The sequence below is a fragment of the Malaclemys terrapin genome, chromosome 23, assembly GCF_027887155.1.
Source record: "Malaclemys terrapin pileata isolate rMalTer1 chromosome 23, rMalTer1.hap1, whole genome shotgun sequence".
Taxonomy (NCBI): Eukaryota; Metazoa; Chordata; order Testudines; family Emydidae; genus Malaclemys; species Malaclemys terrapin.
Window position 1 is genome coordinate 5,371,416 of NC_071527.1, and position 60,948 is coordinate 5,432,363.

Sequence of the window (60,948 nt, forward strand, 5' to 3'; positions counted from 1 at the left end):
GAGGACCCTGAAGTCCGCCATCCACTTGCTGTACGTGGAAACCCTGAAGCGTAAACTGGACCAGGGTAAAACCTTCGAGTTGACCAGCAAGTGGGACGCCAGCAACCACTTCCTTGCCAGTGCCGGCTTCACCCATTTCGCCGACTGGGGGTTCGTCCACTGTGCCCAGCTCAACTGATTCCCGCTCAACGGAGCCGCCCGCCACAGGAACCGAGACAAGCGTTGCAGGAAGTGCAGCTACTCCAACGAGACCCTGCCCCACGTCCTGTGCAGCTGCAAGCCCCACTCCACAGCCTGGCAGCTGCACCACAACACTGTCCAGAACCGCCTGGTGAAAGCCATTGCACCGCGCCTGGGGGAGGTCGCTGAGAACTGCGCCATCCCCAGTACCGACAGCCAGTTGTGACCTGACATCGTCGTCACTGACGAGGCCCTGAAAAAGATCATCCTCGTCACCGTCACGGTCTCCTTTGAGAACAGGACCCCAGGCTTTTGCGAAGCCCAAGCTCGTAAGCTGGAAAAGTAAACCCCCCGTGGCCGACACCCTGAGAGTGAGGTGCAGACGGATGCCCTGATCGTCGGAACCCTGGGCGCCTGGGACCCCTGCAACGAGCGTGTGCTGTGGACCTGTGGCATCAGTCGACGCTACGCACAGCTCATGCGGCGCTTCATGGTCTCAGACACCATCCGATGGTCCAGGGACATCTCCACCGAACACGTCACCGGCCACCGACAGTACCAGGAGGCATGCGCCGGAGCGACATCGTGCATCAACTACGAGAAAGGGACCGAGAGACTTTGTCCATTGGACAATATGAACTGGAACCATAAACTCATTAACGTTAAATCTCACCACATGAGGGTCAATCCATCCTCATCATCGTGTCCACTCATTATACGCCACACCTGAACATAGCCATTCTATGAAAAACATACCCTCATCTCTCAATGTCCGTACTTTGACCCGTCAACCTCTTACCCCCGATCGGGGATATTGCAGATCATGTATTCCTTACACCACCTGATCTTAAACTGAACTTTGCACCCTTGATAATCTGGACGTTATTCCCCGATAACCAGAAACTTCTATGCTTAAACTCTGTGCCATTCACTTTTTTTAAAGGTTTCAGACTAGCAGCCGTGTTAGTCTGTATCCGCAAAAAAACCAGGAGTACTTGTGGCACCTTAGAGACTAACAAATTGAGTCGAGCATAAGCTTTCGTGGGCTACAGACGAAGAAGTGGGCTGTAGCCCACGAAAGCTTATGCTCAAATGAACTGGTTAGTCTCTAAGGTGCCACAAGTACTCCTGTTCTTTTTACCTTTTTTAAACATCATCTTAGTCTTGTGAGTGTCATTTTCGGGGAACAAAAGCTTTTTCGGAGGATTCAATGCTTCCTACAGGTGCTCAGATTCTGGTTTTGCCTGATCTCTGGATTTCATTCCGTAGATGGATCCCCTCCGCCGGGAATGCTTTGTTCCCAGCTCCCACCCACGCAGACCAAAGATCAAAGGAAACTCGGCAGAGATGCTTCTGAAACAGCTACTGTCTGCAGTGAAGAAGTAGAAGGAGGGCAGAAGAAGCCACGCAAGAATGGAGATCAGAAGGATCGAGGCTAATACAACGAGCAGGGGCTATGTTCAAAGCAGGCGGGTGAAGCTGGATCTACAAACCACAGGACCACACTCCCAGTGTCTATGCTGCAGAAATTCCTTGCTGGCTCTGGCCTCGAATACACCAGAGTAAATGTGGAGTTCCGCTGGGATCACTCTGGGTTTGCACCAGCGTAACGGAGATCGGGGCCTGGCTCCGTCTTGAGCTTTTGGGAGAGAAAGTGGCCAGCAGTGGGGTTTTCACTACACATCCACTGGAGGCTGGGTTTCTGGGAGAGAATAGAGCATCTTGGTCCCATGCTATCCATTGCTTGCTGCCTCTCGCTTATTGCAACCTGTTTCGTAGCCTTGCGATGAGCTATTTAGCAGCTAGGTGTTAGCTGCCGAGGGTGGCTGCTCAGAGAGTGGGTTTCATCTCTGGGCAATGTTAGAATGTCGTCAAGATCCTTCAATTACTTGGAATGTCACAGATCGTAACTGACGAATTCTCACAGCCTACCTTGAGAGGGAGGGGACTGTTATGACAGCTAGGTGGGAAATGGTTTTCCCATCCCATGAGATTTTTAAAATTTTTCTCATCCCAAATCAGGATGAAAAGTTTATATCCATCATTTTTGAGAACTGAAGATCAGGGGGGAAAATCCAGTTCAAACCAAATGAACTGTTTTGATTCGATAACTTTGAAATGGTTCGTTTGGATTTTGACCCTTTTTTAATAATTACTATAATTAGCTTAAATTTTGAAATAAGAAGCCATTTCAGACCAGAAAAGTGGGATTTTTATCATATTTTCACCATTTCAAAAGGGTTTTCCACACCCCCCCCAAGGTCTTTTGCGTTGAGAAGTTCACTGAAAAAGACCCGATCCTACAAAAGGGTTCGGTTTCGATGAACCGATATTTATCAACGAAAAAAATGTTTCATTGAAAAATTCCTGCCCAGGTCTAGTTATCATCCTCTTAGTCAGAGGAAGAAACAGATGCACTGAGAGGTTAAGTAACTTCCCAAGGCCCTGCTACCTTTAGTTGCAGAGCCAGGAATAGAGTCCCAAAGTCCTGATTCCCGCCTGCCTGTCTAACCACTAGACAACACTCTCTTTGGTAAAACTGGGATTGGAGCCCAGCAGTGCTGGCTCACCGCTCCACCCCTTAGGCTCTACTCCCAGAGCCAGGCATTGAGCCTGACTCTCAGCACCCCACCTTTTCTAGCCACTAGTCCCCAGACCAGGATCCTGACTCATCGCTCTATGGCTGGACCAAATAGGCTTGACTGCAGATTAGACACAGCCCCTGCCCGTGGGGCAGAGTAAATTTGCATCCACATGCAAAGGTTTGTAGCTATATGTATTTGCACAGGTGCCGGAGAAGCTTTGCCGTTTGAAAGCCGTGCGGTAACAAGCCCCGGCACGGAGCCTGGCCATCTGAGGGGAGGCGACGGTGTTGGACGGCTACCATACCCTGTCATACAGACTTCCACCTCCCCATCCTTTCTCTGCCTGATCTGGCACCGCACAAGCCAGGCAGGATGCAAACAGCCCCACCCTGGGTGGCCCCCGGGCTTAGCCAGCACATCTGTCCCAGCTGCAATGCTAGGCAGGGTTCGTTTTCCATCACACCTTGTTCGGAGAGTACCAGAAGCCCACAAACCCCCTCCGGTCTGGTTGCATTATGCTTAGCATTAGCAAATTAGCCTGGGGAGGTGAAATATACATTAAAGTCAACAACTCCTCCCGGAATAAGGAGGATGGGGTGGGGGGGAGAGGTGTATTGTTCAGCTCATGTGACAGCTGGCTGTCTGGAGCTGTAACCCAAGATGTCCTGAAGCCAGAGAGCGAGTGGGTTTTAAGCGCCAGCTCCCGCTTTCCATTCTAGAGGGGTCCCAGGGTCAGTCCCAGCTGGTTAAAGATTCAGGCTGTTAAAAGGACGGGTGGAGTTCAGGGGGGTGGAACAGGAGAGTCACCAGACAGGTCAGTTTAATACGACTGGCAATGGGAGCGGGTGCCATGGGGGCGAATGGGGTCAGCATGGGCTGTGGCAGGAGCACCAGACGCTCCCTAAAAGTGGGGGGCCACCGGCGGGTGAACCATGGCCCCGCCCCTACTCCGTCCCTTCCCCAAGGCCCCACCCCCACTCCGCTTCTTCCCCTGAGGCCCCGCCCCCTCACTCACTCCTCTCCGCCCCCTCCCCCGTTGCTCGCCCTTAAGGCAGGTAAAAAGTGAAGGGGCCATGGCCCCCCCCGGCCCACCCGGGCTGTGGCTGCCAACCTGGGTAGGTTTGGAGCTTTTTCTGCTGCCAGAGAGCCCGGCACTGCCCTCAGACAAGCCTGAGGTGACAGCGGGCACCAGCTGGGCCTGAAATTAAGTTGATGAATTATAGAGAGCAGAAGCCTGCAGGGAGAGGATGGGACAGTACAAGGTCCTCGGGTGCCATGGCGATAGGGTGTGACAAAAACCGCCAGCTAGAGCGTGTGATTGGATGGATGGTGGGCGGGCGGGAGAGAGGCTGGTCACATGGTCAAGGCACTGGGCTGGGCCTCTGGAGATCTAGGTACAACTCCCACCTCTGCAACAGCCTCCCTGCAGGAGCCGGGGCAAGTCACTGAATCTCTTGGGGTGGAATTTGCAACAAGACCTAAGTGATCGAGGAGCAGAGAGGGCCCTGTGATCGTGCTCCTAAATCACTTGGGAGCCTTCGAAACCCCCGCCATTTCCACTTCAGTTCTGTAACCCGGGGACAATTTCTCTTCCTCTCTCCCACCCTTGTCTGTTTTGACCGTAAGCTCTTTGAAGCCAGGACTGTCTCTTCCTGCTGTGGACCAGACTCCATTGTGCCAGGCGAGACATCATTTGTTAGGTGTTTTACGGTAGCACCTCGGGGCCCCAGTCATGGCCCACGACCTCATTGTGCCAGGCGCTGTACAAACACAGAACAAAAAGACAGTCCCTGCCCCCAAAACCTTACAATCCCATCCAGGCAGCACCCCGCACGATGGGGCTCCAAACTCACGCCTTGCCGTGTCAGAAGAGCCAGTCCTATTCTCCACGGACGAGACAGATTCCGTCCCACGCCTAGGCTCCTCGCCCAGGACCCAGGGCGATTCACAGCCGTGTCGCGTAGTCAGCAGCATGTTTCATGACTGTCTAGTAGAGACAGCTGGAAAATGCGTGTCGGGAAGGGGGCAGTTCCGTGGGAAATGTTCAATGCCAATGAAAGAAAAAAAACACCCCACATCACTTTTCAGCAGAAAAATTCGGACTTGTCAAAAAGAAAAGCCCGAAATTTCAGCAGAAAATGAACATTTTCATCCGAGAATTGATAAAGGCTGGGGGGGGGGGGGGAGTTCTGACAAAATCACTGAAAATGGTCCCAGGAAAGCAGCCGCCTTCCACAAAAACTTTCGCTTTGTTGAAAACCCAGTTTTCCATTGAGAAGTTTTGATGGAAACTTTTCCATCTGCCTGGCAGGACATCGGGAGACCCTGCGGGATGGGGGTAGGCAGCGCAGGTTGTGTGGATCAGAAAGGCTGCACAGATCAGCCTGGGAGCTAGAGGTCCAGAGGCCATCCCAGGGTCTCTGTATGCATCCCATTACTTCCACGCCCTGCTCTTCTCCCCCATGCAGGGCAAACACTGCAGCCTGCATCTGACTGTCCATCCCAGTGAGAACATACAAGCCTGAGTCCTGGGGCTTCCAGGGTGGAGAATCTGCTCTCAGGGCAGATCCCCTCACTGATAAACCTCTGGAATGTGCCATTCCTTCAGGCCGGAGTGAGAGAACACAGAGCTTCAAAGCAGTTCATTCATCAGCCAGCTGCAGGCCAGCCAGTTGGGCAAGGCTGGGAGAGGCTGATGGGTTTCTGGCAGGCCATGGGGCGCTGCTCTGTACAAAGGCAGGCGGGGTTTGCCTGTGTGTGCAGTGAAAGTCGGACGACGGCCATGCCTGGGATGCACAGGTTGCTTTAAATGGGGCCTGCATGGCGGGCCCGTCAGCGCACACGGAGCCCTGATCGCCTAAGAACTGTGATGGCTTGGACCGTAGCATAGGGTGACCAGATAGCAAGTGTGAAAAATCGGGACGGGGGTAGGGGGGGTAATAGGTGCCTATGTAAGGAAAAGCTCCAAAAATCAGGACTGTCCCTATAAAATCGGGACATCTGGTCACCCCCCCCCGTAGCACCTGGAGCCCCAGACCTTATGTGCCAGGTGCTGTACAGCTGTGGAGTGAGACAGTCTCTGCCTCCCAGCGCTCACAGTCTCAGTAGCGTAGATAATGGGGGGAGGGGAAGTGACTTACTGAAGGTTGCTCAGCACATCAAAGGAAGAGTTAGGGTTAGAAGCCAGCTCTTCTGAGCCGCCCCCCCGCCAAGGGACCTTCTCACTAGTCAACACTACCCTTCGAGTCTCCCGCGGCTGCTGCAGCAGGGAGAGGCTCCAGATATCCCTGCAAATCACAGACATGCAGGTGGGGTGGGACCTCGAGAAGTATTATCTATATGGCAGAAGCACCCAGTGGCTCCAGCCAACCACCAGCCGTGCCCCCTTGTGCCAGGCAGTGGGAGAAGCCCTAAGGCATCATCCCCACCTTTTTAGCTGGCTCCTGGATGGTTGCCTTTAATTCCGAGCACTCCTGAGTACAAAGGTCTGGCGCGGAAGAGAGGGGCTGGACCTCATGCTGCTATGACCTGGCCCGGGAAATGCTGGGCAACTCGGTGCCGGGGGATACTGACAAACTGGAGGGGGCTCAAAGAGACGCAGCGAAGGAAAACTGTTAAGGGAGGATTCAGGTCAAAGAGCAAGAGCTAAATCTGGCCCCTAGGAGACAGGAGAGCTGGCTGCAAATATGTGAGGAGTGTAAACACAGGATGGGCGTGGGATTAGCGAAGTATCCAAGCCTGTTCCCTACCTAACGAGTCTCGATTGCTCTGTTTCCCATGACTAGACACCGCTCCAAACTGCACAGCCCCTATAGTTAGGGTGACCAGATAGCAACTGTGGAAAAAATGGCACAGGGAGTGGGGGGTAATAGGCGCCTATATAAGAAAAAGTCCCAAAAACTGGGACTGTCCCTTTAAAAATGGGACATCTGGTCACCCTACCTATAGTCCAGAGGTTCTCAGCCTTTCCAGACGACTGTCCCCCTTTCAGGAGTCTGGATTGTCTTGCGAGCCCCGAGTTTCATCTCACCTAAAAACGACTTCTTACAAAATCAGACATAAAACCACAAAAGCGTCCCTGCGCACCAACGGCGTCTTTTCTCCTTTTTTACCATCTAATTAGAAAATAAATCGATTGAATGGAAATCTTGTACTTACATTTCAGTGTATGGCAGAGAGAGCAATACACACAAGTCATTGTAATTGTAGTTTGCACTGACTTGGCTAGTGCTTTTTGTGTCGCCTGTTGTAAAACTAGGCAAATATCTAGATGAGTTGATGTGCCCCCTGGAAGACCTCTGCGTACCATCAGGGGTACTGGTTGAGAACCACGGAGGGGCCCACGGGTGGGGTTGGATCCTGAGTTTCGGTTTATCCCATCTACGGGGGCAAAAACTCAGTAATATTCAGAAGTGAGCCTGGGTTGACATTTCCAACCCCATACCCCCGCCGCAAATGGAGCTGGGGGTGGGCCGGCCGGCTTGGTTCAGTCTACAGCGAATATTTCTGTGGGCAACAGGCAAGCTAGATCATAGACTCCTAGAATATCAGGGTTGGAAGGGACCTCAGGAGGTCATCTAGTCCAACCCCCTGCTCAAAGGGGAGATGATGATAGTGCGGTTTGGAGAGTAGGGGGACCGGCCTGCGCTGGAGGAAGACGTGAAAGGAGAGGAGATGTACATCTGCAGTGTTTTTGTGTGTGTTGCTGCCCACACCTCACCCTTGCCCTGATAACCAGGAATGTGGCAGGGCTGTGAAGGATAACAGTCCTCCCTCTGCTATTAGGTGGCGATCTTTACTGCTTGGTTTAGGCTGGCTGGATCAAAACTGTTGTGTGTGCACAAGTCTCTCGCACCAGGCTACAGCTCTCAGGGTCGGGCCTGATTGCCTCTCGCTCCACTGCGCTGGCCTGGTGTCGCAACAGCTACACTCTGAATCCACAACCTGAATCGCTGGCAGGCTCCGCTCAGCTACCAGCTCGGCAAGGGCAGTGGAGTCTAGTGGTTAGAGCAGGGGTGGCCCCGGGGCGGGGGGGGGGTTTGGACTCCTGGGTTCTAGCCATGGCTCTGGCAGGGAGTGGGGTCTAGTGGCGGGGGGCTGGGAGTCAGGATTCCTGGGTTCTATCTGCAGTTCGGGGGAGCAGGAGGGTCTAGTGGTTCGCGCAGGGTAGAAGTGGCGGTCAACATTCCTGAATTCTATTCTTGGCTCTGGGAAGGAAGCGGTGTTTAGTGGTTAGAGCATGTTGTAGCTGGGAGTCAGGACTCCTGGGTTCTATTCCCAGCTGGGAGGAACAATTCCCTACAGTAGGTGGGTCTTTGGATCTTAATATCCAACTCACTGCTCTTCCTGCATGGACATAAGAGCAAGGGCTTGGCCCAGAGTCCTTGGCCAGCATTTCCCGCAGCCTGCTGTTTTCCTTGTCTGTGTGAGCGCCTCGCTCCACCCCAGAGGAGGCTGCATTTCAGAGGCACAGTGGGGAGCACTTCCTGAATACATACACAAGCAAATCCTGGTTTGAGTTAAATCCATGTCAATCTGGAGTCACACCATTGACATCCCAGAACAGAATTGAACCCACAACCTGTCTCCTGAGAAATGAGCAGAGCTGGGCTTTGCAGTACTGGCTCCATGCAGAGATATTAATGGGCTTGCTCAGCTTTCATTCTAGCTGTAGCATGCTGGGATTAGCAAGCAAGGAGAGCCAGGACAGCACACTTGAAGCAGCATGCACAAAGCACTGGGCTAGCATGCATTGCAGACAGAAATATGCCTGCACACTGGGATAATGAGTATACAAAATCCAGGGGAGTGTGTATAAAAATCAGGGCTTGCATGTCCAAAAATCTGGTTTTGCGTGCACAGAAATTGGCGTTTGCGGGTTTTGAAATCAGGACTTGCATGCATGAAGAACCACGTGAAGCATGAATGAAGGACTGGATTAGCAAGAATAGAGAATCATGTCTGCATGCCATGTTTAGCATGCAGAAAGAGCCACATTTGCACACCAGGTTAGCATGCAGAGAGAACCATATTTGCACGCCGGGTTAGCATGCAGAGAGAACCACATTTGCACACTGTGTGAGCATGCAGAGAGGACCATGTCTGCACGCCAGGTTAGCATGCAGAAAGAGCCACATTTGCACGCCAGGTTAGCATGCAGAGAGAACCACATTTGCACGCCAGATTAGCATGTAGAGAGAACCATATTTGCATGCCGAGTTAGCATGCAGAGAGGACCATGTTTGCATGCCGAGTTAGCATGCAGAGAGGACCACATTTGCACATGGGCTTAGCATGCAGAGAACTACATTTGCACATGGGCTTAGCATACAGAGAAGACTATGTTTGCACACTGGGTTAGCAAGCAGAGATTCCAGCTAAGCGAGCATGGAGATGGATACTGGTTAGGGAGTGACTGCAGTCGGTTCTCTGCTGGGGCACCCTATCCACTTTGCCCCTACGCCCCACTTTGCTGGGGGTTGCTATGACCCCCCTGCCTCTGCATCTTCGGAATTTGGTGCAAGGGGAGTCCGCTCAGCACCAGCAGATCAGCCCTCCCCCGGGAGGGTGCTGGGAAAACCCGGCAGGCTGGGGTATCAGCACTGTGGCAGCTAGAAGGAGGGGGCAAGCGCTGGATGCAGTGATTGCAAAAGGCAAGCGAGGTTGCCAAATGGCTCTGAAACCCAGGGCCGGCGCTTCCACTAGGTGACCCTAGGCAGTCACCTAGGGCGGCAGGATTTGGGAGGCGGCATTTTGCCATCCTCAGTGGAAATTCGGCGGCGGGGGGTCCTTCCGCTCCGGGTCTTCGGCAGAAATTCGGCGGTGGGTCGGAAGGACCCCCGCCGCCGAATGCTCAGAGGAGGAGCGCTGCTGCCTAGGGCGGCAAAAACCCTGGCACCGCTCCTGCTGAAACGCCCTCTGGGAACTACGAGGGCAGGCTTCCCGGGCCACCGACTCACAGGCCCAAATCTCTTGCTCGACCCCCTGGCCTGACGACAGGCTCCGGCCCAGAGAGAGCCGGGACAGAAAGGCCCCAGCTCCCCCATGGCTGGACAGATCCCTCCGCTAACTCTGCCCAGAACCCCCCTGTCCGGCTTCCTCAGCCAGGCACAGCTCGGGAACAGGCGTGGGTGGCTCCGGGTGGTATCCGGTTCCATGGAGCCGGGCTGGGCCCTTGGCAAGGGTTCAGGTGAGCCGGCTGTGCAAACAAAGGCCAGGACCAGGCCTTAGCTAGCCCCACCTTCCTGGAGCAGAGGGAAGCGGATAGAGGTGGGGGTGGCTAAGCCCTACCCAGCCCCTCCTCTGCTCCTGGCTATAAATTCCAGTCTGCATCCAGTCCAGCCCTGCACAGACTGAGATCTCGCAACTGGTGCAAACTCTTCTCTCTGTCCGTTCCCCACCTGCTGCTAGCACCATGAATTACTCCAGATCCACCACCTACTCCAGCGGTGTGAGAGGCCCAAACATCATGGGCAGGAGGTACGCCCCAAACAGTGCTGCCAGCGTCTACGCCGGGGCAGGGGGCTCTGGCTCGAGGATCTCCGTGGCCAGGACCACCAGCCTGGGCTCCAGCTTCCCCGGCAGCAGCGCCGGAGGCAGTTACAGCATCGCCCTGTCCGGCTCCGGGGTGGTGCAGAACGAGAAGGAAACCATGCAGGATCTGAACGAACGCCTGGCCTCCTACCTGGACAAGGTGCGCAGACTGGAAACCGACAACCACAGGCTCGAGACCCAGATCCGGGAGTTCATGGACAAGAAGGGCCCCAGTTCCCGGGACTGGAGCCACTACTTCGACATCATCGAGGACCTGAGGAAGCAGGTGAGGTGCTCCCTGTTCCTGCCTCCCCCGCCTAGCCTTGGCCACCTGGATCACGCTCAGATCTGCGGCCCCCAACCCCACTGGATCAGGGAGGAGGTGGCACATGCAGGACCCCCCCCAATCTAGCACCACCTCTGCCTGGGACCAAGTAGGTACCAGTGGGAGAGGGGAGGATCATGCACCTGTCGGCATCCCCATATCTGGGATCAGCCCTCTGGGTCCCCCGCTCCCGCCGAGGGGCAGGGAGTAGCGTGGGTTTGCTACCTGTGCAGGGGTCCGTGCAGCAAAGGAAAGCCTAGGAACAAGCCCCCCCTTTGGGGAGTGTTGCAAGGTTACTAGACTTGCACCCTGTCCCAAGCGCAGCCCCGTGCATTCACCCACCTGGGCTTGCCCCCAAACCCCCAGGAGGTCCCTCTGCAGTCAGCTCGCTGGGGTGCTGCGTCTGGGCATGCCGGGTCCGGTTGGGCTGGAGGCCGAGGTGAGGGGCCCAACCCAGCCCCCTGTGCGGGGGGCCTGTATCCCCAGGTGGGAAGCTGGTAAACTCAGCCAGCTTGAGGGCAGGCACTTTGCTGCAGCCTGGGGGAGTTACTCATTAACCTCCCCTGCACAGAGGCCTGACCTTCAGCACAGCTCAGAGGAGCTGTAGCCAAGGAGCAGAAGCAGGGTGTGGCAGAGCGGAATCCCAGATTTCCCCGGCTCCTCCAGCTACAGCCTGTTGGGGGGGGTAATTCCCACCCACTCCGCGGGGGGGCTGAGGGGGTCTCGGCCCCTCCCTCAAAGCAGACGATTATTCTAGTAGCGGCCCCGTTGTGCCAGGCGCTGCACACACACCAGGGGAAGGCAGCCCCTGCCCTGACATGAGTTCCCCTTCTAAATAGGCAGAAGGGAAACTGAGGCACGGAGCAGCAAAGTGACTCGCCCAAGGTCAGTGGTCGAGCGAGGGCCCGAACCCAGGTCTCACAAGTCCCAGTTCAGCGCTCTATCCACTAGGCCGCACTGCCGCTGTTAGGGCTCGCTTAGTCTCCTTAATATTTATTGCATGCCTGTTTCCTGAACCAGCCCCCCAGGGCGATCTCAGGGGCATTTGCCTGTTTGCACCGGTTGACTGAAAACTCTCTTCCCATGCAGGGTGGGGTGGATCAGAGTAAAACAGGCGTGGTGGGATGTAGCTGGGGTGGGTGGGGGACAAGACGGATGTTTGTTCCCTCTCTTGGCAAACAGAACAAAGACAGAGTGAGACCGTTTGGAAAGGCGTGGTGGGAACAGGTGTGCAGGGCGACAGGAGAAAGCCCCATCTGGAAGGGGCGCAGGTGCAGAGGGCAGAGAGAGAGATGGAAAACACCAACCCCCACCTGAAAATCCCTCCAGGCAACGCCCCTGACTCCCCTGGGGGAAAGGAAGAGGAGAATTTGGCCCCTCAGGGTTATTTATACCTGAGGGCATGACCACTCTGTGATCCACAGCAAATCTCTCTTCTCCCAGAGCTGGGAAGAGAACCCAGGAGGCCTGACGCCTCTGCTCTAACCACTAGACACCACTCCCCACTAAGAGCTGGGAAAGAACCCAGGAGTCCTGACTCCCAGCCTGTCCTACCTTAGCCCACTCGACAAGTCCCACGCCGCTTCCCAAGCCTGCAAACTGAACCCAGGAGTCCTGACTCCCAGCCCCGCTCTGCTCCAACCATTAGACTCAACTCCTTCCCATAACATGTCTTTCCCTCCTGGAAGTTCAAAGAGAAAGGCCTGGTCTAACCCCACATAGTTTCACTGTGTTGGCTAGTGGTGTGAGGTCCCCTGGGGTGGAGGCTGGTAGAAAGGTGCCCTAGAGGGGAGGCAGCGGGGCTGAGTAGGCAGCGCACTGGACTGGAAACGTGGGCTCTATTCCCGGCTCTCCCACTGGCTGATTGGGCGACCTTGGGCAAGTCACATCATCGCCCCGTGCCTCGGTTTCTCCATCTCCGAAACTGGGATCTCACAGATTTTCAAAGCACTCGGCACCCCCCGCCGGTGCTGGGTTTTCAGCAAGAGCTGAGCACTTGGGGGGGGCAGGCCTGGAAAACTGGCTGTTATTTAGGGAGTAACGGGAGCTGAGCCCACGGGGAAATCCAGCCACCGTGGCCTGCTTTTCAGAGGGGCTGAGCAAACATGGAGGCTTCCATCGGCACTCTGGGTTGCTTTCCAACCGGTCTCCAATCAGGCACCCCAAAAGTGGGTACCCCAAATTTTAGGCCACTTTGGGCCTAACTGCTGCCCAAGGTCACCCAGCGCTGGGGCTGGGAGCCAGGAGGCCTGGGTCCTACAGGCGATCCTCCTGGTGAATAAAACCCAGGCCTCCTGGCTGTCCTGTGCTTGGCACCTGTTAGTCCCATTTTTAGGGCTCAGATCTCAGGGTGACGAGCACCCGCGAATAGACCGGGAAGTGTCTCTTTAAGCACCTTCGTCTCCCGTTGCTGTGGGAACCGCACCTGCCTTGCACCTGTGCTGAGCTAGGCAAACAATGCAGTGGGTTGGCAGGAGCCCAGCGGATTCAGGTTACAGGTTCCCGGCGGAGGCTGGCACAGGAGAGCGATTCCTGGATCAGAGGCTGGGTGTGGCGCCCTCTGGCTCTCGTGGGGCATCGCCAGGCCGCGGGGGCCCCGCCGAGGGAGGTGGGACCCTGCTGCCATCCTGGGGGCATGCGCAGCCTGCTGGGAGAGCTCAGAACTCAGCCCCTTATCCGGGTCCCCTCCTACCCAGCCAGCCCCAGCGCTGCTCTCTGCACCCACTGACCCCCCACCCCATGCGTCTTCCCCCTGCCCAGATCTTGGACAGCGCCGTGGACAATGCCCGGATCGTCCTGCAGATTGACAACGCCCGCCTGGCCGCCGATGACTTCCGGGTCAAGTGAGCGTCCCACCGAGCAGACATGCAGTCACTGTCCTCTTGCCCTGGCCGGGGCAGAGATCCCTTAGTGGGGTGGGAGGCCAGGTGGGAGGGGCACGACCCAGAGGGGAAGCCCCCATCCCCCAGGGTATATGGGAGGACGTTGGCAAACGGAGGGTGGAGAGGTCCAGCACTCAGGGTGCTCCCCCCCCAAACACACAGATTCATGGTGCAGGAGTCTCAACCCCCAAACATACATCCCCACCCTCCTCACACACGTGGGGGAGGGGCTGTGCCCCTCAAATGCACCCCCACACGTGGGGGAAGGGGCTCTGCCCCACAATTGCATCCCCCACCGCCACACATAGGGGCTCTTGCCCCCCAAATGCACTCCCAAAACTGGGGGAGGGGCTCTTGCCCCCCAAATGAACACCCTGCAGCACCCCACACATGGGGGAGGGGCTTGCCCCCCCCCCAATGCCCTCTCCTCACTCCCACAGACGGCAGAGGGGCTCCAGCCCCCCTGCAGGGCTGGAGCTCCGTCCCCAAGCACTGAGCCCCTCCCCCTCCCCGGCGCAGGTTCGAGTCGGAGCTGGCCATCCGCCAGTCGGTGGAGAGCGACATCAACGGGCTGCGGAAGGTCCTCGACGACACCAACATGAGCCGGCTGCAGCTGGAGGGAGAGATCGAGTCCCTCAAGGAGGAGCTGATCTTCATGAAGAAGAACCATCAGGATGTAAGCTGGGGAGGGGGGGCTGTGCCCACATGGGGCAGGACCGTCCTGCGTGGCTCAGCCCTGGGCTCACCGTTGGGGGGCGGGAGGCGGCCCCCAGAAGGGCCCAGGATGGGGTGGGGAGGGTCCCTTCTCCCAAAGGGCGGACGTCTCACCAGTCCGGGCGTATCCCTGCAGGAGGTGGACAGCCTGCAGGCCCAGATCACCAACTCGGGGCTGACGGTGGAAGTGGACGCCGCTCAGCCTCAGGACCTGGGCAAGGTCATGGCGGAGATCCGGGCTCAGTACGACAACCTGGCGCAGAAGAACATGGCGGACCTGGACCAGCAATGGAACCAGATGGTGAGCCGGGGAGGGGGGTGGGGCGCTGCCACGGCCTGTCCCCGGGGGGTACCCCACTTCCTGCCACCCTCAAGAACCAGACCACTTAAGGGGACCCCTTTGAGCCCCCCCCCCGCCCCTCAGTGCAGCTGCACGTTCAGGACGAGTTTGTGTTGCCAAGCCCAGAATCGGGGGCGGTTCTGATACGGGGCTCTGGTTTGGCCCGTGATGGAGACAGGGCTGCCGGAGCTACATCACCTGGGGTGTCGGGGTCTGGGAGGTTTGGCCCAGGCTAGCTCTGGCTGGCAAGGAAGAGACTCCCCCCACGCCCAAGTAACTGACTTGCCCTGTCCCCCTCCAGATCACCCAGAGCACCGTGGAGATCACCCAGAACACAAAGGAGATCGAGGTGGCCCGCAGCAGCGTCTCCGAGCTGCGCCGCACCTACCAGACGCTGGAGATCGAGCTGGAGTCCCTGCGCAACCTGGTACGCTCCCCCTCCCCGCCTCCCATGCCAGAGCCGGGGTCCCCCTGCTCCCCCTGCTCCCCCTCCAGTGCCAGAGCCGGGGTCCCCCTGCTCCCCCTCCCCCAGCCGGGGTCCCCCTGCTCCGCCTCCCGTGCCAGAGCCGGGGTCCCCCTCCCCCCCTCCCGTGCCAGAGCCGGGGTCCCCCTGCTCCCCCTCCCCGCCTCCCGTGGCAGAGCTGGGGTCCCCCTGCTCCCCCCACCTCCCGTGCCAGAGCCGGGCTCCCCCACCACCACTGCAGCTGGGTTCCTCCCTCACTCCCCCGTCCCCAGTGCTGCTTTCCCCTCCCCAGCGCCAGGTCGGGTTCTCCCTGTCCCACTCCCCCCGCAATACCACAGCTGGGCTCTCCAGCATCACGTCCAGGGTCTCCTGCACCCCGTTGAGCCTCCCCCCATCCGTGCGCAGGGAGGGCTTTCTCCCTGTCCTGCCCCAGAGCCCTGATCCAGCCCCGGCGCTCAGGCTGGCAACCACGTTAGAGGAGGACGGCATCCCAGCGTGCCGGGGATACCCTCCGCAGTGAGGGAGCTAACATTGGCCCATCGCCCTCAGCCAGGCCACATCCTGGTTTCACCTTGTCCAATGCTGCCCCCCAAAGGGGAGGAGCTAGTGCCTCTGGGGCATGGCATCCTCCCCAGAGGTGTGGCTGGTGCCCACGGAGGCATGGCACTGACCTCTCCTCCCCTTGCAGAAAGCCAGCTTGGAAGCAAACCTGCAGGACGTGGAGCAGCGCTACGCCATGCAGATGGAGCATCTGAATGGGCAGCTCCTGCGGGCTGAGGCGGAGCTGGCTCAGATACGCAACGACATCCAGCGCCAGTCTGAGGACTACCAGGCCCTGCTGAACATCAAGGACAAGCTGGAGGCAGAAATCGCTACCTACAGGCGGCTGTTGGAGGGCGGAGAGGAGTTCAAGTGAGTGCCTCGGGCCGGGGCGTCGGTTCCTCCCACAGCCCTGCTGCTTTCCAGGTGCCCCGTCACGCTTCCCATTGGTGGGAGCGGTGGGATAGGGAGGATTTAACCCTGGGGCCCCTAGGAAACCTGGCTCCAGGATAACTCATCTTGCCCCTCACTCCCTGTTATAGCAATTCCCAGCTGGGTTAGCTGAGGGGCCGGGAAGCTATTGTGATTTGACCCAGGCCAGAGAGAGGGGAATATCCCCCCCAGTGTTTGGCCCCAGTTGCTGGGCCACGGTGCCCCTGAGGCTCCCCCAGGGATGGGAAGGGGCAGACAGGCCCAGATCCCCACCAGGAATGGGCTCTGTCCCTCTTAGGACCAACCGCACGTCTGGGGCTGTCTCCCAGGGGAGCCTCATCCCTAGAACCCCATGTTTCCTGAATTCGTGGCTTTGGCAGGAAGCCGATGGTGGGGAAAGTGGGTGCCCCTTGAGTGGGGGCAGGGAGAGGCTAATGCGTACCAGGGCATAATGCCACTCCAGACTACTGATCCCATGTGGGCTGCTCCCTGATGACCTCCCTCCCAAGCGGTGTGCGGTCCAGCCCCCAGGTCCCCATCCCTGGTTGCATGCAGTGGACCAGGGACTCTGGGACGGCCCCTTGAGCGTTCACGCTCCCTCTCTCCCTTTCTGCAGCCTGAATGACGCCCTGGTGGACACCGGCAGCATCACACAGACCACCCACCAGGTCATCACCACGACCAAGAAGACGGCGGACGGCAAAGTGGTGTCGGACACCAGCGAATCCCAATTGTTCAGGCGCTGAGAAGATACACCCCATGATCCCTGCTCCCTTCCCTTAGCATCTGGCATTGCAGTGCCCAGATAGGGCTGCGGGCAACTGGCTTTGCCTCCCACCACCCGCTTGCTTGGTCAGCGGAGCTCAATAAAAAACGCAATTGACCTCAGAGTGCGCTACTTCTCTTGGGCTTCTGGTGGCCCTTGGGGGAGGGGCGGGGGATCCTCACGGAGCCCTGTATTCCCTGCTAATGAGGTTGTTAAGTGGCCCCCTGCCCAAGGTGCTCGGAGCGCTTCCCATGGTGCCACATGGCACCCTGGTCATGTAGGGATATAGCCCTGTATCTCCATTTATACAGATGGGAAAACCGAGGCACGCGGCGGCTAAAACAACTTGCCCGAAGTCACAGAGCCAGTCACTGGCAGAGCTGGGATAGATGTCCAGTCCCTGGTCTAACCACCCCCACCCCCACAACTTTCCCTAGCAAGGAGGAGAACCCAGGAGTCCTGAATCCCAGCCACTCCCCATCCCTGTTCTAACCATCAGACTGCACTCCCCACCCAGAACCCAGGAGTCCCGATTCCCAGCCTCCGCCCCCTCTAATCATTAGACAGCACTCCCTCCCAGAGCTGGGGATAGAACCCAGGAGTCCTGACTCCCATGCCACCCCCTCTCCCCCAACCATTAGACTGCACTTCCCTCCCATAGTCAGGAATAGAACCCAGGCGTCCCGATTCCCAGCCCTAGCCCGCTCTAACCATTAGACCACATTCCTTCCCAGAGCCAAAGATAGAATCCAGAAGTCCTGACTCCCACTCCTCCCCCGCCACCCTAATCAGTAACCTGCAGTCCCCTCCTATAGTCAGGAAAAGAACCCAGGTGTCCTGATTCCCAGCAACTTCCCCTCTCCCCCACTTTAACCATTAGACCGCACTCCCTCTCATAGTCAGGAATAGAACCTAAGGGTCCTGATCCCCAATCTCCTGCTTTAACTAGCCTCCCCAGTTCTAAGCACTCACCCTTCCATTTCCCTCCTTCGGGGTTCCCGTCCTGCCCCCCGATAGCACAGACCCCAGCTGTGTCTCTCCGAATGGCCCATTGCCACTGGGGCTTGGTCCGCAGTGGAGCTCACGAATTTCACGCCTCTTCTGCTAGTCCTGGGGCCACTCCACAACGCCTTATTCCACGGGGGGCTGCCCACGTCCAGCCCCGTAATGGCACCATGGCACTAAACTCAATAACCCCACTCTCCGGGCCTGTTGCAACTGGAACGAACAAGGCGGGGTCACAGGCATCCTGCACTTCACTCTTCGCACTGGATTGTGGGGCGGAGCTGTTCTGTCTAGTGCAGTAATCCATGGCTCTCCAAGGCTGGGCCAGCTAATTAGCGGCCCCAGTAGCCTTCCATAAGGCAGAGCGCTGGTCGTATATGCCATGCACCGAGCCCCTTCTGCTGGCAGCTGGACCCTGCCAGTCTGGCCCTGTCCTGCCAGGAATCCGAGGGTCTTTCTAGGGCTTTCCCCTGACTTGTCTCTATCTATCAGCCCCTTCCCCCAAAGGGGGTTAAATTGGTTACACCCATTTGGCTCCTTAGATCCATGGTGGCATGGCCACAGGTGAGTCCCCAGGTCGCAGGGCCCCTGGGTGCTATGGGACGCAGTCTTGGGCAGTGGCAGAATGAAGGACCCCCAGGCAGGCTGGCGAATGGGCGCCAGCCATGGAAGGAATCCCAAAATTTAGCACTTGGGAATGGAGAAGGGGTGTGGTGTTCTTCCAAGCTCTGCCCACGACATAAGCTCCACCCATGCCTACTGCCAAGTATGAGCGCTGCTCAGATGATGGGGCAGGGTAGGGTGATCGGGACTGTCCCGATTTTATAGGGACAGTCCCGATATTTGGGGCTTTTTTTTTATATGGGCTCCTATTACCCCCCCATCCCTGTCCCGATTTTTCACACTTGGTATCTGGTCACCCTAGGTGTTCAGTCCTGGCTTCTCCCAGCAGGGGGCGCTGTAGGGAGCAGGGCAGGAGCGCTGGCCGTGGGGGGAGCTCCCAGCTGCTCCAGCCCCCGCCTCTCCCAGTGTAAAGCAGGCACAACAAGTGTCAGCTACTCCCTTTCCCGCTCCAAATGAGCAGAGCTGGGCAGACCCCAGCCTCGGGAGCAGGGAGGAGCAGCTGATTACCGAGGACGGTTCAGAGGGAAGGGAATTTGGCAGGTGCTACTCCGCTCTCTTCTGCTGTGTCCAAGCAACCCCGCTGCTCTCAGCCACATCCGTGTAAACACCAAGCAACCCCGCTGATTTCGGTGCCGCTCTTCCCGATTTGCCCCGCTAGGGGTAACCCCTGGGAGCCGGCGCTCCTGGTAACCTTGGGGTAATAACCCTTTCAGCAGCTCCCGCCCCTGCAGGTTGGGGCCCTGGCTTCCCACTCGCAGGGAGAGGAGCCGGGTTTGCATCCAGTGCCCGTTTGCACTGAAACCAGATCAACTGATTAGAGCAACCAGAACCCCAGAGCCTTAAACGCCCACTGATTTCAATGGGAGTCGAGCACCTCAGTACATCTGAGGCTCTGGGCCTTTGTCCTCTCTAGGCATGCGCTTCAAACCGCGGGCTTTGGAGTAGCAGGTGTGTGTGTGCAGGCTCAGGGTGTGTGGGTGTGTATTTGTGTGTGTTCAGCCTCAGGGTGTGTGTGTGTGTACATGGGGGGTGTGTGGGCTAAGGGGTGTGTGAAAGCTAAGGGATGTGTGTGTGTGTATTTGTGTGTGCGCACAGGCTCAGCTGTGCATTTCATCTGTGTGTTCAGCCTCAGGGTGTGTATGTGTTTGTGTGTGTGTGTGTGTGTACATGGGTGGGAGTGTGGGCTAAGGGGTGTGTGAAAGCTAAGGTGTGTGTGTGTGTATTTGTGTGTGTTCAGCCTCAGGGTGTGTGTGTGTGTACATGGGTGGGTGTGCGGGCTAAGGGTGTGTGTGTGTGTGTGTATTTGTGTGTGCGCACAGGCTCAGCTGTGCATATCATGTGTGTGTTCAGCCTCAGGGTGTGTATGTGTGTGTGTGTGTGTACATGGGTGGGTGTGCGGGCTAAGGGGTGTGTGAAAGCTAAGGTGTGTGTGTGTGTGTGTATTTGTGTGTGCACACAGGCTCAGCTGTGCATTTCATGTGTGTGTTCCACCTCAGGGTGTGTGGGGGGACGGACGGGCTAAGGGGTTTGTGAAAGCTAAGGTGTGTGTGTGTATTTGTGTGTGTTCAACCTCAGGGTGTGTATGTGTGTGTGTGTGTGTGTGTACATGGGTGGGTGTGTGGGCTAAGGGGTGTTGCAAAGCTAAGGTGTGTGTGTGTGTGTATTTGTGTGTGCACACAGGCTCAGCTGTGCATTTCATGTGTGTGTTCAGCCTCAGGATGTGTGTGTGTATTTGTGTGTGTTCAGCCTCAGGATGTGTGTGTGTATTTGTGTGTGTTCAGCCTCAGGGTGTGTACATGGGTGTGTGTGTGGGCTAAGGGGTGTGTGTGTGTGTGTGTATTCGTGTGTGCACACAGGCTCAGCTGTGTATTTCATGTGTGTGTTCAGCTTCGGTGTGGGTGTGGGTGGGCGGGTGTGTGTGCCCGCAGGTTTTTGTCGTCGCTTCTTGGGCTGTGAAATCGACGTTCACCAGCATTTACCGATCAAAATCAAATCCTTCCAAGCCACCGTAGCTAGGCGTATTTCTGGGGCCTTCTGGTGCTACAATGGTGGGAGGGAGGGAGCGGCAGGTCAGTACTAGACAGGTAGACATGGGGGGCATGGGAGGCTGCAGACTCACAGGTATGTGGGGATGGGGGTGCAACTGTTTGTGTTATTTCTCTCCACTACCCTTGCAGCTTCTTGTGCTGCCGGTCATCACACGCCGTGCCTAGAGCTGCCCCATCCCAGCCAGATGCCCCATCTTCACGCCAGCCGGACCTCACCCATTCCCCTAGCAGGAGCCGCCAAGCTCTCTGGAGGAGCTGAGATAACTCACTGGCCCTGAGATAGCAGCTGCAATAGCTCTGGCTGGGCACAGCTGATAGGTGGGTACAACACCCTTGAAGACAAATATTTGTTTCTGGGGAAAGACGGCCTTTTCCTGTTGGAACTTGTGCTAGGAAGGGGCCCTGTGGACTGGTGATCAGGTGCCAACCAGGGAATTCTCACTGATACCGTCCCCCTGTGCTTGGGAACCAGGCTGTTTGCAGTGAGGAGACCTGGGCTTCCCCTCCTGCTAGGCACGGCAGGGCCACGTCTCGTGCCAGTTGGTGCTTCAAAGCCCCAGCTTCTGGAGTCCCGGGGTGCAGAGACATTGGAAATGTGACTCTTGCAGGCTCAAAAAACAGATGGCCAAGAAAAAGATCCCAGGATGATGTTTTTAATGGCATGACTGTTGAGCCAATCATGATTTTGCGGGGGGGTTGGGGGGGGGAGGAGGAAGACACACATGACTCATGATTTGTGATCCCGTGGAATTGGCCATGTAGCATGGAACCCCTCCGGATGGGAGGCAGCATCTAAAGGTTAGAGCACAGGGTTGGGCACCAGGATACCGAGGTTCTGGTCCTGGCCCTGGAGCAGTCAGGGCTCAGTCTAGGGGCACCTGCCCAGTGGAGAATTCCCTATTTAGCCAAGGAACGGATGGCAAAGGCAGGAAGCTCTGATAGGTCCTTCCCCCTGTGTGGGGTTCAGACCCTGGATCCCCCGCTCTGGGGTCAGCATGTCCTGGATGAGTCAGTTATCCAGAATTCCTTGCTGTGCCCCACGGCTGCCTGAGTCATTCTCAAGGACATCTACTTCTCACGCCACTCTGGCATGACTCACCGGCAGAGACCCCGCTCCCCCACAGAAATGGGGGACTTTGCTCCCACTTTCTGTCAGGCCAGGGTGAGGGGGGCTCCCTGCCTAGCTGCAGCGGGATGTGCAAAGCCCCGGCAGACCTCTCCCCAAACGCAGAATCGGTGACTGTGGAAGGAGAGGCACACCAGTGTGAACCCAGAGACCATGCAACCGGCTTGGCAGAGCACAGCTCAGGAGCGCGGGTGAGTGTGTGTTTGTGTGTGTGACCGCACAAGGGTGAGTCACTGCTGAGATAACCTTGATCAGTAACTCCGTTGCCTTGGGGAAAACACACAAACAAAAGCCCCTTGTGTTGCCACCTTATCTCCAGACACTAAACCCTTTGATGCAGTTAGCCTGGGCCGCTTGGAATGAGGGTCAGACACGCCACACAGAAATAAGAGGAAGGCAAGCTGAGAAATGCATTCGCCCCACCCTGGGAGCCCTGCGCATCCTCCTCTTGGCTCGTCTAGTGCAGACTGTACCCTGCAGGGACCCCCAGTGTTGGGAGCTTCCCCACAGCAGTGCCCAGCTGGGGACTCCATTGCAGCAGCTTCCCCACAGCAATTCAGTTCTCATGGCACTGCCCAGAAAGCAAAAGTTGGCACACCCAACTCCCACCCCAGAGGTTCCCCTGCTAGCAGGCATTCAGGAGAATAATCTGCAGTTAAACTTTAAACAGCTTCCTCTCTCATATCAGCAGCTGATAGAGACGGCCTGCAGAACAGGACTCTGGGGGTGTTTGCAGGGTGGCAGGGGCTTTCACGGCCCCCTCTGCGCGTACCCCCCACCGCCGGGTTAATGACAACTCAGCCAGCAAAGCCCCGGCGGGTGGGAACAAGGCTCACGGATGGATTGAAACTTCCAGGGTGCAGAGGGGCCCCCGGTTCCCAACAAACTTCAGCCTTAGGTGGTAGGGCCAAAGGCTGTCGCCTGGATATCCTAGGGGTCTCAAACTGGGTGCCCCAAAACGAGGCATCCACATTTGGAAAATGTGGTTGCACATGACTAGATAGATAGAGGGGGTGGATGGGGATAGATAGATAGATGTTACTGGGTATTTATCTATCTGTTCAGGGCCCTGTACTCATGTAGCTTTGTTTGGGGTCTGCTGTGCCCATGGGAGGACTGTATATTGACCAGGGGGTTGTCGCTAGTGTCCAGGGGAACCTTTTGCCCCCTTGCCAGGCCGGTCTGTATTCCAGGAGGCGGGCAGTGCCCCAGCACAGCAGGGCAGGCAGTGTGTTCTTGCTGGAGGGGTAAGCCTTTGCTGCGTGGCTGCAGTGGCACCATCAGAGGAGTGGGGGGACGGGACGTCCCCTGCAGGCCCGTGTCCGGGCAGACGGGAGTGGGGCTGCCAGGCATTCTGGGGATTGTCGGAGCAGGCCCCAGCCCCTCCCCAAGGCTGGAAAGTCCCACTCTTAATGAGCACGATACTAACACAATGTCTGGGAGCAATTACAGGAGCTAGCTCTAATCTCTCCCCTTGATAGCCTCCCACTGCTACTCATTTCACCCGCCCGCCCTGCGTGCTGATAGCCTCTGGGCAGGGTAGGGCTCCTAACGACCTCGCCTGTCTGCAGGAAAATCCCCTGGGATTATCATCCCGCTCAGCCTATAGTGATAACCTACAGCAGAGGGAGGGGGTGGGGGTGCATCAATGTAAGCCTTTTGCCCCAGTGGAGAAGTACGACATAGTGCTTTGCACCAGGACAGCTCACCCCATTGTGAATTGCACCAGGACGGCCCCGTTGTCGTGTCTCTGCACCAGTGTGGTGTTTTTGCACCGGTGCAGTGGCGAATTTCCCTAGTCTAGACCAACCCCAGGGAAAGACGAGGAACCTGGGAGGAGATTAACGCGGAGCTGGGCACTCACACCTCCTCTGTGCCTTTGATCACTGCACCCCCAGGCTCGGCCTGGTCACACAACACCCACCAGCCCTTCTCTCTCCTTCAGAATCTGTCCCGCTTGGACACCTCCATGTGCGGTCCAGCCACACTGACAGCCACCCTGCGGTAGTCTGGCCTCCCATAGTCCTTCACCAGGGTCCCACGCCCAGTGCGGACACACCAGCGTGGCAGGGATCAAAACAAGCCATGCCCACAAGAAGGCTGTTATGAGCTGGAGTCCTACCTCTGCTCCCCTGCCTCCCTCCTTGCCTGGCACGGAGGAAAGCCTGGGGCTTTCCAGGCCTTGTCTGGGAACTCTCCACCTCACCAGCTCCCTGGGTGTGCTGCTCCAGCCTGGCAGAGAAAACGGGGGCCTTCCGCCAGCCCCGGGGATGCAGCTGTGTGACAGAATTGCCCGTCCCCTCCTCATTGTCTTTCCACTGCCGCTGTCACGCGCTAAGGAGAATCCAGAGTGCGCCTGGCACAGGTGGACTGGCAGAGGCTCCAAATCCTCCATTTATCCCCACACCACCAGCAGCAGGGCTGTCCACACCTTTCCCCTGACCTCCCTAGTCCCCTCCACACCGACTGATGACTGCAGAAGGATCACCCGACCCGAGGCCATGATGCTCCAGTGAAGGAGCTAGGTTCTAGCCTCCCACAGGCCTCCCTAGCCAGCGTGTTGTTCTCATAGGGAAGCGCCTGAGTATTTCGATTCCCCTGGAATTTCAGGGCTGGGCTGGGTCAGTTGGTTTTGGCCCTTTCTCCTCATTCAGCCAAGCAGGAATGTCTACCCAGCTGCCAGGAACAAGAGAACTCCCTGCGGGTGTGGGGTCCACACGTGTTTATTGTGCAAAGGTCTCTGCCGGCCCACTGGGGTCCCTGGGCTCCAGCCCCGGCAGCCCCTGGAGAGGCAGGGTTCAAGTTAAGCTCTCCCCGCTGCATGGCTCCATGTTGTGCGCTGATCAAACGGAGGAGGCGGCTGTTGCATGGAGGGAGTGCCAGGGACAGAGCTAGCGTCCCAACAAAGCTAGCTTTGTAGAGAAGCAAATAATACGCCAGCGTTAGGTTTCGCTTCGCTGCACCCAACCCAGGAAGCGTCCCCAGCCCCTGCAGCAAACACTCTGGGCTCTGTCTCCCCTCTGCTGGGGTCTGTCCCAGGGCAGAGGATGGTAAAACAAGTGTGAACAGGCCAGCGTGCAAGAACAACCCTACCATAACAAACCGGCATGTGCAGCCAAGCACTCACAAGCAATCCTACAATAACGAACCCGTATGAACTGCCCAGTCCTCACAGGCAACCCTACAATAACGAACCAGTCTGCACAGCCCAGAACGTAGGCGTGACTATATAAAAACAAATCACTGCATGCTCACATTTCCCTTATGGAGCTGCAGGCAGGGTTTCAGTTCGCCACACGTGCTTTGCACTGACAGGGGGGATCTTAAAGGAGAATTTGGTCCTGGAAGAATCCAGACAGCTAACCCCTTTCATCCAGGTTCAGCGTGAAATGGACAAGGGAGTTAGGAAACTGACCAAGAGTGGATCATTGCTTCCTTTAGGGTCAGGCAAGGCATGCTCTGCCCCACAGTCTGCTGACATCCGTGCCACGCTGTCTAGGGATGAGCCCAGCACTCGATCTGTTCACACGCCGATTCACACTCTGGACTCTGCTTGGGCATGAATCCATGTCCGTGTGGGAGCCGGGATCACTCAGCATCCCTGGAAAACATGGTGCCGTGCAAAGGGGATGGTGCCGCTCAACTCACGCTTCAGGGGGCAGACTCAGCACCAGGGCAGGGGCAGAAGGGGGGGCATCTTGCCTTCCTCCTATCCAGGGGCTGTGGAGGCTGGTACAGCCCTGAGCACCACCGTGACAATGGCCCCTTGTGGGCGCTCAGAATTGCTGGGGCACACATCTGCCCCGGCCCAAACTCCTCTGGGCCCCTTCCCACCAGGGCCACTGCAGAGGCAGTCTGCAGCCCTATCCATCAGCTCTGGGCATGGCGTAGGGGCTCTCTGTGCCACTCCCCAAGGGAGCATTATACCGCCCTAAGGCCCCTTTTTGCAGCCACAACACCAGGCTGAATCTGGCTGCAGGTCCTGGGTGCATTAAAGTCAACGGGAGATTCTTACATGCTACAAGGTGGGACCATAGGTCCCTGGCTGGCAGAGGGCGGAGTTCATGCAGGTATTTGGGGAGAGGTTCCTAGCTCAGTCCATGCTGGCCCTGTAGCTGTGGATGCTAGAAATACCCAGTCCGGCCTGGGTGAATGGAGATATCAGGGGGTGAGTCACTGGGGAGCACTGAAAACTCACTCACGCCTTGTGGTATGGCGCTGCACCAGGCTGCATTCACTGGGGCGCAGGGGGAGGTGGGGGTTACAGGGAAGGCAGCCCACAAACCCTCTTTCCTGTTCCTGAGGTTGCAGCGCCATCATGTGGCCGTTCTGTTTTACTCCTTGAGAACACCCAATATTTTTGTTTGCAGTGTTGGCGCAGCCATGCCGGCCTCAGGCTCTGAGTGTCAAGGTGGGCGAGGCTCCATATCGTTATTTGGAGCAGCTTCTGTTGGGCAAAGAGACAAGAGGAGCTCTGTGGAGCTCGGAAGCGTGTCTCTTTCCCAACAGAAGTCGGTCCAATAAAAGATATGAGCTCGCCCACCTTGTCTCTCCCCACTCCGTTCATAAAACTGGGTTTAGGGCCCCCCCTCTGTTTTTTTGCCATCTTGCTGAGCTCTGCTTTGATTGGCCAGGGCCCATGAGTAACCCCCCAGTAACAATCCAGTGTGGGGAGCTTTCGTGGGGGGCCCCATGATAACAAACCAGCAGGTGCAAACTAGCCCTCCCGAGCAACCCTGTAAAAACAAAGGAGTTTGCACAGTCACTCCAGCACTCAGGAGCAATCCTACGATAACAAACCAGTGTTTTCAACCCAGCATTCAGGAGCAACCCCACAATACTAGCCTGCATAGCCCCCCACTCAGGAAAGACCCTACAATAACAAACCAGTGCACATAGCCCAGCACTCAGGAGTGACCCTACAATAACAGACCAGTCTGCAGAGCCCAGCACTGAGATGCGACTCTACAATAACAAACCAGTATGCATAGCCCCTCACTCAGGAACGACCCTATAATAACAAACCAGTGCCCATAGCCCAGCACTCAGGAGAGACCCTACAATAAACAAACCAGTGTGCATAACCCCTCACTCGAGTGACCCTACAGTAACCACATGAATAATGTTAAGGACCATTTCACACCAGCCCGGGAAACTGTGTTAACACCCTTCCAGCAAGAACCAGCTCACTAGCAAAGGGCTAATGCATAAGCCGGCCCCCCTAGCTAATGAAGGCAGGGACTTGCTAGGCCACTGTAAAGGCATCAGCTAAGTCTCCGGGTAAGCGATGGAGCTGGTGAGTCCATAGCAGCTTCATGCGATCGCAGCAGAGTAAAGGAAGAAGCCACTGGCCCATCCTGCAGGTCCCTGGATTCTCTTGGCTCTGCACTGAAGGGTTTGGATCTGCCCTATGGTTCTCCCTTCCACGCCCTTGCCTCATCTCATGTGCAGAAAGGGAGAGCGTCCCAGATTCTCCCAGAATGCACTGAGATGAACTGAGTCAGGCAGCGTGACCAGAGCTTATTGTTAGTATTCGTCTCCCAACAGCAGGGTAACATGATGCCAGGTGCTGTACGAACAGAGAGAGAGCTCCTGCCCTGAAGAGTTTGCCCGCGAAACAACACAAACAATGATTTGGGAGGGGAAACTGAGGCACGAAGCAGGGACGTGACTTACTCAAGGCCATGCAGTAGAGTCAGGAATAGAACCCATGTCTCCTGACACCCAGTTCAGTGCCCGAACCACTGTCTTGATAACACTGCAGCTTGGCTGCTGTAATCCTTAGGCAGTGTGACCTAGTGGATAATGGACTGGACTGGGATTTAAGAGACCTGAACCCTGCCACCTGGCCTGCTGGGTGACCTTGGGCAAGTTTCTTCCCTGCTCTGTGCCTCAGTTTCCCTCTGTATATAGAATGAGGGTAATGATACTAACTTCCTTTGTAAAGCATTTTGAGACCTACGGATGACCAGCTCTAGATCAGAGCTACGTATTGTTATTTAATGAAGATTTTCTGTCAGATCTCACTGGGATGGGTCTTGTTTTGTAAATGCCTTTTCTGGGCAATTTCTCCCCTTCCTCACCCCTAGCTGTTGACCCTGCCTGAAATGAAATATAGTGAAGTACCCTGGTTAATGCAGCCACAATGGGCAATCATCTACGTAGTAAATAATATTCCTACTTCCACTGCTGACTATGAGAGTTGGGATTCAAAGCGACACTCCTTTATTAATAGTTTACACGTACCGAACTCCTTTCAAGTGAAGATTTCAAAGCACCTTACGTGTGTGAATTAAACCAGTGTACTTATTATAATTATTAGTTATTATGATGATTATTAGCTTTCCTCTCAGGTAGGCCAAAATTATTAACCCTGGCATTTTACAGGGCTGTGCAGTGAGTTGACCAAGGTCACACAGGGGGTTACTAATAGGATTAGGAAGAGAACCAAGGAGCCTTACGTCCCAGTCCCCTACTTTGACCAATATGCCACATTGTCACTATTGTATCACTATCTTTCCTGGAGCCAGACTGGATAAAACTACAGTCCAGGAATGGATTACAGTCTTTTAAAGTGATGGCCCCTTTAAGAGAGACAGAGAGAACTTTGAACATACCAAGTTCTGAGTCGGTTGGGCAGAGAAGTGGAGGAACAAGTTGCAAAATGGGGCTTTCTCTTAGCAAGACCCAAAAGGCTTCCAGAAATCGGGGACCTGATCAGAAACTGGGGACCAGAGAACCAGCGATCCTGTGGTTTTCCCATCAGCTCCACAAAGGTATGGGGATTTAGGTATAGGCTAATTGGAACAAGGAGCGTGATATTGGATGGTTGCTTCACTTTAGGACTCCTAGGTTCCAACCCCAGCCCCGGCAACTACCTTGCTGTGCGGACTCAAGCAAGTCAATTTGTGGAACTCCTTGCCTGAGGAGGTTGTGAAGGCTAGGACTATAACAGCGTTTAAAAGAGAACTGGATAAATTCATGGAGGTTAAGTCCATTATTGGCTATTAGCCAGGATGGGTAAGGAATGGTGTCCCTAGCCTCTGTTTGTCAGAGGGTGGAGATGGATGGCAGGAGAGAGATCACTTGATCATTACCTGTTAGGTTCACACCCTCTGGGGCACCTGGTATTGGCCACTGTCGGTAGACAGGATACTGGGCTAGATGGACCTTTGGTCTGACCCAGTATGGCCATTCTTATGTAAGTCACTATGCTGCGCCGTGCCTCAGTTTCCCCATCTACAATATTCACCTAGAGGGGTGTGTGGAGGAATCATCAGCTCATGTTTTCAGCAGCATTAATAATGCAGAGAGTTTGTCTGAGAGAGAGAAATGGGAATTTTGAGATTATTTTTGTTTCCTTTTTTCAAACAATAAATTGGAGGATTTTGTGGGGTGAAAGAAAGGTGGTTTCATTGGCAGTCTGGGAACCCTAGACCTGTCTAAGGAGTTGGGACCAATCACCTCTGGGAGTGAAAGGGCCTCTGGGAGTGTTAGCCGGGATGATGAGCCTACCACAGATCACAGATTAAGCAGAGGTGTCCCAGGTCAGTACTAGAGTGCTGCAGTAAGTGGTGCTAAGGACGCACTTTCTTCCAAGTCTGCAGGGATGCCCCAGTATTGTCCTTGGGGGTGTGGCTTTCCCCTCAAGTCAGTACAGACTCCAGCACGGTGAAGGGAGGAAAGAATTGTGCTGCAGCAGTAGCCGTATTTCAGATGAGCTGTAAAACCCAAGATTTTGACCCTATGGCAGGGTGCCAATAGCTGGTGTGAACCTCTTTCATCACTGGGGTAGGTATCTGCACTGTAGCTGGGCGACTGTAGCATTTCGAGTGACGATATATCCTCAAAATGTATATCAGCATGAAAAACCAAACACCTGAGCCATGTAGCTATGCCATCATGACGCCCAGTGGAGACGCAGCTACATTGACGGAAGTGGGATTCCAGGGCTGTAACTTCACGATGTTCCTACAGTGACAGAAAAAACCTTCTATCAGGCAGGCTGTGGGACTATGCGGCACCGACTCCATAGCGTAGACGTCTCTTATCCTGATGTAAGTGTGGCTTTCTTTGGTTTAGCTTCAATCCTATCCCAAGTGGCATAAGTTAAACCGAAAAGGCCATTCACACCAGAATAAGAGTGTCCACATAGGAGGAGGTGGTGTCAGAGCAGTATGATTATAACAGGTAAAACTTTCCTGTGTAGACAAAAGCCCGCGGGGCTGTGGGTTGGTTACACAGCACTGGTGTACAGCTGAAAATAAACCTGTTCCGTGCTGCTCATGGTCAGCCCTGACCACACTGTCTCCATAAACTGCCATGACCCCAGAGGTGGCTGCCTTGCAGTGTCAGGGAGACGTTGAGTATCATCCCGCTGTGGTCTTTTGAGAGGACCCAACACCCTGAACAAAATTCCCGTCACAGACACGCTCTCGCCTCCGCCGGCTGTCCCTCACACCCCACCAACCCCACTAACTGCCCCTCTGAGTCACCCAAAACCCCACTAACTGCCCTGAGTCACCCACAACCCTACTAATTGTCCCCTGAGACATTCCCAACCCCACCAACTGCCCCTCTGAACTACCCCAACCCCACTAACTGCCCCTCTGAACTACCCCAACCCCACTAACTGCCCCCCAAATACTCCAACCCCACTAACTGCCCCTCTGAACTACCCCAACCCCACCAACTGCCCCCCAAACTACCCCAACCCCACCAACTGCCCCCCAAACTACCCCAACCCCACCAACTGCCCGCAAATACTCCAACCCCACTAACTGCCCCCCAAACTACCCCAACCCCACTAACTGCCCCCCAAACTACCCCAACCCCACCAACTGCCCCTCTGAACTTCCCCTGCCCCATTAACTGCCCCTGAACTACCCCAACTCCACTAACTGCCCGCAAAATACCCCAGCCCCACCAACTGCCCCCCAAATACCCCAGCCCCACCAACTGCCCCCCAAACTACTCCAGCCCCACCAACTGCCCCCCAACTTGTCCCCCAAAACATCCCCAGCCCCCTCACTGCCCCCACAGCCAACCAGAGACATCCTCAAAGGGAGGGTGGGGCCCCCGCGGGAGCTGCACTGGGGGGCTGTGGTTGGCCCCGGGTGGGGGGCGAGCACTACCGACAGCCCCACAGCCGTGGCAATTCCAGCTCCCCATCTTGGCGTTGGAAAATCGAGAGCGTGCGGCGATGCTAAACGAAGAATTCCCCCCCCCCCCCGGTTATTTTCGTGCCTTCGCCCGCCCGCTGCGCTGCCCTTGGACTTGATCTGCATCGCCCGGAATCGCAGAATCGACCGCGCTCCCCCCCCCCCCCTTCCCCCCTGGAGCCCCGCCCCTTCGGGAGGAGGGCTTTTGCCTCGCTATAGTCACGTGACGGCGCCATCCGGGTCCTTTGCCTTCTCTCCCTCTGCCCAACATGGCGGCTTCAGGTGAGTGGTGCTCGGCGGCCTCCGGGCCCTTGAGACCTGAGCCGGGCCCGGGTCCCTCCTCCGGCCCGAGGACTCTACCCGCTTCCTCACCCCGGCCCGACCCTCGCCCTTCCCGGCCCGACCGAGGCGAATCCTGTCGGTCTTCTCCTCCACGCAGGGATCGCCCGCGCGCGCACCTCCCCTCCCCTCAGGCCTCGCCGGCGTGCGCGCGCACTGTCCCCCTCCCCAGGCAGCCGGGGCGAGCGCGCCGCGGCTCGGAACGTTCCATCCCGAAGCGTTCGGAGCCGCGGCGCGCGCCAGCCTACCCTAAGGGGGAGGGGGGGGCAGCTGGGGGAGGGGCGGCTCGCGCCGCCGGTGATTGACGGGGGAGCCCGATGGAACCTTCGGTCGCGTGACTGCGCAAGCGCAGGGATTGGCTAGCTGGGGGGGGCGGGAGCGGACGCGGAGAGAGGAAGAAGGAGACTGGGCGGCACCCACGTGGGTGCGCTGGTGATCGGCGGCGGCGGGGGGTGGAACAGCCACTGGCTGCGGGCGGTGCCCAGCCCGGGTGCGTGCGCGGGCCCATCTCTCCTGGGAGAGGGCGGGGTACCGGGCCCTGTCAGTGTGCCCAGTCCCCCCCCCCACCCCGGACAGACCAGGAGTTCCCACCGCCACGTGGGGCCCCCCAGACAGCGGGGGCTGCCCCCGAGTTCCCCCAGTGCTGCATCATCTCCCCCAGGACAGGGCAGGGGGTGCAGGGTGCCCCTGATTTCTCCCCCACCCCAAAACTAAGGGGTGTGGCCTGACCACTCTGCATAGAACCCCTTGGGGGGGGCTGCGGCCTGCCCCCAGTGCTGGGTATCGCTCCTGCCTCACCCCCTGCCCCGATGAGGGGGATCTGAAGCTCCACGCACACCCCAGGGACCAGAGGGTGCAGTTTGCCCACATGGTCCCTTTCTCAGGGGAGGAAAGGACAGCCCATCCTGTGCACTCGCCACAGATCAGATCCTCGCTAGTTTGCATCTCTTATCTCTGTCCTCAGGGACTTGGGCAGACCCTCTCCTGGGAGGTTGCACCCCCCCTCTTGAACACATCTTTGCCCCGCGCCATTTTGCCTGGCCCTGTTGCAACACCCTTCTTCTTGCTCTGTAGAGTTCTCCCTCCCCCAGGCAGGATCTGCTGCTGTCCCAGCCCTGTGTGCTCCTGGGTGGTAGGGATTCAGTGCCCCTTCTACTGCAGGAAATGGGGTTTGTGCCCTGCTCTGTACAGCTCCTCTGCCCCTTTCTCTTTGATGTACATGGCTCCCCGCCCCTTCCAGGGCTTGCTGTCTGCCTTGTATTTCTAATATGGTGCATAGGGTCAGGACAGAATCCAGGAGGGGTGGGAAAAAGCATTGCAGTATTTACCTTCCCTTCAGAATAAAAGGGGAAAGATTTGGCCGTTCTAAACTGGAAGGGCTTTCTCTGCTGTTGAGATTCATTTACCTCCCTGGATGATGTTGAACTTGAATTTCTATTACTGTCTTAGTCTGAAGAGTGACTTTTATATGCCTTTGAAATGCACCAGACTGCACCATTATCTGCAGGTATTATCCAAAATAAGCTGGAAGGTACGTACCCTTGAATCTCCTAGCAGGGCTCTTCTTTCTAACCCTCTGAACCCAAGTCCCCATGCTGAAGAGTTTAATCGCCTACCCCTTATTGCAAGTTATCCCTTTGGAACATTCCTTCAACAAATGCTATTCATTTAGAAAACCTCTGTGGAGCTAAAGGCCTGTTTGTTTGGGGTGGGGGAAGCTCCATGATTTAAATATAGTCTTACCCTGTCTGGAACAATGGGTCTCCCATTAATTTATGTGAAAGATTGGCTTAACTCTGTTGGACTCTTCCTGGCACTCAGCCAGTATTGCTCCATTAGGAACTGAGGGGTCTGTAGCTATTGAGTTAGGATGCCTTTGTTTTAGGGTTATACGGAGGTTCTGCAGTTAACTAGGCGGAGAGCTTTTAAAATAAACTGGCTTCTGTCTCTTATCTCACTGGTTACGCTTCTGATGACAGTAACCACAAAAGCCCTAGCTGTATGAGAGTCCATTGGTACTAATTCGGTCGGCTGTGTCCCATTCAGTTCCATAGAGAAAAGGCAGCAGAATGTGTGTGTTGTTGCATTCATTTTTCATAGGATGGTAAGTGCAGTGTTTGACATGTAGGAAAGGTCAAGGCATGAGTGTAACTGTTCGGGCAATTTTCTTCACTTCACTCACTTTTCATCTAAAATGAGTAATATTTCATCTTTCTGAGTTATGTACGCAACCAACTACATCCCATATGAGCTGCAATAACATTGCTCTCTCTGTATGACTGAAATGTCAGGGGGCATGGATGAGGATAGTTAAGCAAAACTGAAACACTCTGAATTTGCAGATGCCATTTGGAGTTCCACCAGCAGAACTGTAAGGTCCCATATTTCATAGCAAGCAGTTTGAGGCAGAAATACAGAAATACCTGCCTCTCCCCTAGGTGTTTGCACAAACAGGTCTGTAGCTGACTAGAACCTGAGCCCATGATGTGCTTATGCATTGGTGCAGCCCAAAAAGCAAAATATTGCTTTGAGCTTAAGGATAAGGGAAAGTGATGAAACACACAAAATCTCTTAAGTCACTCATTTAGAGCGACATTAAATATGATACTTACAATATACTAATTCTGCCTTGAATTTTTATTTTCACATTTGCTGGGGTAACTTTTTTTAATGGGGTAAGTTTAATAATAATAATAATTAATAATAAAAAAACCTAGCATTTTCAACCTTGTATCAAAGGATAAGCAAATAGGCTTTGTGCCTGGGCTGGTCAAATTTCCCAGCAGTTTTACAAAGCTGCATTAATAAAACCTAGATCTCTGTACATCTCTTAATAATGGTAATGTTTCAATAAGCTAAGTTTGAGTAGAGCAGTAGCATGATTTTTGTTTGTATATAGCAGCTGGGTAAATTCTGATTCCAGTTCCGACAGCAAGATGTTAAGAAAACACTCATGGAGGGCTTGGTGCTCCCAGGTATAACTGGTGCCTAGTTTGGAGATTGCCTCCTTGAGATGAGCAGAAGCTGCTAATACTGGCATTATTGGAAATCCACAACTGGCAAGAAAGGGCTTCTTTTGTCCAGGTGGCTTCCCCTGCGTTGTTCTTCCTGAGCCATATGAGGTTTTGACAGGTTCAGTGAGGCATACGCAGCGCTGCGTTCAGCAACAGAAGTTGCTTCATACTGTTCATTCCTGCCTGTGACGTGTCAGCCATTTGATGCAAATTGAGCAAACAGCCAGCCTGCAGGTTTTATGAATGCAGCGTCTGCTCTAGTTAGCAGTGCGTTTGCTGTCATTTAGCAACCAATCATTGACACCAAGTAGACGTCCTTGGGGGGCGGGAACATGCATGAAACACACCTTCAGCCACTTTCTTTCTGAGCAACGCTGGCCTACAGCAGGAGGGCACTTAAGCCTCGTTTTCCAAGACAGTCACTGCAGTACGTCGCTGCTGCTGAGCTGCCAGTTTTTATCCTTGGCCGATGTCATAATTCCAGGAGTTTACCCCGGACAAACTGAACTTTAACCGTCCTAGAGGACTAACCCAATTCTAATTCTCAGTCCTTGTAGACTCCAGTGCTTTAACAATTGATAGTTCTTAAAGGTTAGCTAGATTCCCCTATCATCTTGCAATCCCTGCTTGCTATACTCAGCAATAGCATTCCCAGGGTATACGGTAAAGACATCAGACTAGAGCATTTTGCAGGAAGGGGGGGCACGTTGAAGTCTTTTCAATTTCTTCTGCTGCATCAAGAAGGTCACCTTAGACATCATGCGACCTTTACCCCTGAGGTTTTCTGGAAGACTCCAAAGTTGCACAGGTAGCAGCATGTGGATTTTGTGTGACCACCTTTAAAATAACTACATTTTGTAAACTGAGCGGCTAATACAGTGGCTATGAACTTCTAAAGCTCACCCCAGGGTAGACATTTCTCATTTAGATCTAATTATCTATAGTGCTGGTTTAGTCACTGGTGAGGCCATGTTCTGCGCAGTGTCTGGAAGTCTGGTCGCTGAATTAGGTGTGTGACAGGAATTGAGAAGATAGAGCAGAAGGCAACCTGAAAGAAAAGAGATGTTTGCAGTGAAGTAGGGGGATGCTGGCGATATCATTTGAGTGATGGGGGAGGGAGCAATAAACCTGTGCCTCTGTACTCAAATAGTTCCAGTAAATTATATAGACTCTCCATTAATCACTTACTTCTGACAGATTTTGGGTATAGGGCATTATTCTAGGTAGAGTGCAAAGTGGGCTGGCCCTGTGATCAAATATTAATCACTGCTGCTATGTAAGAGGCCTAGTTGCAAGTCTTTTCTCTTACTTCCATAGTCAGCATGGACTCTGTGTAGATCCCTCTGACTCCTCTGGATGACGGAGGGTACATCTACACTAGAAATGCTACAGCAGTGAGGTAGCAATGCTGGAAAGCAGACACTTAACTGCAGCGGTGGAAAAAACTCTATTCATTGCAGTAGTAAATCCACCTCTCCCGGCGGAAGAATTCCTCTGTCAACCTAGTGGTATCTACACTGCGACTGAGGCTGGCTTAATTACATTGCACAAGGAATGAAACTTCGCAGCCCTGAGCGATGTAGTTAAGCCAACCAAACTTTGTCGTGTAGGCCAGCCCTGAGTGCTGTTGAGGGGCTCTGGAAAAGGCAGTATGGCTTAGTGGATAGTGCATTGGACTGGGATTTTGGGCCTGAGTTTCATTGCTGGCTGTGGCCTTGGGTAAGTAGCTTCCTTGCTCCCTGCCTCAGTTTCCTCACCTTTAAAATTTGGATAATGATACTGACTTCCTTTGTAAAGTGCTTTGAGATCTACTGATAAGAAAGCACTGGGTAAGATCTCTGCTAGGAGGATAGTAACTGCAGGGCAGGCTTCATAGGTGATGGATTAAAATAGGGGCTAGCAAAATGGGATAGGAGAATCTACCCCATATGTTTATCGTCCTGGCACCTCCAAATTCCTCCTGGCCATAGGAACTGAATGTCTTATTAACTGGAGCTCTCTGTTACTCCTTGGAACTCAACCTGCGAGGCTGGCGGAGTTTTAAGGCTCCAAGCCCATTCCCATCTTGCTTGAGGTCAAAACTGCCTGTGCCTCAGGGTTTTTTCCCCTCCTCCTCTTGGCCTAGCCATGAAGTCATAATGCTGAATCTGTGATTTCACAGTTGCTTCCATGGCAACAAAATGAGGTGGGTTAATAAAAAAAGGACCATGTGGCTTTGATGCAGGATTTAGACTCTAGAGTGGGCCGGGGGGGGGGGGGGGAGGACAGTGAGAGGGACGAGCAGTTCAAGCAAATGCCATGTATCTTTGTTCAGGATCTGCCCAGTTACCATGCAGGCAGCAGAGGAAAGTAAGTAAACTGACTTAAAGCTGCTACGTCTGAACCAATTCATCTCGTATATTGAGCTGCCCGGTAGGGCATGGGAAGTGCCCTGTCGTCAAACTTACTTGAGAAGATTATATGCTGCTGTAAGCAGTGTAGTTGTTTAATGTTGTGGGCAGTCAAGAACGAGTCACTGCTTGAGAAAGGGAAGAAGAGTTAGGTGGTGCTGGACTCCCTCTGTATGCTGGTAGAGAAAGCTGGGCAGGTTGCAGAGAAATAGATTTCTTGGGAGCTGCTGGAGGAGAAATAGTCATGCAAAGACCCTCCCTCCCAGTAGAAAATATCAAGGAGTCTCCAAGCCTGGGCGGACCAGAGGCAGGAGGAGGTAGGGAGGTGGGAGCAGAAAGAAGGGGAACGAATAGAAACACAGCAGGTACCCCTAAAGGTGTCCTTTGTGTGATGCTGAATGCAATGGGCTACCCTTGATCTTCTGCAGAAGTCCCATTGATGTCTCTGGGACCAGATGGCCCTAGCTTAGCGGTCTGATTCCCCTCTCACCAATTTTATACCATTCTGGCTTCAATGGCCTTCCTTCCTGTCATTTGGGTGGAGGAATAATCTGGCCCAGTAATGAAAATACTTGGATGTGAGCCTGCCTGTGAAGATGGGCACAGTGAAATCCTTGAGGTCCAGGCTCCATAAGGTATGCAGAGGGGGCGCTAAAGGCTGAAGCTCAAAGCTGGAACGTCCTCAAGGAGCTAGTAGAAGCCAAAGGAGAGAGCAGACCTGCATCCTACAATCCCAATACGGGTTCTGTGTCATTCCACATTGCTAAACTTATTAATGCTGAACACATCCTCTGCCTAGTGTGTAGGTTTAAACCAGCCCGTGATCTGGAAACTCCATTTTAAAGACACATTCTTTAAGACACTGAATGAACGCTGGTGATGGGTAAGCTTGCTCATACGACTTCTTTACCACCCCCATGAAAGCCATTGGTGATTTGGAAAGCTTTGCATCAGTGTAGGAAGTGCTACAAGTAATACCTGCTCTGACCAGCCTAAGGGGAATTCTAAAGAGCCTCCTAGGGCCTGGCTAATCTTATCACACTGTATTTGACTGGGTGGATGAGAGAAGCCTGATGGTCTGGGCCGTGGCATGCCCTGTTATCATATGGCAGTAATCAGTGGAACCTGCCCATGTTCAGAGTCTACGTTCTTGTGTACAACTGGCAACGTGGATGGGGAGGCTGTAAAATTGGTCGCTGCCAGGTTATTGGCCTGTAGGAGCAAAAATACTGATATCTGTCTGCCTATGATGGCAGCATTTCACTGCAGACTGGCAGGCTTTCCAAGCTTGTCTTTTTTTTCTCTCCTCAGGTGGTTAAAGAGAAGCAGCTGATAGGGCTCCTTTGGTTACACTGCTCTGACAGCCCATAGCAGAAAGTCTTCCAGGTTGTTTGCTGAAGCTTAAAATAAAGGGAAGGTTTCCAGGAATGTCACATTAGATTCAGAGCAAACAACAAAACTGCTGAGCAAAAAGAGTTGGCCTATTCTGTGCCCCTCCCTGGGTGTTGGTAGAAGACACTCAGGATGAAGACCCTGTGGAGAGCATGGCTTAACATTTCTGGGGCAGTTCTGGGCAGTGACTTTTCTGTAGATATTCTTGGATGCCCAGAGAGTTTAGGTGTTCTGTAGGGCACTATGTCCCAGGAGTTGCAGCGGAGAGCTAAAATAGCAGGGGTGAGGCCTCTTGCTATGCTACAATCTGGATTGAGACCAAAGGGGAATATGGGGATACAAAGTAAATCCGGTGTGCTGAAAGGTGGGGAATAGGTTGGGGAATAGGGAGGGTATTATCGGATATTCATTGTGCAGCCAGAGCTCGATGTTACTCTTAGTGCTAGGGCCTATATACAGCTACATGCTTGTAGCCAATTTGCAGTCATAATATTGATCCTCATCCACCTGAAGAAGAAACATTTTCTGTGCTGTCGGTGAGCAGTTCCCTTCTTGTACCAAAGAGAATGGTAGACAAGGGCTGGTTTATTGGCAGTTGCAGAACGTATTTGAAAGCTAGTAAGATCTATTTTTCATAAAATGTATTTATTGAAAGGTACTAATTGTCACAATACAGAGATCAGTTCTTTGTTCCCCTGCCAGAAGATTGGTAAGAGATCTGTATGAAATGCAGCAACGCTTCTACTAAAGTTTATTGTAGCAACTACTAAAGAGAAAGGCCTACATTTATCAGTGGTTTTGGATGCTCAACTTGAGATACTTTGGAAGGGCCTGACTCTCAGAAGGGTTGAGCATCTGTCCACAGAAAATTGAGCACCTGTAAAATGTCTCAAGTTGAGAACCCAAAATCACTCGTTTCCGAAAACTCAAGCCAAGTTTATTAGAATTCCATCAACTTCCCCATTTTAAAATGTCCAGTTTCCATTAACACTCATCTGTGCTCGTTTTTGGCCTTAAGGTGGCATTTTGAAAGTTTAAGAAAATTGCTTACTAGTTTTGAGTTATATGCAGGTGAAAATCTTTTGTTTTTTGCTTTGGTCTTTTGCCACCACAGAAACCCAATATTGAGTTGTCTTGTACATACATAATTCACATGCTGCAGTTGAAAAGCTGAATCTTTCAAGGTGGGTTATTTTGTGAGTGTGTGTATAGGGGATCAGTAAGGAATTATGCTCTTGCTTTGCACATGCACAGCACAGATTTCCACTAAATGTGCGATGCTGTGCTGATTACCGAATAACAAACGTGATCTCGGTGTTACCACGGGGTGGTTTTGTGCTGTCATTTCATTGTTCAGTTGCATAGTTCTGTCTATGCATGTGCAAGTACCTGATTACGGGGGGAGGGTTAGCTCAGTGGTTTGAGCATTGGCCTGCTAAACCCAGGGTTGTGAGTTCAGTCCTTGAGGGGGCCACTTAAGGATCTGGGGCAAAATCAGTACTTGGTCCTGCTAGTGAAGGCAGGGGGCTGGACTTGATGACCTTTCAAGGTCCCTTCCAGTTCTAGGAGATGGGATATCTCCATTAATTTATTTATTAGTGTGTTAGTCTTTTTGTTAATGTAAACAAAATAGAAGTTGCCCAGGTGTACAATTAAAGTTAGCTACAATTCTTGTGTTTTAAAACTATCAGGCTTTCAGAATAGCTGATCTCCCTCGTTGCATGTATAGAATACCAGACTTATTGCATATTTGAGTGCACTTAAACCTATCTAAAGAACTTTCTTGCCACTGTCACCATAGTATCTGAGCATCTCAGTCTTTAATGCATTTCTCCTCACAACCTCTGTGTGAGGCAGAGCATTGCTGTTATCCTGTTTTACAGATGGCCTGAATCTCTGTGCTTCGGGTCCCATGTCGGCACTGCAAGCTGTGCCAACTGTAGCATAGACACTTCCTACATCAACGGAAGGTTTTTTTCTGTCGATGTACTACTGCCTCTTGGAAAAGTGGTTTAGCGGGGTCAATGGAAGAATTCTCCAGTTGACCTAGCCATGTTTACACTGACATTTTTCACAGCCCTGAGTGATGTAGCTAGGTCAATCTAATTTTTGTGTAGACCAGACCTCAGTAACTTGTCATGTGAAGCCTGTAGCAGATCAGGGAATTGGTTAGCACTGACCATTAGACCATCCTTCCTCTGTAAAATAGACCGTGAAAGGGTTCAAATGGGATACAGTCCTACCAGAGCGTCCAGTCGCTCTCATAGTTCAGGTGACCTGCATACTTCTCACAATAGCATTTCAGCCACCTTGTTGGCAATAGTATATTACTCACTTAGAAGCCAGGAACTCCCAGCACAAGTCGAATGGGTGGGGCTGTAGCCTTTTCACAGGAGGGTCACAGAGGTCTTCGAATAATTGTCCATTCTAAGTAGAGGTTGTGGGTGTCGCTGTAATTCATGTAGCGAAGGGATGCTCTGGGACAAAGGAATGAAAGTAGAGAGGTCCATCTGAACTAACAAGGGCTAGGAAAAAAATGGGGAAGGTTCAAAGTGAGATTTTTAATTTAAATGCAATCTATCAGAAGGGTCCTGAAGAGAACAGCAAAATGGGTCTTTTTTCTGTCCCATTCTCACTGAATATAGGCCTGAATCCTTAGGCCACAAGACACAGCCAGAGATGCTAAGTGCTAGTGAAAATTCCTCTGGTGTCAGTTCATAGAGATGCCGATTAAAATAGCAGGAGTCAAATGCCCAACAAAAGTTATGGTGGAGACCCATGAATAAAAAGTCTTTCAACTCCATAGACTAGTCTTGCAGTCTAATGCTATATAACAAGCTTTTGTTCTCCCAGTCTGGGGGAATGGTGGGGTGTGGTTTTGTGCTGGTGAGGTTTGGCCTAGAGGTGATACGTTACTTTTGCCTGCTCTTCCCGAGCATGTAGGATACTTGCCTCCGTAGGCATCGTGATGGGCGGTAACTCCTCCATTCCCTGTCTTGTTTAATGGAATTAATTGTGCCCAGATGTTACTCACGTCTGTCCCCTTCTCCCCTTTAACAGCTAAGAAGAAGAACAAGAAGGGGAAAACCCTTACTCTGACGGACTTTCTGGCAGAGGATGGTGGCAGCGGTGGTGGCGGTGGAACCACCTTTATTCCAAAACCAGTCAGCTGGGCCGATGAAACAGATGACCTGGAAGGAGATGGTACGTTCGTTCCCAAGTTTCCGTACTATTAGCATTCTGTCTCTAGGTACTGTCCCTGAATAGCTTGTGTGTCAGTGAAACCTACTGATGTTAATACATCTTGAAGCTAAAAGATTACAGGAAAAATGCCTGAATTTTTTTTTAGCTTGTTCACGATGCACTTGCCAGCACTTGGGTCAGTTTCACTGTCACGTTCTGTATATAGTTTCCCTGCATTTGTGAGAGTCTTGTACATCAACGGGGAAAGAACGAAAATTTTCAGTGACACTTAGTATTTGGCACTACAAGTAACACCTAACTCCTTTGAGAGACCAGCTGAGCTCTCTTCTTTATCTGAGGCTTGGTCTGGGGCTCACAGCAGAGATGTCCTGATTCAGGGATTCCATCTAGGTAGCTCATTCCCTGACTCTGTCCCTTACTGGCTGTACTCAGAGCTCACTGAAAACTTTTCTGTCTGCTGTATTTGACCATTTTGTCCCCGTTTTATCACCAGCTTGGACTCTTGGGGTTTTTTTCTTCATCCAGTTTTGTTCATTAGCTGGATCTCATGTTTTTGTGCAGCATATGTGCTATGATATGTTGGGGGAAAGGTGCCCTAAAATACGTGACACAGTTTAGTTTAATTGTGGGATTGTTTATAATATTGCTGAACATTTTTCTTGACCATCTTTAATACCTTTATTTTACAGCCGAGGGGGCTACAAGTAAATTCAAACAATCCCAATGAAGAGGGGATCTGAGAGGCATCAACATCTATAAACTCTCTGGGGGACTAGCTCAGTATGTCTTGACCATGTGCAAAATTTCTCTTCTAGTTTCCACCACTTGGCATAGTAATGATGATGATATGTACCGAGCCGCACCAATTGACCGGTCCATCCTGCCCACCGCACCTCGGGCTGCTCGGGAACCCAATATAGACAGAAGCCGTCTCCCAAAGTCGCCCCCGTACACTGCCTTTCTGGGAAACTTGCCCTATGATGTGTCAGAAGAGTCCATCAAGGACTTCTTCAGAGGACTCAACGTGAGTATCTGTTGTGCAGAATTTTAAGTTTGTGTGACACATACAGGGGCCATGTGGCAGCAGAAGGCAGGTGGGACGTAACTTATGGCTTGTGGAATGCTCTAATCTATTGAGCTCTCAGCACCCTGTAGAGGCTCGTGATATTATACCAGTTCTACAGACTGAAATGACTTGTCCAACATCACCCAAACAGTGAATGGAGTTAGGAGTAAAGCCCAGAATTTTCCTGGCCGAATTGCCTGTATGGATCCCACTTCTGCATGGTTTGTGCCCTTGGCGCTCAGGCCTGTTACATTCTGAGGCTGTGTCTACACTTCAAGCTGGGATATAAGTTCCAGCTCAAGGAGATACACCCATGATTGAGCTAGCATGCTAAAAAAGAGTGGAGAGGTATGCAACGGGAGGAGCTAGCCACCCCAAGTATGTGCTTTCTATCAGACTCTGAACTCGGGGCGGCTAGCCCCTTCCACTGCTGCAGCTAGGCTGCTGTTTTTAGCACACTAACTTGATCAGAGCTAAGGTGGATATGTCTCCCTGAGCTGGGAATTGCACCCCAGTGCATAGACATACCCATAATAGTATTGTCTTCTGGGGCCCACCCAAGAGCATAAAAGCATTCATTGCAAGCCATTCGCTGCTAAGAGCCGCTGAGGCCGCTCGCGGAAGCTAGAAGAACAAGTTGACTTCTAACAAGACAAGTATCTTTTAGGTTTGTTGCCTGAGCCCCAGGCTTCTCCATAACAAGGGCCACTGAGCAGGAGAGCCACTCTTGAAAGCCTTTTATCTTGTGCACCATGGATAGTCTGTCCCCCTCCTGTCTGTAGACCAAGCAAGGAGATTTCTGCTTCTGTGGTTGATTTAGCAAGCTTGTCTACATAAAGGAAGCAGCTCCTGGTTCTGGTAGCAAAGGCAGAAACTGTTTGTGTCAGTCTCTTTCTGAGGATCTTCTCCTTGCCATTAGGGTACAAATTTGGGATTGTCTTCCTCTATGAACCCTTAGCTGCCAGCAGGACTACATAAGGTCTGTGGGACTCTGGGAATCCAGTCTTCAGATGCCCATAAAGTCTGAACAGCCAGAGGCCAGACGGGGTCCCACAGGTTCAGCCTGAAGGAGAGTTTCTTCTGGGTTTCACCTGTGGCACTTGCTAGACTGGGTGGCAACTTGACTGAGGAAGGAGATAGCTTTAAAGAGGAGTCCAGATTGCTATGAACTATTAATTCAGTCCTAATCAAGCAGGAGGCTCAAACTGTCTTCTTTTGGAAGGCCTGGAATAGAGGGGAGTGGTGGTGGAGGGGAGAGAATTACAGGTAGGAAATTCTTTCCCCTTCCTGAAATAACGCATCACAGTGGTGCTGAAGGTCAATGTAAAATATTACTTGATGTCCCATTGGGTGTTAAACTGAATGTTGCCCACGTGATGATAACAATCTGCTGTGAGCAGCGGAGCTCATGGTCAAAATGACATTGCTTGCATTTCTTGTCCGTTTCAGCTTGCATCTATAACTCATTTGTTCTGCCTACTGATGCAGCATCCCCTCCTTCTTGGAAGTAATAGGATAGGTGAAACTCCTGCAGCAAGCCATGAGTCGGATGGGAGCCCGAGTGATAACAGCTGAGGGTTAGGCAGCCCCGGGGATGGGATCTCTTCCACTCCCTAGTCAAAGTTGCTCTCCAGCCTGTTCAGCAGAGGGAGCAGGATAGGGCATTGCATGAGCAAGGTGCCTATGACAGTACAACAGGGGGTTCATCAGTGTCCTGGCCGTTGTAATAGACTTCATAGCACTTGCTGCATATAGCAGCCTAAGGCTGTGCCGAAGACCTAGAATACTTAGCATGCAGAGAAGAAGCCATTTCTCATCTCATATGCTCAAGTTCCACATAGCTGAAAAATAAATGGGAAGAATAAGGGAGATGAGGTCTAGTAAGTGGCTAAGAGTGGATGGGGGCTTAATCTGAGGCAGAGCTGGGAGTAGAACCCAGGAGTCCCAGGCCCAGTTCTGCCACTGTCTTGCTGGGCAGTCTTGGGAAGGACTTTGCTGTGCTTCAGTGTCGCCATCTATAGAGGCCACGGGAGCTTTAGGTGGCTGGCAATGGTGAATGTACCTCTGAGAGGTGACCGATGTACTGTATTGGGCTTTGTCTACACTACCACTTTTGTCGGTAAAACGTGTCAGTTGACATAAGTTTAATCGGCAAAAGTGATGATGTGGACAGCGCTGTGTCGGCAGGAGACGCTCTCCTGCCGACATAGCTAATGCTGCTTGTTGGGGGTGGTTTGTTTATGCCAGCAGGAGAGCTCTCTCCTGCCAGCAAAATGTCTACATGGGAGACCTTACACAGCAGCACAGCTGTGTAACAGGTGACAGCCTTACGTAACCAGTTGGTGAACTCATTGGTATCTTTACTCCTCAGAGTAAGGGACTGCCTTGTTAATTTCCTGCCAACCAATCTCCGTGGCATTCTGTTGCTTATAATCATCCAATACTTGCCCCCATCCTCTACTTACACCCTAGGTGCATTAGCAAATGACTAGGTACTTTTGGTGGCGGTGGTCCATGCTTCCGAAAGACAACACTGAGCTGCCCTAGCTGACAAGGTGATGTTTTTTCTTCCAGCAGCAAAAACCTCTTGTTGTGACTGAGTCAAACTGAGCAAATTCGGTAGGGAAATATTAATGGGGTGTGTGTGTGTGCACGTAATAAATATGGGATGTCAGTTTAATGACCATCGCAAGAATTTTTCCTTCCTCGCTTGCTCAGCTGCCCGTATCGTTCACTCTTAACCACTGCCCAACAGCTTCTGTAATTCTTTATCAAGCCTATGACTTGTCACATGTGGCTTATCTGAATACAATTTGAGCTCCTTGTTTGAGTGTAACCTCCACAAACCACTATGATAATACCCTGTGGCTTTGAGTTGTGTGCTGTTTCTCTCTAAGCAGGAAGCACAACTGGGAGCAACTGTGCTGATGAAGTGGTTAATCAAGTGGAAATCATTAATGTGATAGAATTTGGTTTAGCCTTTGAAGTGACATTTACTACTTTAAGCAAACTGTGCTGTAAGCGGTGATATTAGTTTAAGTTCTGCATCCCAAACCTAATAGTAAGCGTTGTGTTAGCTGCACTTCCTGGCAGTGGGATGTCATCTGTAGTTAATTGTGCAGCGGCAATAAAACTGCTGTCCCTGTTTTCCATAATCTAGCTTGAAGGGTCTTTCCATTGAAGCAGGTCAGAAATTGGCCTTGGATGAGGACCTTGTCCAGTAATATTAAGTAAGCTGTGGAAATGAGTGGGGTTCATAGGGCGCATTCATTGTGGGGTGGGGAGAGCCCATATGTAATGATGGGCAAAGATCCTTTTGCAGATTGTGTAAGTGTGAAGCGTTCTGACCTGTGCTGCCAGATCTAACCCCAGCCTAGGTCAATTCTGATCAGTTCTCTTCTTTGACCTATGCAAAATGGGGAGGAAGGGGCAGCAGTTGTCTCTGCTGCTGGTAGCTCTCAGCAGAGGTTAAAGATTGAAAGACTCGCAGACCTTGTTTTCACCAGGAACGCCAAGAAAGCTTGCTCTGCCACTGCCTGTGTTCTCCCTGTTCTGTGGATAAAGACCTTCAGTCTCCAGGGCTGACAGTCGGACACCATTTACCAGTGCCAAATTCTTCATTCCAAGCTACTATCTGGGTTCTCAGACAATAGCACTTTAAACAGGAACCAGGTCCATGTGTTTCTGATATACTAATCCTCTTATTTGCCTGCAAGCAAACTATGCTGTCTGGCTTGCTTAATTCATAAATCTTATTTGAGTCACATGACTTTGGATAACTCAATATCTCATATTTGGAGACCACATGCCTTCTCCAATGGATTTGAGCTGCCAGATGAATGTGTAGTTAAACCCAGTCCTATTCAATCTTCCTCTACATCGCTCATGAAGGGATCCTGACCCTTCTAATGAGAATCTTCCTTTCTGTTCCCAATTGACTGCAGATAAGTGCTGTGCGTTTGCCCCGGGAACCTACTAATCCGGAGAGGTTGAAAGGTTTTGGTTATGCCGAGTTTGAAGACCTGGACTCCTTGCTCCGGGCTCTGAGCCTCAATGAAGAGGTGAGTTGAAACCTGCAAAGAAATGGGATCAAAGCAATTCCCAAAATTCTTGCTTCCAGATCCCAGGTGGCTTCACAGGGTGTTCTGGGGCCCGGTTAATGGACACTGTGCCTCGAAGTGTTCAAAGATCTCCCTAGAACAAACTGTTTAGGCACCCCCACATCCTCCGGCTGAAAGGCTAATGAATCTGGTATTGTGTGTTCAGTCTTTAGGGAACAGAAGGATACGAGTGGATGTTGCTGATCAAGCTCAGGATAAAGGTGAGAACTGTCTGGAATAGGTAGCAATTTTCTTCTCTGATCAGATAAACTGAATGCTGACAAATTAGGCCCCACACCGCAAGGCAACTGTCCTCATGACTGAATCTGCCTTAGGGCTGGAGCTCCTGAAGAGCAGGCTGGCAGCCTTACCTCCCTCTGACCTAGATAGTTCAAAGGCAGCATACAACTCCTTGTTCATGTGCTGTTCTCAGACCCACTGCAGGGGCCAGGCTTCTGCACGTCTGCACGCTTTGCTAAAGGGGTAGCTGGAATGTTCGGAGGCTGCTGGCTACAGATCGGCAACATTAGGGCAGCCCTCCTCTGCCCCACCGCCCACATACTGTCCTTGAATCTGGCTGGGGCTGTCATCCTTCTAAAGCATCAGTCAGAGGTGCGTGTTGCCATTGATGTATTAACTGCAAGGCAACATGCCGAACGCAGAGAGGTCGTATTCGTCTCAGTGCATTTCAAATCCATGGATTTCCCCTTTGGTGCTCAGCCCTTGGGCATTTGAAGACTTGACCTTGCAGGCCTGACTCGACTGTCTGGTTCCCTTTCTCCTGCAGATAGGGATGATCGCTCCTTTGGCAGAGATCGTGATCGCAACCGGGACTCGGAGAGATTTGAGACCGACTGGAGGGCTCGTCCTGCTACTGATAGCTTTGATGATTACCCTCCACGCAGGAGCGAGGATAGCTTTGGAGACCGTGAGTTGGCTGAGAACCCTCCCTCTATGCCCATCATAGTATCTAAACACTACCTGTGAAATGTTGGTTCCACACCTCCTCTTGGGTTTCTTCTGGGATTTGCGGAGGGTGGCAATTTATTGGTTTCTGAAGGTGGATCTGCAGATCCCAGATTTGAGGCGTCAGATCCTGTGTTCCCCTCATACTGCAGCGATATCCTTCCTTTTCGGATGGTGTCTGCTGGAAAACTGCATCACCGTGGTATCCTAGCGTGCTTCTTTTCCGCTCTGCACATGGTGACCAATTCAGTTACTGGGTGGAGGCCAGACACATTCTATGTAGGTAGGCTCAGGTGTTTGACTGGGACCAGGAGATCTGAGGCCCGCTCTCAGCTCTGCAACAGGTTTGTTATATGACCCTGGGCAAGTTCGTCTCGGTGCCTCTGTTTCCCATCTGCAGAATGAGTAACAATGCTTCCCTGCTGTACCGGGGCGTTGAGGGTAATGTACGTGACATTTCAGTACCATTGGGCAAGTGCCGTAGACAGTCTGCTGAAATATGTGATTCAACAAGCGATCAAAGGTGGGAGGAATGAATTGAACCATGTATAGTCTTTGCCAACTGAGCTCTTTGGGACGGTGTGTCAATTTAGGGCGTGTCTACACTACAAAATTAAGACAACATACAGCCACCGCAGTAGTCTAATTCAGTTTTTAATGTCCACACTGTTGCTCCTTCCGTCGGCAGTGCACGTTCTCACCAGATGCACTTGCACCAATTTAACTGACATTGTGGGACACTGACAGCTGGAATCCTGCCCCCCTGAGGCTGACAGCTGGAGCCCTGCTGCATCCTCCCCACATCCCCTTACCAGGAGGTGACCACAGCTCAGGCTCTCCTCTCCCCAACCCCCTCAATCCCTCATCAGCTGTCAGCCCCGGGCTTGGGCTCCGGCTGTCAGCCCCGGGAGGCAACAGGTGATGTAAGCAACACATCTATCTACATGGACACCGCGTTGACCTAACTACATTGGCTTAAGCGTTAACGCCTTTCGCGGACGTGGAATTAAATCGGTGTGGTGGGTGACTTGCATCGGCAGGGGCAACATTAGGTCAATGTAAACTGTCTTACATCAGTCTAACTTTGTAGTGTAGACTAAGCCACAGTGTTTCGGGAATAGTGCGTAGTCCTTCAATACTGCCAGCCTTGTACTGTAACCTTCCTTTCTCTCTATAGGGTATCGGGACCGCGATCGTTACAACGATTCGGACCGGTATCGCGATGGCCCTCGCAGGGATATGGATCGCTTTGGAGGCCGAGATCGTTATGATGACCGTAGTAGAGACTACGATAGAGGAGGTAGTATGGCTTCAGAGGCTTTCCTATGATCTGATGGATCAGGGTATCAAACTGCACGTCAATTGGAGTCTTTCTGTCCAGAGCTTGCACTAACCATTGACAAACCACTTCAGTTGTGCAGCTCCCAGGTCTATTGTTATTCCCCATTCTAGAAGTGGGGGGTGGAAGGTAGGCCGTTCATTGTATGCCTCTGAGCTGCAGTCCACTTAATCCTCTTGGTGCTAGATGATGTGCACCGACCTGCCCTGATACTTACATTTCATAGTGCCCACTGGCTGAGCAGATCCAGAGAGGTTGGGTTGGCTGCCGCATGTACAGGTCACCATTGCCCTGTTCTTGCCTTCCTGTTCGGGGAATGTTGCGTAAACTTAGAGGGGCCTCCCTCTCCTGCATTTCATCAACCATCCTCTGGTGTAATGCCCCATTGCTCAGGAGTAACCAGCGCTGCTTTCCCTCTCCTCCTCCTGTAGGCTACGATTCCAGGGTGGGCAGCGGCCGGAGAGCCTTTGGCACTGGGTACCGTCGGGACGATGACTTCAGAGGGGGAGGTGACCGTTACGAAGATCGCTATGAAAGGAGGGACGACAGGGTGGACAGGTGGAGCTCCCGGGATGACTATGCTCGGGATGAAGTTCGTCGCGATGATAGAGGTAAAGGCTCTGCTTGTTCTCAGGGGGTGGGCTCAACAGCTGGAAGGAAGCTGAGCTTGGAGGGTTGGTAGCAAGTGCACCCAGTGCTCCTCTCTCCTCCCAGCTGGGTCTTCCTGGGGTCCTGTTCTGAGCAGATCCCATGGCGTTTGCCCTCAGTCGCTGTCCACTTCATCCAATGTAGGTCCCACTCAGAGGCCAAAACTGAACCTGAAACCGCGCAGCGCCCCCAAGGAGGAAGACTCCTCGGTGGCCCCTGCCACTCAGTCCAGCCGCGCAGCCTCTATCTTCGGGGGTGCCAAGCCTGTGGATACAGCTGCAAGGGAGCGGGAAGTGGAAGAGCGGCTACAGAAGGAGCAGGAGAAGCTGCAGCGTCAACTGGAGGATGATAAACCAAGGCTAGAGAGGCGGCCCCGAGAGAGGTAGGTGGCGGGGGGGGAGGGGGGGCTGGAACACCATCGGGAGCAGCTCTCTACGTGAGCTGCCTGACTGCACCTGGTGGTTGTGTGGTGTGCACGCTGCCCCACTCACCACATCCTTCTTCTAAATTGTGCGTACTAGGTTGCTGAGCCTCAACATGCCTGCAAAGCTGTGTACCCCTCTGATAAAGGGTGCTGGAGATGTGACTGTTCCCCTGTGTAATATTGCAACGTCTGGTTGTTTTCATCCTTTGGAATAATGTTGTCAAAGGCCATACGTTCGTTAGAATTCCAGGCGGCTCCGTAAACCTAAAAGGATTGGTCAGCCCTAGTAGTGGGCTCCTGCTATGTCCTAGTCACCGAGGCAGCTGTACCTTCTTGACTTGTATTGTCAGAAGATGGGCTTGATTCTCTCTTGGGTGACTTTTGAAGAGAGGCAGCCTTGTCCAGTGGGTAGGGCCTGGGAGTTGAGATGCGAGTTCTAGTTTCGCCTTGGGCAAATCTATTAATCTTGCCTTCTATGCTCCACATTGCCCATCTGTCAAAGAAAGGTAGTGGTGATAGCCCTCCTTTGCTGTCTCTCTTGAGATCAGCAGATGGGATGTGCCAAGCAATTGTACTGCCTTTCCCAGCTTTGGGGTGCAGAGGGGCCCTTTGCCCACTCTCTCCTCCAGCCCCACACCCAGTTCTTACTGGACATTACAGTTTGATCAGACTTTCTTCCACCTTTCTATTCTAGACACCCCAGCTGGCGTAGTGAAGAGAACCAGGAGCGCTCACGGACAGGGAGCGAGTCCTCACAGACTGGGAGCACAGGCCCGTCCGTGGGAACTGGCCCAACAGGAAGAAGTAAGTCGGACAGGATGAGTCAGCCTGGAGCAAGCCTGTCTTTGTCAACTAGTTTCCCAAGTCGTCTGCTTAGCCCCACTTCTGATGAAAGCCCCGTCACGTGTGTAGGCTGCATGTGGGGAAGGATCGCTAGCAAGACTCGGTGGATGGTTGCACGGGACCAAGAACATATGTGATGCTCAAACGCTTGTTCACCAGACTCCTCTGGTGTAGCCTCCATCATCAACGTACCCTCATCCTGTCCCGCAACAGAGCAGGTGCTATGTGAGGCCTAGCTTCCTGGCTGCTCTAGCAGTCAGGTTTTATTGGTCACGTGCTACACAAGAGCCGCTCGTCAGGTTACTCGTGGGCAATCTTAAGTCAAACCTGCTGGCCTCAGACAGGCAAGAGTCCTAAGGTGATAGTTAAGGGGCTGTCGAGGTCGATGACCCGGGCTGCCCAGATTGGAATAATTGGGGACCTGTCCAGACCACCTCCCTTGGGCTAGATACATTTGGGGGAAGTCTTGCCTGTCCACGTCCATTGTGCTCACTGCTATCTCTTGTCTTTACAGCCACCCGAAGGAGGGAGAGCGAGAAATCCTTGGAAAATGAAACCTTCAGCAAAGAGGACGATGCCCCGTCTCCCACCTCCAAGACCCCCAAGGAAGAGAAGCTCCCTCTGAAAGTGATGCCAGCACCACCGCCAAAGGAGAACGCCTGGGTTAAACGCAGCAGCAACCCCCCTGCCCGCTCCCTGAGCTCTGATACGGAGCAGCATTCTCCCACAAGGTGAGTGTTTGTACCGAGTGCCTGTTCGGGGGTCTGATCTGTCATCCCTAGATGCATGCAAGGAGCTCCAGTTACAGAAGGGAGGTTAAAACTCCCATGGAGATGAGCTGCTGATCTGTTCTCCACTGAAACAATGGTGAATGCAGCATTCACCTTGTAGAGCTTAGCTTCAGGCAGTGGCCTCAGGTTTGAGTCTGGTTTTGGGGCTTCTGGTTGGTTCTTGTATGACCCACATGTGGCTGCTGAAAACCCAAGGCTGAGGTTCGTCAAGAAGCAAATAGCTCTCCAAGTCAGCAGTATCCCAAGCACCTGTCAGAGGATGCAGCGTCCCTGATGTTCACGTTTTGTTCTTTTTTTCCTAGCAGCAGCCAGGCAGCACCAGCCCTGCTGTCGGAGGATAGAGCACCACCTAAGAGTGCTCCCAGGAAAGGTACGGTCAGGGTTTGTTTCCACTTGTAGGGCAAGAAGGGTTGAGAATTACTGAGGTGGACTAACCCTGCTGCTCCCTGGTTTGATGCCCTTAGTTCTATGGCATTAGCACTGTGGAGTTAAGGGGTGGTTCCAGGTTTGGGAATTGCAATTGCTCGTATGGCTTATGGATCTCAGCAGGACCAAAGGGTAAAAAACTCTATTCAAGTTCTAGTGACCTTAAGCTGTTCCTCTGCTGGACAGTAGAGGGCAGCAGTCTCCTCCCTGCATTGATGGGAGCAGAAATGGACAGTTCCTTCAGACTGAATTCAAACACTCATCTTTGTCCGCATAGATGTTTGACCAGCGCAAAGGGAAAACTGCCATGGGTCTGAAAGTGTAACCCCCTCCCTAGTCTGCATTTCTGTTGTGTGGTTGGGGAAACCTCACTTCCCGTGCTGTTGTGACTGCAAAGCCTCCTGCCTCAACACTGGCTTAACTGGTTTGGGGGGTGGATTAACCTGAAAAGTGCTGAATTAACAGCCCAGGAGAACAGAGATTCAGGTCCTCTGCCTGCTGTAGAGACAGTAACAATGCCACTGGCTACGGCCTGTGTAGGAGACTGTTGGAAAACAGCACATTTTGGAGCAAGCATAAAGAGGCTTTAGTCTGAAGTAGCATGTGCGAGATGGTTCAGGAAGCATCTTCCAAGTAATGTAATTGACCTCGGATCCTCTTGGATAGGGCCCTACCAAATTCACAGCCATGAAAAACGCGTCCTGGACCGTGAACTCTGGTCTTTTGTGCTTTTACCCTATACTCTACAGATTTCATGGGTGAGACCGGTGTTTCTCAAATTGGGGGTCCAGACCCTAAAAGGGAGTTTTGGGGGGATCACAAGGTTGTTTTATGGGGGTTGTGGTATTGCCACCCTTACTTCTGCGCTGCCTTCAGAGCTGGGAGGCCAAAGAGCGGCTGCTGTTGGGCAGGCGCTCAGCTCTGAAGACAGCACCTTGCCAGCAGCAGCGCCGAAGTAAGGGTGGCAATACCATCCCGTGCCCCACTCCTGCACTGCTGCTGGCGCAGCTCTGCTCTCAGAGCTGGGCTCCCAGCCAGCAGCAGCATGAAATTTAGGATTTTTAAAATCCTATGACTGTGAAATTAACTAAAATGGACCATGAATTTGGTAGGGCCCTACTTATGGGGGAAGGGATACTCAAAACTGCCTTTAGGATCCCTGAGTTCTAGAAAGAGGCTTTCATAAAAGGGAGAAGCAAGTCATGGATGAACCCTAAAATTCTTAACTTGACATGGAGGCTGCTTAAGTAACCGAGGGTCACAGAAGACACGCTAAACAAAAGAGGAAGCAGGAAGGCAAAGAAACTAGGAGAGTGAAATGCCAAAGGGGCCAGTTGAGCTGAATAGGTATCCCTCCGAACATGGACAGCCAGCCCTGTGGAGCCAGTAGGGAGGAGCAGGTAAGAGGCAGTAGGAAGGCTCAGATGGATCTTGGGCCTTGACTGTAAGCTGTTTGGGGTAGCGTTGTGCCATGTGTATCGCAGGCTTGCTAAAAACACACGACAGAACTTCTACTGCTGCACACTCGGATCCACCCGACATCTAGTGTGCGGCAGGCTAGTATGCCCCTGCTTGCTGCACTGGGACTGTTCAGATACACAGGCCTTAAGTGGTTGGTTGAGATTTTGCGATGTTAGTGAGAGGGAAGGTTTCATCGGCCCTTTTTTCTTCAGGAGATGAGAACAAACCGGATGAGGGGAAGGAGAGCGTTCCAAAAGGTCGAAGTGGCCCAGGAGACGGAGGCAGTAGAGATCATTGGCAAGATTCAGATAGGTACGTCTGTCTGTCTTGGGGTGCCTCATCTTCCCCTTCTCCTCCCGCCAGGCCTATTTCAATGACTGTTTCAGATTGGAGCAGCATTCCAGTGTCCCGCACCAGCCCCCTCTGACCTAACCAGCGGCAGGTGTGGCATGTCTGGCCGTCTGCAGCGCTGGGGTCAGGCCTTAAATCTGTGTACTGAGCTGTTACTGCCTCGTTGGTAATGCTAATGCTTCCATGCTGGGAGCCGGCTTTGCCTGGTTCAGCACCCACTGCCAACTGAAGCACAAAGCACTGGCTGGTGTAATGATCTCATGACTCCTCGTTCTCCAGTTGGGTATGAGGCGGGGTGGTCTGTTACAATAGACTGTGCCAGGTATTTTAAAAACACTGCATCACCTGAGCTGACCTCGGTTTTAGTTCTCTCTAACTTCAAAATGCTCATTTGGGGCCTTTACCAGAAGGGTAAAATCCAGCCCTTCAGGTCTTCCCCTGCATTCCCTAGACACCTTGTCAGCGTCTCCCCCATTGCCTGCCCCAATGATGCCTCTCTTCTCATTTAAGTCCCTGGGTTTTTGCTAGAGCATTCATACAGGTGGCTTTTATGTGAAAGGGCTGACGTCAGAGAGCCGAGCACGTTACTAGCCATGCCCTTGGGAACGGGCCAGGACTCCCTCCTTTATCCACTTACCCAGCTCCTAATGGTCTAGCAGTAGTCAGTAAAATAGCTACACAGCCTCCCTCGCAACCAGAAATAGGCACGTGCAGACTTAATTCCCCTGCAGAGGATCTATAAAGCTAGTGTCCCTCCTTAACCGGCCTGATGCCTGCTGTGTCTGGTCAGCAGTCAGCGCTGGGCTGAGAACCAGGCTGTGTGAAACTCCAATGGCTAGCCTGTATGTTCGACGTGAAATTGGCCATTTTCTCTTCTCCTTGATTGGCACCCCTTTCAAATCCAGTGTGCACCTGTCGTGGGCACAGCAGTAGCCTGGTAGTGGCGCACTGGCTCCATTGGCAGCTCCTCCAGCTAAATGAACGCTTGTTCAACTGAAACTCTGACTCTTGCAGGAAAGAAAGCAAGAACGATCATGACTCGCAATCTGCATCTGAGCCAAAGAAGCCCGACGAGAATACAGCCTCTGTAAGCATTTAATCTACTAGCTGCTGCTTGAAGCACAGGGCAGCGTGTGGGGAGAGGAGGGCTGAAACCTCAGTTCGATTCCTACCTGCTCCGTGGACTTCCCGAGTGCCATCTACTTCTCCTGTTCTCTATTCCCCATCTGTCAGATGAGGCTATTCCGCCTCTACCTCTTATGTGGGGAAGATAAATTCATTGTTTGGGAAGTACTCGCATACTATGGTAAGGGGCGTGGGGTATAAATACCTTGATTAAAAACCACAGCGAAAACCCTTTGGTACGTAGTGGGAGCTGGGTGTGATTCTCCTTTGAAATGATGTATCCAAACTGAAGTGTCAGGCTGTTGAACTCTGTCACACAGAGGCTGCCGAGTTGCTGACCTGGTGTTTCATTCCCCGTTTAACCTGCTGTATTTCTTGCAGAAGTTCAGCTATGTTAGCAAGTACGCTGCTCTGTCAGTGGATGGTGAAGATGAAGTGGAGGAAGACAATTACACTGATTAAAATCTCCAGACCCTGCGCTGTCTCCTAGCCGATCGCCACCCAGGAACATAGGAAAAGCAAACCAAACCAGACGAGACAGAAATAAAATGTAAAACTCAACATCTCCTGGAGACCTTTCTTAAACTTTTTTTAAAAAACAAAAGGAAACCATTTCTCTTGCATGCTGCTGCAGCCTTTAAAGTATTGAACTAACTGGAGAATCTCTGCAAAGTGTAGCGAGAGAGAAGTGCAAGTTTTAAAAAGAAAAGGGCGACTCAGCGTGGTTTCCAGTGTGACTTGAGCATAGGCCCTGTCACTTAGAGTGGACGTTTAACATGTTAGCCAGCCAGGTGTCTTGGAGAAGCCTGAGCAGATTGGGCAGTAGGACAGCTAATTAAGGAAGAACTGGCTTTTCTCCCTCATCTTGCTAGCCTAAATGGATGAATTCTGCAATGTTACCTTAATAAATGATCACTTTGAAGGTAGGATATCTAGTCCATGAGGTTATTCTGGCTTCCTTCCTTAAACGGCCAGCTCTTCCTTTCCAAAACCCAGTGCAATACAAAGCATTACCCAGTGCACTAGGGAAGGAGACTGTCTTGCTGTCCCAACAGCAGAGGATGGGATGAGACGTTGAGGTAGAGAGGGAGTGTTGAACCGTGCCCGTCTCTGAAATGAGCTTCGAATCCTGACACTCGTCTCTGCAAGTGATGTACCAGGTCAGGCCAATTGATGCAGGAAAGAACAGGCAGGCTTTCCGATGAACACCAGCGGCAGCCTCCTGGGGAGGGGAGAGCCTCAGACAGCAGTCAGTTGGGAAAGAGCAAAGCATGCTAACAAGGTAGTGAAAGTCCTCCCTTTGGAGGCACAAACGCTCAGCTCGCTTCCTCCGAGCCCTGCTGGGACTGACAAACTTTCAGGATCTGACATCTTCCCATGGGTTGGTATCTGTCTCGGAATCTCTTCTCCCCTCCTTAGCCACCTTCTACCCACTTCTTTAATCACCTGGTGTCACCCCTTTCACACACGTTTTAAATAGCACCCCTCTCCTTGAGTGAGAGCTCCCTCTTCTGGTTGGGCATGTAGAGCTATCGAGATGCACGGTAGGGCAGGCCTCTGTGCATCTAGAATGTGTTCCTGCCCCCTCTGCATCTGCTTGTTCAACTCACTCCCTCCACTTGGACAAACAGGCAGACGGCATGATTGGTGGCATAGGCCCTTGTACAGGGAATACCTGACCCACACTTCCACTGAGGAGAGATTCTCCAGTCCCTACATATTCACTGGCCTAAAACTGGCAAGGTCTTAAAAGTCAGATTCTAAATTTTTTAGCCGTTTTAATTCACCCTCACTAGGTTTCCTGAGCTGACGGCAGAGTTGTGGTAATCTCATGGCATAGTCAAACCAGCATGAGGGTTTCACCGCCTTCTAAAGAATATGGTTCTCGGAAAGAACCCGTTCATGGTGTAGCATATTTGGATTGCGAGACAGACAATACTTCTTTGATTGACAAGGTGTGCACCCATTCAGCAATTGTCGCCTTTTTACCTTAGTTGGGGGGAGGAGAATTGCACAAATGCTCGTGACTTAGGACTGTCTCTCTCTTCTGGGCAAACTCACAAAGCACTGCTCTCTCTATCAGGTGCTGGATTTGATGCATTGTAAAGCTGCAGTTGGTTGGTTTTCAGTCACTTTTTTAGCTAGTTTCAGAAAACCTTAAACCTGAGGGGTCAACACGTACCACGGGGGGACCACCGCCAGGACAGCAGAGCTGAATTTCAAACACGGTATTGCGTAGGTCTAGATAATGCAGGGGCTGTATTTGAGGTGTGACTATCACTAAATTGCATCTGAAAAAAGCATTCTCTTCCCCACCCTCTCCTCTGCTGTCGGGACAGGGTCACACTGATTGAGTTGCGTTTTACACATTCTGAAGACATGTAAAATTTGTACAAAAATATCTTCTATGAAAATGATTTGTAATCTGTAGTGGACTTCCTGGGAGATGTCTTTTATTATGTAAAATCCCCTTTTTGGTTTTTTGTTTTGTTTTGTTTTTGTTTTGTTTTCTCCAAATAAAGCTAATCTTTAAAATACCCGCTAAGGCCCAAATCATTTGCAAGTCTCTCACTCCCACCATTGGCAGTTGGAGGCTGTGGTCCTGAGCTCTTAAATTGGTACCACACCAGCTTTCCAAAGCCGACTGGACAGTCCTGGAATATTCCCTGTGGAAACATCCACACCAGCTTCTGTTGCAAACTAAGGAAAACTTCCTCAGTGCAAGGAGAGCAGAAATCTTCCCTGGCTTGGTATAAGAAGGGTGTTTTTTCTGCATTACAACCTCGCTCTTAATCTAATTGTTGTTCTGAATCATAGCCACAAGAGGGAGGTGTTTGCCAGTCTTTGCTCAATTTCCTTAAGGAGCTCTTGGCTTGTTCCGAGAGATTGTCCTGCGTGCATCTGAGTGAAGCCTTTGCTGCTGATGGTTCCAGCCCTTGCAGGCCAGATTTGGTCTTCTGTGCTGCCTCATTGCCTGTAGTGGGTGTGTCGGCATAGTCTAATCTGGACTCTGTAACTAATTTGGATTACGCTCATGAAGGCGCAGAATCCAGTTCGTGTTCTTTGTGTTGGTTCTGCAAGGCAAACACACGTGGCAAAACCCAGTGGCCATTGTAATCTAAAGCCAACCAGTAGTTCAGACTGGATACACACGGACCAGATGCCACTTTTACATAGTCATTCTCCAGCGCAGACCCTCCTGTGCCGGAACCAAACCTGCTTTTGAGGAAGGGCACGGAACCTCACTCCTTTCTCTCACTCAGGCCTGGCCTCTGTGTCTTGGCACCACTGCCCAGTGCTAATGGAGACAGTTCTTGATCCCTTTTATCCCCAGTGGGCTGGAGCTACAGCAGACAGTTCAATTGCTCGAGGGCCCAGCGTTTGTGTGGGTGTTCCTCTGGGCATGTTGCTGGTGTAACGCATGCAAGGGACTGTTGCAGCAAATGTGCTCTCAAACCCCAAGAATGGTCCAGGGCCCACTTCGCTAGGGATAGGGCTTCACACACGGCTCTCTACCCCGGTGGACAGTGTTTGGCTCCCATCTCTTAAGATCTGTTTGGCCTTTGGTCCTTTTTTTGTCCCCCCCCCGCCCCCTTCCTTAGGCTACTGTTTGGGAGATCAGCAGATGGGCCAAATCCCCAACCTCGTATGTGTCCGCTCCTCCCCCAGCCAGCTGAATTGGGGGTGGGCACTGTAGGGTAAAGGTCTATCCAGGTGCTGCCTCCTGGTTTACCTGCGTATGTGCTTCCAAAGGAAGGCGGAGTGACTGGTCTCAATCCCTCTTGCCTTCCCATGTCTGTTCTGCACCATTCACAGACGTGTCAAAGGCCATTCCCAACCCAAAGCAACGGCTTTCACGTCTCGTATCCGCTGGCTCCAGCAAACTTCATCCTGGGACTGTAAAGTCTCTCGCTCGAAGCAGCCGGCTGCTCATTTCAGAAGTACTGGGCATCCACAAATCCCATTGCCGCTCGTTGGCGCTGCGGGGAGCTCAGCACCTTTTAGCCATCAGCCGACTTTTATTGAGGTGCTTCAATAAACCTGGCGTTACGGTGGCGCGTTACCAGCCCCAGCTGACGCTTTCCCCTCACAGTTGCCTGGATTTGTCTAAAGTCCAAGTTCCCCCGAGCTAACGGCTCAGTGGGTTGCCACAGTTAAGACGCATCCGTTTCATAGCCAAGGGTACACAAAGGAGCCATGTGGCCAGCATCGTGTCCGACAACCAAGGAAGGTCTCTAGATCAACTTAAATACTGCAGCCATCATTCAGTGTTTAACAATTGATCTGCAGCCATTCAGTTGAAATCAATCCATCCCTGAATTGCACCAAACTCTTACCAACCAGATTGAAATATTTAGTCAATTCCTTACTGAATTAGACTTCAGGGCTCGTCTATACTAGAAAATTAGGTGGACTCAACTACGTTCGTCGTGGCCATGAAAAATCCACAACTCTGAGCAACGTAGTTAGTGACCTAAGTTCCCGTGTAGACAGTGCTAGGTCCCTTGACCTAGCTACTGCCTCTTGGGGAAATGCATTGCCGACGGAAGAACCCCTACGCTGCACTACTGCGGCATTTCTAGTGTAGACAAGCCCAAACCATTTACCCAGGTTTGTAACAGTGCCGTGCAATTCAGTGAGGAACTGGCTAAACTGCTGAACATCCGGTTTTAATGGACTGAAAAGCAACCTCCGGTTGGGTTTTGCATCTGTTTAGATAAAGTGCTTTAATTACAGCATCTGAGCAAACGAACGCAGTCCTCCAGGCTCGACATTTGCTGTTCCCCCAGGATCTAGTCCGGGCGGACACTCCATCCCAGCGGTGTTACAGGCGCACTATGAGCAGGTGCTGGAACCAAGGTGAGTGATGCTTGTGTTAGCAGGGAAAAGGGTTAGCCAGGGGTTAGACCACTAACCTGGGACTCAGCCTCAAGTTCAGTTTGCCGCTCTCCCCCACGCTGCTGACATGACCTTGGGCAAGTCACGTAGGGCCCAATCGCCAAAGGTGTTTAGGCTCCTAACGTCCATTGATAATGGGAGGATCGGCCAGTCTTTCAATGGTATTTGGGTACCTGCTGGGCTGTTCAAAAGCACCACTGGAACTCACTGAGAGGGGCTTTGGGCAATCTGTTAAGTGCCTAAATCTCTCTTAAAATCTGGTTCCCAGGATGTTTCCTGGGGTAGCTGGACGTGTGAGCCCCCTCACTACCACCTGCCCTTAGTGCGAAGATTTCTTGTCTGTGCCTACTCAAGATTAGCACCCTCACTCTCCCAGCCTCTGACAATGCAAGCTCTGCCTTCCAGGCCTTGCTCTCTCTCTACAGGTTAGCCACAGGCACGCACCCACCTGGGAGTCCTCCCAGCATCCCGCTGGAGTGCCCAGGCCCTGTGCCACCGAGCGCATGCAGAGCTCTGAGATCCGCTACTCCCTGGGAATACAAGCTTCAACTCCAGATCCCCACACTCTGCTTAGCGCACGGCAGTTGGAAGTATACGCGGTGAAAGGCAGAATGAAGTTAATCATTGCAGAACAGAGATTCAAAGGACAGTAAGTACAAATATTGGAAGCAAATAGTTACACGGCAAAGAAAATCATAACACACCTGCTGAAGCCTAAACTTGACTCACCAGCCATTCCCCCATCTACAGGCTAGCTTACCTCAAGTCCTTTGCCCCAGTGTTTTCAACCAGGATGACGGAGATCCCCCTTTGATAAGATTGAACGTATTGTCCGCTTGGCTTCACAGACTGAAAGCTCTTAGAGTGCGTCTCTGCACCACCACACATAGCAGGTCTGACCTTTGATCTTCACCTGAAAATAGGGTCTATCCCCCTACAGGAACAGTTTACCTCTTCCCATTCATTTCCTTCTGAAGTCTCTGCAAGGGTGTGTAGATGTACCCACGGGGCTCAGCCTTCCCTTGCCTTTGAGCACCAGGGGCTGCCAATCGGCAGCGAAGCCCACCACTTGCAAATCTGCAAGGAGCTTGGGGGCCGTCGGAGGTTCTGAGGCCGGGAACAGGCTGTTTGCTCCCTGCACTGCCTCCCGTACATTTGCACAGGAAGCTGGAACTGGCAACGCTGGGACTTTGTGGCTTCCTAACTGCACCGAGCTGAGAACATGCTTGGCCTTTTCTACTTTTTTTTATTATTTTTAATCACCTTGGGGCCTGATTTCATTCCGTATCTTGCTGGAGAAACCAGCACAATCTTGCACAATCAGAGCTCTGTGTCGAATCCCTGGGCTTGGACGGCTTTTGTGTTACTCTGGCCAAGTTTAATTCCACACCGTCGCCCGCCCCCAGATAACAATCAGGCTTGGGGCAGGAGCAGTACTCTTGGCAT

General features: G+C 52.7%; 2 protein-coding genes across 4 annotated transcripts; both read left to right on the forward strand.

Annotated features, from left to right (window-relative positions):
• Positions 1-10,100: 10,100 nt before the first annotated feature.
• KRT18 (keratin 18) lies at positions 10,101-16,882 on the forward strand. The gene is made up of 7 exons (XM_054012759.1): positions 10,101-10,584; positions 13,384-13,466; positions 14,025-14,181; positions 14,356-14,520; positions 14,861-14,986; positions 15,711-15,934; positions 16,611-16,882. Exons 1-7 carry the CDS (start codon positions 10,180-10,182, stop codon positions 16,738-16,740), a joined length of 1,290 nt encoding a protein of 429 aa, XP_053868734.1. The 5' UTR covers positions 10,101-10,179; the 3' UTR covers positions 16,741-16,882.
• A 14,070-nt stretch (positions 16,883-30,952) lies between these two features.
• EIF4B (eukaryotic translation initiation factor 4B) lies at positions 30,953-57,140 on the forward strand. 3 transcript variants are annotated; one of them, XM_054013087.1, is made up of 16 exons: positions 30,989-31,006; positions 32,513-32,594; positions 40,920-41,063; positions 41,879-42,087; positions 46,074-46,190; positions 46,396-46,450; positions 47,017-47,157; positions 48,373-48,495; positions 48,966-49,145; positions 49,327-49,564; positions 50,301-50,410; positions 50,964-51,180; positions 51,543-51,610; positions 53,340-53,439; positions 54,493-54,565; positions 54,985-57,140. In XM_054013087.1, the coding sequence occupies exons 2-16, from the start codon at positions 32,543-32,545 to the stop codon at positions 55,063-55,065; spliced, it is 1,908 nt and encodes a 635-aa protein (XP_053869062.1). In that variant the 5' UTR covers positions 30,989-31,006; positions 32,513-32,542; the 3' UTR covers positions 55,066-57,140. The 3 variants fall into 3 exon arrangements, with proteins under 3 accessions (XP_053869065.1, XP_053869062.1, XP_053869063.1); XM_054013088.1 differs by having other exon boundaries at positions 51,546-51,610; XM_054013090.1 differs by lacking the exon at positions 32,513-32,594 and having other exon boundaries at positions 30,953-31,006.
• The last annotated feature ends 3,808 nt before the right edge of the window (positions 57,141-60,948 follow it).

What these genes read in the sequence shown, in the direction of transcription:
- KRT18 (XM_054012759.1), top strand. Translation starts at nt 10,180, where the DNA reads ATGAATTACTCCAGATCCACCACCTACTCCAGCGGTGTGAGAGGCCCA. An exon ending in GCCGATGACTTCCGGGTCAA is followed by an intron (nt 13,467 to 14,024) that starts GTGAGCGTCCCA and finishes TCCCCGGCGCAG; the next exon opens with GTTCGAGTCGGAGCTGGCCA. An exon ending in ACCAGCAATGGAACCAGATG is followed by an intron (nt 14,521 to 14,860) that starts GTGAGCCGGGGA and finishes GTCCCCCTCCAG; the next exon opens with ATCACCCAGAGCACCGTGGA.
- EIF4B (XM_054013087.1), top strand. Translation starts at nt 32,543, where the DNA reads ATGCACCAGACTGCACCATTATCTGCAGGTATTATCCAAAATAAGCTG. An exon ending in ACTTCTTCAGAGGACTCAAC is followed by an intron (nt 42,088 to 46,073) that starts GTGAGTATCTGT and finishes AATTGACTGCAG; the next exon opens with ATAAGTGCTGTGCGTTTGCC. An exon ending in AACTGGCCCAACAGGAAGAA is followed by an intron (nt 50,411 to 50,963) that starts GTAAGTCGGACA and finishes TTGTCTTTACAG; the next exon opens with CCACCCGAAGGAGGGAGAGC.